We start from the raw sequence: 72,089 nt of genomic DNA on the forward strand, positions 1-72,089 counted from the left end.
TTTCCATGTCTTATGCCAGTTCTTTTGAAAACGCCTGTACGATATACGTTTCTGTTCACCCCACAATGGCCATTAGTTAAAAAGAAAGGGGGAATTGTTGGTATGCATGAGACCCCTTCTGTTTCATTTGGTTTAAATCCCCCCTGCTTAACACTATTCTATTTATATAACTGCTGTTAACAAGCACCTCCCTCCAGGGCATTGGTTCAATCCCCACTGTTTCATGATATGTTTTTGCTCCACCCCCCCTCCTTGTCACACCCTGATCCCCTCTTTGTCACACTCTGATTTTCACCAGTCACTTTTCTCTCCACCCTCTCTACGTCGTCACATCTTGTTTCCACCCTACTTGGGAAGTATATTTAAAGACAGCATTGTGAGTTTTAGAGTACTGTACTGTACTTTGAGTTTAACTTAGCTCGTCTTAGATTGTGCTGCGTCCTGCATGAATAAAGAGATACTGCCTACAGCTCAACTATGAGTCCCTGGTCGTCTGTTACCTGCCTGTGAAGCCAGCCCGGCGAAAACAACCTAACCCGTCGAAAACAACAACAGATGAAAACCCATAAAATTAGTAGCAGAACCCATAAAATTCTCCACACAAACACTACAGGCCAGAAGAGAATGGCAAGATATCTATCGAGTACTCAATGAGAAAGGCTTTCAACCAAGATTGTCATTCAGACTGCATGGAGGCATAAAAACCTTCTCAGATAAGCAACAGTTGAAAGAATCAACTATCACCAAGCCTGCCCTGAAAGAAGTTCTGAAAGGTCTCCTATAAATAGTCAAACAGTCAGACCACCATAAATATGCGATAGATCAGAATACTCTAAAACTCTACAAGAATGGCATTAAAATATCTTCAATCTTTGATATCAATAAGTGTCAATGGCCTGAATTCACCTATTATAAGACACAGAGTAGGAAGATGGATCAGAAAACACAACCCAACAATATGCTGTCTATAGGAAACCCACCTAACTCAACAAGACAAATGCAGACTCAAAGTGAAAGGATGGAAAGCTATCATACAAGCCAATGGCTCACAAAAGAGGGCAGGAACAGCTATTCTCATATCTGACACAATAGACTTTGAAATCAATAAAATTAAAAAAGATGGGGATGGACACTACTTAGTGCTCAGTGGATCAGTCAATCAAGAGGACTTAGGAATTATTAACATCTATGCACCCAATGAGAAGCCATCTAAATACATCAAACATCTACTGAAAGAGCTACAGCAATATATTAACAGCAACACAGTCATAGTAGGGGAATTCAACACTCCACTCTCTCAACTTGACAGATCATCCAGGCAGGAAATCAATAAAGACACGAGGGAGATAAATGAGAATATAGATAAATTAGAACTAGGACATTTTCAGAGTCATTCATCCCAAGAAACTGAAATACACATTTTACTGAAGTCCACATGGGTCATTCTCAAGAATAGACCATATGTTAGGCCACAAAGACAGCATCAGCCAATTCAAGAGCATTGAAATCATCCCAAGCAACTTCTCAGACCACAGTGGAATTAAACTAACACTTAACAATCAACAAAAGATTAGAAATGGTCCCAAAATGTGGAAGCTCAACAGTACACTACTTAACAACTACTGGGTCAAAGAGGAAATAAAGGAAGAAATCAAAATGTTTTGAGAATTCAATGAAAATGAAGTCACAAGCTATCAAAATATTTGGGACAGAGCTAAGGCAGTACTGAGAGGGAAGTTCATAGCCATACAAGCACACATTAGGAAACAAGAAAAAGCACAAATAAATAGCCTGATTGCACATCTTAAAGACCTAGGAGAAGAATAACAAAGGAACCCTAAAGCAACCAGAAGGACAGAAATCACTAAAGTTAGGGCAGAAATAAATAACTTTGAAAATAATAAAACCATACAAGAAATGAATGAAAGTAAATATTTCTTTGAAAGAATGAACAAAATCGACAAACCTTTAGCCAGACGCACAAAAAAAGGGGCGAGGGAGAAGACTCAAATAAATCAGATACTAAATGAAAGAGGAGGAATCACAACAGACACTGCAGAAATTCAACATATCATGTGAGGCTTCTATGAACAACTATATGCCACCAAGCTAGAGAACCTGGAAGAAATGGACGATTTCCTAGATACCTACGAACTTCCAAAATTAAGTAAAGAGGAAGGAGATAATATGAACAGGCCCATCACAGTTAATGAAATCGAAACAGTTATCAAAACCCTTCCCAAAAATAAAAGTCCTGGACTAGATGGTTTTATAAATGAATTCTACAAAATCTTCAAAAAAGAATACCTCTACTTTTAAAAGTCTTCCAGAAGATTGAAGACACTGGAATACTCCCTGCCAGCTTCTATGAAGCCAGCATCACTTTGATACCAAAAGCAGACAGGGACACAACCAAAAAAGAAAACTACAGACCAATATCTCTTTTACATAGATACTAAAATATTGAACAAAATCCTAGCCAACTGGATACAGCAGTATATAAAAAGACTGTTCATCATGACCAAGTGGGGTTTACCCCAGGCAATGCAAGGTTGGTTTAATATACATAAATCAATCAGCATGATCCACCATATCAATAAAATCAAAACCAAAAACCACATGGCCATACTAATAGATGCAGATAAAGCCTTTGACAAAATACAACAACCCTGTATGATCAAAACACTACAAAAAATGGAAATAGATGGAAAATTCCTCAAGATAGTGGAGTCTATATAAAGCAAACCTACAGCCAACATCATATTCAATGGTACCCTCAGATCAGGTACTAGACAGGGATGCCCACTATCACCATTACTATTCAGCATAGTGTTGGAAGGTCTTGCCATAGCAATCAGGCAGGAGCAAGGAATTAAAGGGACACAGATTGGAAGAAAAGTCAAACTCTCTCTATTTGCAGATGACATGATAGTATACATAGAAAACCTAAGGAATTCAGCAAGAAGCTTTTGGAAATCATCAGGTAATACAATGAGGTGTCAGGCTACAAAATTAACATTCAAAAGTCAGTGGCATTCCTCTATGCAAACACTAAGTTAGAAGAAGTTGAAGTCCAGAAATCAATTCCTTTTACTATGGCAACAAAAACAATAAAATATCTAGGAATAAACCTGACCAAAGAAGTGAAAGACTTTATACTGAAAATTATGAGTCACTACTCAAGGAAATTGAAAAAGACACAAAGAAGTGGAAAGATATTCCATGTTCATGGGTTGGAATAATTAACATCATCAAAATGAATATACTACCCAGAGCCATATACAAATTTAATGCTATCCCCATCAAGATCCCAACCACATTTTTTTAGGAGAATAGAACAAATGCTACAAATGTTTATCTGGAACCAGAAAAGACCTATAATTGTCAAAACAATCTTGAGAAGAAAGAACAGAACTGGAGGCATCACATTCCCAGATCTCAAATTGTATTATAGGGCCATTGTCATCAAAACCGCTTGGTACTGGAACATGAATAGACATACTGACCAGTGGAATAGAATTGAGAGCCCAGAAGTAATTCCCCATACTTATGGACATCTAATCTTTGACAAAGGTGGCCAGACTATTAAATGGGGAAAGCAGAGTCTCTTCAACAAATGGTGTTGGAAAAAATGGGTTGAAACATGCAGAAGAATGAAACTGAACCACTGCATTTCACCAAATACAAAAATAAATTCGGATCAAGGACTTGGATGTTAGACCAGAAATTATCAGATACTTAAAGGAGAATATTGGCAGAACTCTTTTCTGCATCAATTTTAAAGGCATCTTCAATGAAACAAATCCAATTACAAAGAAGACTAAGGCAAGCATAAACCTATGGGATTATATCAAATTAAAAAGCTTCTGCACAAAAGTTGAAAAACAAGATCAGAAGAGAAAACACAAGTAGAACCTGAACTGGAATTGGCATATTGCACCAAAGTAAAAGACTCTGGGGTTGGGGGTGAGGGTGGGAGAATACAGGTCCAAGAAGGATGACAGAGGAATTAATGTGGGTTGTATTGTTATATGGAAAACTGAGAAATGTTATGCATGTACAAACTATTGTATTTACTGTTGAATGTAAAACATTAATTCCCCAATAAGTAAATTTAAAAAAAAAAAAAGAAAGAAAGAAAAGAAAAGAAACAAAGTGGTTAATGAACAGGCACCAAAAAGTAGGATTAGAGCAAATGAAATTAGGGATTAGATTAGGGTAAATTAGGATAGAAGAAAGCTAGGAAGTTCGTTTTTGGCAAGACAATAATGACTCTAAGGAAAAGATGTGATGTGTCAATTCTCTAAAATAAATCATGACATACAAAAAACATAGCACAACTAGTTGTGTAATTTAACCATCACTTATATGTACACAAATATGTACTCATTTTTCTAATTCCTCCTAGATTTATTTTTCTGTCTACTAACTGGGAGGCTACGAACAAACAGTGTGATAACTGCTTTATACACATGCCTTCATAGAATCCTTAGAGTCTGTTTACATAACCATTAAAGATATCTACACACCGCCCATAAGTAAAAGTTTTTTAAAAGCAGAATATTTGTGTAATATCAACATCTGCCCCCCCTCCAATAGTTTCTTATTAGAGAAACTAGTGACTTTGCAATGGGGAGATATATGATCTCAATACTTTATGGGTATTAACTTATATTTAGTAAATAATGTTGTACAATTGTTTATTTCTTTATCTTGTCATTTGTTCTATGGTGCATACAATTTTATGTAACTTTTTTTTTACCCCTGGGTTATCATTGGGGCTTGGTGCTGGCACTACAAATCCACTGCTCCTGGTAGCCTTTTTTCTTTTTCCATTTTATTGGGTAGGACAGAGAGAAATTCAGAGAGATGGGGAAGATAAGAGGGAGAGAAAAGATAGACACCTGCAGACCTGCTTCACCACTTGTGAAGTGTCTCCTCTGCAGGTGGGTAGTCGAGGGCTCAAACCTGGATCCTTGTGCAGGTCTCTGCACTTAATACTATGTGCACTTAACATGGTGTGCCACCGCCAGGCCCCAAAATTTTATACAAATCTTATTGGACATTATCGTACAATGCTACAGAATTTCAGGAGTAATTTCAGAAGGTTACACCACTATATGCATATAAGACTTACCCTGCTCACTATCTTGAAAATAAAAACAACAAAATGATAAAAGAAAAAAACTATAAGCATAGAAGGTAAGAATTCATCTCCCTGTATTTGGTCAAACATAGCTATGTCAATAATGCCCTGGCACACACACACACACACACACACACACACACACACACACACACACACACACACCTACCATAGGATACAACACATTCAAAAAGACTACATTTTTTAAATTTATTTATTGGGAAATTAATGTTTTACATTCAACAGTAAATACAATAGTTTGTACATGCATAACATTCCCCAGTTTCCCATATAACAGTACAACCCCCACTAGGTCCTCTGTCATCCTTCTTAGACCTGTATTCTCCCCACCCACCCACCCCAGAGTCTTTTACTTCGGTGAGATACACCAATTCCATTTCAGGTTCTACTTGTGTTTTCTTTTCTGATCTTGTTTTTCAACTTCGGCCTGAGAGTGAGATCATCCCATATTCATCCTTCTGTTTCTGACTTATTTCACTCAACATGAATTTTTCAAGGTCCATCCAAGATCGGCTGAAAACAGTAAAGTCACCATTTTTTACAGCTGAATAGTATTCCATTGTGTATCTAGACCACAACTTGCTCAGCCACTCATCTGTTGTTGGACATCTGGGTTGCTTCCAGGTTTTGGCTATTACAAATTGTGCTGCTAAGGACATATGTGTACACAGATCTTTTTGGATGGATGTGTTGGGTTCCTTAGGATATATCCCCAGGAGAGGAATTACAGGATCATAGGGTAGGTCCATTTTTAGACTTCTGAGAGTTCTCCAGACTGTTCTCCACAAAGGCTGGACAAATTTACATTCCCACCAGCAGTGTAGGAGGGTTCCTTTGACCCACACCGTCTCCAGCATTTGCTGCTGTTAGCTTTTCTGATGTATGACTTTCTCACAGGAGTGAAGTGGTATCTCATTGTTGTCTTTATTTGCATTTCTCTGACAATCAAAGACTTGGAGCATTTTTTCATGTGACTCTTGGCCTTTTGGATCTCTTCTATGGTGAATATTCTGTCCATGTCCTCCCCCCATTTTTGGATGGGGTTATTTGTTGTCTTGTTGTTGAGTTTGGCAAGCTCTTTATATATGTTGGTCTGATGTATGGCATGTAAAGATCTTCTCCCATTCTGTGAGGGGTCTCTTGGTTTGGGTAGTGGTTTCTTTTGCTGTGAAGAAGCTTTTTAATTTGATGTAGTCCCATAGGTTTATACGTGCCTTAGTCTTCTTTGTAACTGGATTCATTTCATTGAAGATGCCTTTAAAATTTATGCGGTAAAGAGTTCTGCCAATATTTTTCCTCTAAGTATTTGATAGTTTCTGGTCTAACATCCAAGTCCTTGATCCACTTGGAATTTACTTTTGTATTTGGTGATATACAGTGATTCAGTTTCATGCTTCTGCATGTTTCAACCCATTTTTTCCAACACCATTTGTTGAAGAGACTCTGCTTTCCCCATTTAATAGTCTGGGCCCCTTTGTCAAAGATTAGATGTCCATAGGTGTGGGGGGTTTGATAACTCTTGTTCCTAGATATTCTAGTCTGTCCAAGTGACTAGAAAAATTCTCAGTATGTAAGTATTCTGCATAAAAGACTCTCATGAGACATTTAAGGCAGTTAAGGTCTTTTTCCTGTTCATCTCTGCACTGCATTTCACACAGTACCAGAAAGGTAGACTAGATGATATATAGAGATTAGGTAGGTAGATAGATAGATGTCCTTTATATATATGCGCTGAATGAGCACACTACAAATGAAAACATGCTCATTTCAATGATTCCACAAAGTATTGTTGCCTGCCAATAACAAGTGTGATTCATAGGTACTTGGGAATTTGCATCAGGGGCTGAGCAGTAGCGCAACAGGTTAAGCGCACGTAGCTCAAAGTGCCAGGACCAGCATTAGGATCCTGGTTCCAGCCCACAGCTTCCCACCTGCAGAGGGTCGCTTCGCAAGCAGTGAAGCAGGTCTGCAGGTGTCTATCTTTCTCTCCTCCTCTCTGTCTTCCCCTCCTCTCTCGATCTCTCTCTATCTTACCCAACAACAACAACAACTATGACAACAGATAACAATAACAACTACAACAAAATGCAACAACAAGGGCAACAAAATGGGAAAAAAAGGCCTCCAGGAGCTGTGGATTCATAGGGTAGGCACTGAGTCCCAGTGATAAGTTTGGAAGAAAAAAAAAAAAAAAAAAGAATTTGTACCAGTGAATTTTCTCCACCCAGTTTGTAGGGAATAAAATGCTAGTATGTTTTCCTTGTCTCCCTGCATATGTTGGTAGTAAAATATTCACGACTTAGAGAATTATTCAGTGTGTTTTCAACAGCAGCTTTTGAAAGCCACTTTTTCCATTAAAACTGTCAGTTTGGTAATACAGCCATGATTTCAAAGTAAAGGAGTATTATGGCGCAAATCAAAGATAGATTACATATTTTATGTTTACATATTCTAGGACCTTCACAGTGAAAAGAAGTTGGGTTTTTTGTATATATATTTTATGTAAGCCTCATCCATTTTGGAACTGGAATGCATCACCATCATTATGAACCAAATAAAACCAGTGTATAATATATGTGAGATTACTAGGCGTTATACCTATGTGATTCACGAGCAACTGTATGGAAAAAAAAGAGTGGCAGAGAGGCTGAAAAAAAAAAAGTTTCCTGTTACTTTAATTATGAGTTAATAAATCCCTTTAAGTCTTCTATCTTATATTCTGGGAAGATATGCAACTGCCATCAAAATGTCTACAAAACACTGCTGGTCAAATAACAACACTAACAAATTTATAGCCAAAGGATTTTAAAAGTGAGAGGAAATAATTCTGATGTTATTTTTATTAAAATATGTATTAATTTACTAGTATCTGACAACTAGTGGCAGTAGAAATCTGTTACTGGTTTTGTGGTACTAAGAAAATTTTCTTGGCAATAAGACAGCTACAACTTAATTATAACACAGGTTATAACACATACTTGGGCATGCTCAGTTTGAAAGGAAAGGATAAAACTGAAAAAAATAAATCTTTTAAAATAACAGTATATGTCTGTGGTCATGATTTCTTCAATAACATATGAAAATTACAAGACAATAGCTTGTTTAAATATGGTTAGATAATATAACTCAGAGATTGTCATCTTTAGAGATATTTTAGCAAATGAACTCTATATAAAATAAACTAATATTGGAAGTGTCCCACAGTCTGAAATCCAAATGTGACTAAAATTATTTTATTTAAGGGTCTCTTCTTATCACAAGGACTCTAACAGGGACAAAATGAACTAAGGATAAATAGAATTAAATTAGTAGCATTATGATTAATATTCTGGGATCTTTTTAAATTAATTAATTGATTAATTAATTAATTTAAAAAGGGAGACATTCACAAAATGGTAGGATAGGAGATGTACAACTCCACACAATTCCCACCACCAGATCTCTATATCCCATCCCCTCCCGATAGCTTTCCCATTCTTTATTCCTCTGGGAGTATGGACCCAAGGTCATTGTGGGTTGCAGAAGACGGAAGATGGAAAGTCTGGCTTCTGTAATTGCTTCCCCACAGAACATGGGTATTGACTGGTCAATCCATACTCCCAGTCTGCAAACTTTTATTAGCTAGTAGACTATAGTACTAATAGTAGTTATGGTGTCATTAGTTTTGATATTTTAAAATCTGCTGGGAAAAAATAATATATCTTCAACATGAAAACCCTTTATGTGCCACCACTGAGGACATGAATCTGTGATAAAGACTATTCCAAGAATCTAGTAATCTTTGTGTTTCATTGACCTGGAAAAGAATATAGAACCTTAAAAGTTTTCATATAGTTGCCAACAGGTTTTGTTTATAACCATGGATGGCTCTAGACATTTATAAATCTGAGTCAGACCTCTCTAGAGCCCTACCTCACTAGGGAAAGACAGAAACAGACTGGATGCATAGATTGACCTGTCAATGCCCATGTCCAGTGGAAAAGCAATTACAGAAGCCAGACCTCCCACGATCTACGCCCCATAAAGATCTTCGGTCCATACTCCCAGAAGGATAAAGAATAGGAAATCTTCCAATGGAGGGGATGGGATATGGAACTCTGGCGGTGAGAATTGTATGGAATTATACCCCTCTTATCTCACAATCTTGTCATCATTAAATTATTATTAAATCACTAATAAATAAAAAAGAAGAAATCTACGTTGGCACTAAAACATCAGAAAAGAAACAAAAAATGGAAGCAAAACATAAGCAATTTAGAATTTTAAGAAATTTCATTTACATAAAATACAGTTCTTCTTCTTCTAGCGTTTGCCCTTCTTCCGTAGCCAGTCAACAGCGTCAGGTTGAGCCTGATGTAAAGTTTTGAGACCTCCTTTGAATCTGGAGAGGTGGCAGTCGTTGACGATGTGGGTCATAGTCTGTCTGTAGCCGCAGGGACAGTTAGGGTCATCTCTGGCTCCCCAGCAGTGGAACATAGCGGCGCACCAACCATGGCCTGTTCGATAGCGATTGAGGAGGGCCCAATCATAACGTGCTAGGTCAAAGCCGGGTTGACGCTTGCAGGGGTCTGTGATGAGGTGTTTGTTCTTTACCTCAGCTGACTGCCAACTCTGTTTCCAAGAGTCTGGAATAAAATACAGTGAAAGACTACAAAAGTAAAGAGCATATATGAAGAACAAGACTAATTCTGTGTAGCCCCATATAAAGAAGAACATGATGTCTACATTATTATTCTGTTTTTAAAGTATTTATATTCCAGGAAGTTCCTTCCAGAATTGCCAGTGAAGTTTATCTTCGTGTCACCTTAACCATAAAGGAAGAAAAATATTACTTTTCTACAACCACAAGTGTAATTCATGATAATCATCAAAACTGCAGTAGGTTTTACTTCAACAAAATTCAGATCTTTAACAGGGTCACCAAATAATTAAATGGTAAGTGTCAGGATATCAAACCAGAGAAAGTATTTAAAAATGTTTAAGTCATCAAAATGTAGCATGTTGTCTTCATAGCAATGAGTCTATCTCTTAATGACTGAGGCTCAGACAACCATCACTAAAGCGTTCACAAGACAGCCTAAATCTCATACTGCTGCAGGTGGAAGAAATAGAAGGCACCAGTGGGATAGAAAGACAACTGATGAAAACTCCCACCAGTTCTGCCCACACAGTCGGGCTGACCCATGTTTTCAATAGCCCTGAACTGTTCTTTGCCACTGATTGACAGGACACTAGGTATAGGTTTATTCCAAAAGCTTACAACCACCCAAATGTATAACATGCCATATAAAATAAACTACATTATGTAATTCTCCAATATCAAAGTAGCCTTTCTGGAAGAGAACAGATCTATTTTCTGCCTTCTGGGTAAACAGAGTACAGTCAAAGCTCTGTGCTGCACTGACCTATTAGAGCTATCCCAGTTGGCTGGCAGCACAAGTTTAACAAACACAGTGTTCCTTTCTCCTTCCTTCTTATTCAGAGCAGAGGAAAGATGAATTGTTAGCTTTAACTTTGAGCTTCCTGGCATTGGTCCATTTGTATCACCATCCTGGCATTATTTAAACACAGTGTGCTTCATATTTATGAGCTTACAAAATTTCTGGTCTCCTGCTTCTGCCATTCTTAAGAACCATCAAGGGAAAAGGGTGTGACCATAAAAGCTAGTGTGTAACAAACCTCATTCAAATGCAGGCAGTGTATTGGGAATCTTAATTCTATTAGAGCATGGACAATGAATGTATTTGTGTTAGTTACTTTCCCACTTTGAGGTTAAACAAACCAGTGAATGGAACTCCGGGTGGCAACAGAATGAGATACTGCATTGGATGACGTGGGCAGACAAATGTCAGGGAGCATTTTATAAAACAACAAGTCTCTTTCCTGCCTTCCCATGACTTTTCAGCAATTTGGATTCTGTAAATGGAACTGAATAGCTCCAGCCTTCCAATATCTTCATTCAGCAGTTCGGTTCCGAGGGTCACGTGATGCATTTATCTCTATGGCTGCTTCTAAGAAAACGTACCCCATTCAAAAAGGGTCTGAATCAACTATAGTAAATGTGTTGTCTCCTCTTAAATTGATATCCTTTCCTGAATAAAGTTCTAATTTACAATAATTGCCAGACTGAATAACTTGTTCCAAACCTCCTACTAATGCCACCACAAGACTTTTTTCCCACCAATGTGATTAGCTGAATACAGTTGTGTTTAAAACACATCACAGAGACACACACACGCACACGCACACAGGCACGCGTCCACACCTTTGACAATGCCGTAGGCTCTGGTACAGGTTCTTTCTCACACAGTGCCCATCTGTCTTAAATAAATGTGCCTACTCGGAGGAGAGAAGGAGTTCCACACACTGCTTTTACCACCTGCCCAAAGGTTTCCCTTCACGCATGGTTTCTTAATATAAATGAGGTCTATCATGATTTAAAAAAAAAATCATGTTTATTTATTTTATTTGGTAGGACATAGAGAAATTGAGAGAGAAAGGGGAAACAGAGGAAGGGAGATGGAGAGACACCTATAACACACTGCTTCAGCATTTGTGAAACTTCTAACCCCACCACCACCCCAACCCCTGCAGGTAAAGACTGGGGATTTGAACCCAGGTCCTTATGCCTTGTAAAACGTACACTCAACCAGAGGCATTACTGTTTGACCCCCCAGTCTAACATTTTTAAGTAAAATGGGACACAGGAATTCAATTTGCTCATTTATGTGATGATTAAATTCTTTTAGATAGAGAATCTGGTATAAGATATAGGCAGTAGGCATTAGGTTGGCATCCCCTTACAACTCTTTGTCACTAGAATTTCTATATTAACTATTATATAGCAAGTATGCAACAAACACCTAGAATTAAACCCTTCAAAACTAGATGCATACTGATTGATCCCACTGGATACAGACAAGAACACTAAGAATAAAATGCTTAAATATGAGTGATATAGTGAAGAGAGAGTTCGGTTGGCCTTGAGAGTGTTTTCCAGACCTGTCATGGAAAGATTAGAAACTATATGCATGGTGGCCCAGGAGATGGCACAATGGATAAATCGTTTGACTCTCAAGCATGAGGTCCCAAGTTTAATCCCCGGCAGCACATGTACCAGAGTGGTGCTTGTTTCTTTGTCTCCTCTCATCTTTCTCGTTAATAAAATTATTAGAAAAAGAAAGAGGAGGAGGAGGAGAAGGAACTATACCCATGTTCAAGAAATGTACTGTAAACCATTATTTCTCAAATAAAAGTATTTAATGTTTTTTTTGCCTCCAGGGTTATTGTGGGGGCTCGGTGCCTGCACCACGAATCCACTGCTCCAGGAGACCATTTTTTCCCCTTTTGTTGCCCTTGTTTTTTATCACTGTTGTGGTTATTATTATTGTTGTTGCTGCTGCTGTCGTTGGATATGGCAGAGAGAAATCGAGAGAGGAGGGGAGACAGATTCTACTGAAGGTGGGGAGCCTGGAGCTCCAATCAGGATCCTTACTCCGGTCCTTGCACTTTGCGCCATGTGCATTTAACCTGCTGTGCTACCAACCAACTTCTGTATTTAAATATTTTAAGATTATTTAAAAAAGAATCTTGTTGTGTCAGGATTTTTACGGGTCCTCATTTCTTATATATATTTATACAGTAATTTACACCTGCTTCAGGAAATCTCCCCTGTATAGGAGTGCTCATTCTGGTCTTAAATTCTCATCAAATGAGATGATAATGATAATAATCCTCTACTGGTTTAAATTTAAAACAAAATTTGTCATGAGTTATTTGAAAACTCATAGTCTTCAATAAATATGATATTCCTTATAGCAAAAAAAAATAGTTATTGGAGTTATTTTCTAGGGATTTAGGCATTATCAGGGTTCAAGTCAAATGTTTATCCATCAAGTTTGTTTGTCATTTTGTGATATCTTGAAGACATAGCGAAAACACCCATTGATTTTTATCTACAAAGAGTGTCACAGGAATCCTGCCACTTATCTGTATCAATAAAGAATTAGAAAAAAAAATTAGAAAAGGGTGTCTTTTCCTCAAAGGGCCTAAGAAAAAGTAATATAAATCTAAGACAAGGAAACTAGCCAAAGATATGAAAACACCTCTCAAAAAAAAAAAAAAAAAAGATTCAAACTCTTTTTACTAAACTTTGGGATTTTCAGAAATTTCCTTTTTTCCATTTTAGGAATCATGGCCAAAGAATGTTCACAGTCAAATCAGTAAAGTAAAAGAAGGAAAATGATGAGCTGTCAGTTTGTCCTTGTGAAGGGAGATTTGGACTCAAGAATGACAAGGAGGGCCTGGGCAGTGGTGCACGTGGCTGAGTGTGCATCTTATGATGTGCAAGAACCAGGTTCAAGCCCCCAGTCCCCACCTACAGGAGGAAAGCTTCACAAGTGGTGAATCTATGTTGCGGGTCTCTCTTTCTCTCTCTTTTTCTCTCTCTCCTTTCCTCTTTACTTTCTCCTTCCCTCTCCATTTTTTTTAGTCTTTCTTCATTCATATTAAATAAATTAATTTTTAAAAAATGAACAAGGTGGCCCTGGAGAATTAGGTTGATTTACTTAAACTTTCTTTTTCAGTCTAGTCACTATATAGTAAATAATAAAACTCTCTCAGGATAGAAAATAAAATAACCTAAGTTGATAAAATCTTTTTGTGATGGGAGTCGGGCGGTAGCAGAGCGGATTAAGCACACTTGGCACAAAGCGCAAAGAATGGTATAAGGAACCTGATTCATGCCCACCGCTCCCCTCCTGCGGGGGAGTCGCTTCACAGGTGGTGAAGCAGGTCTACAGGTGTCTGTCTTTCTCTCCTCCTCTCTGTCTTCCCCTCCTCTCTCCATTTCTCTCAGTCCTATCCAACAACAATAACATCAATAATAACAACAATAATAACTATAACAATAAAACAAGGGCAACAAAGGGGAATAAATAAATATAAAAAAAGGAAAAAAATTGTGACTAATAGAGATCAGATTTTTTTTTAAAGCTAGTGAATAAGAACAAGGACTGTATGATCCTTACAACACACCTTGTTTATCCATCCATTCAATTTATACAGGAAACTACATCACATGTCGGTGTTGATAAGCCCTTTCTCCCACGATTGGAATATTAAAATATTCTACTCCTCTGGTTTCTGGTCTTGACCAGTGACTCTAGACCTTAAACTTTCCTTGAAATACAAACAAATGTAAATCCATATTTGCAGAATGGTGGAAATTATAGAACCAATTCGAAGCCTTTTTTAAAAAGAAAGATTTAAACTGAAGGGCTTCATCTCCCTCATTTAAATGTCACAAAAACTTTATTTTCCTACACATCTTCTGCTTCCAGTCCCCAAAAGTGATATTCTTCCAGTCAAAAATACAGAGTGTTCAGCTTTTGTCTAGTTCCAATTTAGTATTGGTTTTGCCACTAATTATTTAGAATCACTATTACAATGCTCTTGTTTCGGTGAGGAAAAATCAGAAACGAATACTTTCTCAGTATAATATATAGTTGTTGTAGTTAGACAAATAAATTTAAATGTTAATGTTCCTGGGGCTTAGGGGAGTATTATACTTCTATTTTCATCATATATAACAGTAAACATGTGTATTTGAAGACTTAATTTTTCATTGTAATAGGAGTCATATATGAAAACATCTTACAGAAAAAAAAGAACATGAAGAGCGACTGTGGCAGGTTTTTTTTTTCTTTTTTTTTTTTTTTGACCATCAACCAACAAAGGAAGGCCTGTACTCATCAGAATGAGAAAGTATTTCAGCCTCAGTTCCTATTTAGCCCTTGACCTCAAAAATGACTGACAAATGGAATGGTGGTTTGGGAATTCAAGCAGACACCTGTCCACTGAGGAATGGACTATAGCCAACAGCTCATTACACAGAAAAGTACTAAACAGTCATTGTAGAATAGCGACTTTTCATCACCTGGGTCAGATACAAACCAATAACCTAGAGGTGAAAGGCTGTCCATCAAATTCCAGTTCCCACTTCCCAGGTCCATTCAGTTCCATCTATTCAATTTTAAGCACTCTCTTCTATAGGTTTGTGCAAAAGAGGCCATGTGATTCAATAGAGTTCAGACTGTTATTATTTATGGGATGAAGTGAAAGGATTATAGATTCGATCACAATTAAGTTCTTTCCTAATGAATCTGCAGGCTTTAAATAATCTTCTCAAAGTGCACATCACTTTTCTTTTCTCCTCAGACTCTCTTGAGAAAAGGCACACTGGGTGATTTCAATGGTAGATACTCTCAGCTCTGAAGTGGATTTGACATGTAGAGAAGGCAGTTAAGCCCAAGACTGTGAAGTCCATACTAGTTGCAGTGTTCCTGATGTGTGAGCACGTATTCATAAATTAACAGCCCAAGTATTTAATTTTCGCACAAGTACTTATGTGTTTACTAAAGATTAGCATTTTAATTAGCCTATATTTTTCTCTCAGACAATTGGCCTGAATAGTATTTGTGGATACCTGACTAAAGATGCAAAGTAAAAAATAAGGGGGGTGGGGGAGGGAGTTGAGAGTAGAGAGTTTTATTCAAAAATCCTAATTAGCTAATTATCCCTTTCACATGAAAGCAAATAATGTATAGTATAAGTTAGATAACCACTGAGATTTTATATGGTTGGTTTGCTAGGAGGTTTTGCTTTATTTTTTAGTTATTTGTAGTGATTTTTTTCTTTCTTAGTTATGATTCTGTATAGAAAGTTTAGTGAAAGTCTTTTCTCTCAGAGTTTTCTGTTGTGTGTTTGGATGATGTTTGGACAATTAAGCATTTTCCCCCCCGTCATTTAAGTTCTTATAGCATAACATTGTGAAGGGACTTTAATTTAGCTAATTTCTGAAAGACATCAAAAGAAATGACTGAGATACTTCAATTCTATTTCAAGGCTTTCTGTTGCAGTTGGGTGAAATCTTTATTGTGAGAATTTCTTTTATTGGAACACCTGGAAGATATATAAAAGTTACTACAAAAACATGACATAAGTTATCCCCGAAAAAAGAAACAGAGGCGCTTCACCAGGAAATGACCACACAGATTGTCATGGCGCAGAATTCAGTCAGTCAGGATTCTTCCCAAGTTTCTTTCATAGATCTAAAGGCAGCAAGTCAGAGACTGCATATAATTCCTAGGGGCTCTCAGCAAATCAAATCAACATCTAACTTCACTTCCTCTCTGGTTACCAGGTCATTAAAATGAAAAGCTTCTTCAAATACTTCAACTTTCTGCTTCTTTCTTCTGTTCCCTACTTGATTTTTTTTTTTTTCATTGTGTGCAGTATGTCCTGCATTAGTTGGATCAGGAATATAGTTCAGTCTGTTAGAGGACCAACTTGCATGCCAAAGGCCCCAAATACTGAAAATCCAATCCCCAACACCACTTTGTCAAAGCTGAGTGGTTCTCTGATCCTCTCTGTCTCATTCTCTCTCAAAGTAAAGGTAATAAATACACTTTTAAAAACATATCGTCTTGTCCTACTATTACTCCCCTGTGAAACAAAATATGAGGCTTATAGTTCTTTTATAAATTTTATTGCTAGTTTCCTAAAATAGCATGCTGTGCAATGTGAGAATTAATTTATCTTGACAAATTATTTTCAGATGTCCTATAATATTTATTTTGACAACCAGTGCTAAATGGGGAAATTTTGAGATTTTGAAAGAAGTATCTCTATGTTTTTAAAAGTAAAGTACAGAAAGTCAGGCAGTAGCACAGCAGGTTAAGCACAGGAGGCACAAAGTGTAAGGACTGGAGTAAGGATTCTGGTTCGAGCCCCCAGCTCCCCACCTGCAGGGGAGTCGCTTCACAAGTAGTGAAGCAGGTCTGCAGGTGTCTATCTTTCTCTTCCCTTCTCTGACTTCCCCTCCTCTCTCCATTTCTCTCTATCCTATTCAACAACAACATCAATAAAAACAAGAACAACAACAAAAAGGCAACAAAAGGGAAAATAAATTAAAAAAAAAAGTAAAGTGCATGCTCTTCATTATATATATTTTTTCTATGTATGGGCTGATTTGAAGGGGGGAAAAAGATGATTTTTTAAATTAGCACCACAGAGATGAGGGTTGAATCAGTTCATGGTATAAACATCATGAAAACTGTTTCTGAAATGTGTAATAGAATGCGGTCATCGGCATGGGCATAGAATGTCTAGCTGTTAGATACATATACATTATAGCACGTAGAATGACCTTTGACAGACATTAAATGTCTCTCTGAAGAGAAGACACAGAGATAAAAGTCATCCAACTTTTCACAAAAACCAAAATAAATAAAATGACAAGTAGTTAGGACATTGTTATTAGCACAGAGCCTCCAAATGAGAAGTCTTTCAATATTAGTAAAGATTCAGTATTAAATGTTGGGGCCAAGTGGTGACGCACTTGGTAGAGGGTACATGTTACAGTGTACAAAACCCCAGGACCACATCTATTGGCCCCCTTCCTTCTTGATTTCTCTCTGTCTCTACCCAATAAATAAATAAGATTGTTTAAGTCTTAAATGTCTGAGGAAATTTTAAACACATTATAAAGCTTTTATCTACTAGCAATCTTGGAGGTGGCCTAGGGAATAAAGTTTTGGACTTTCAAGTTTGAGGTCTCCTGTTTGATCCCCAGTAGTTCAGAGATCTCTAATTAATAATAATAATTAGGGCCAGGTGGTGGTGCCTTCTGGTAATAGGACACATATTACAGTGCGTAAGGACCCACGTTCAAGCCCATGGACCCCACCTGCAGGGGCAAAGCTTGACAAGTGGTGAAGCAGGGCTGCAGGTGTCTTGCTCTATCTCTTTCCCTGTCTATCTCCCCTTTCCCCTATATTTTTCTCTGTCTCTATACAATAATAAATAAAAATTAAAAATTGTATTGATTTTAATAAGTCAATGTGTTGACTTCAATTTTCTTTTTTTTCCTTTCTTCCTTTCTTTCTTCCTTCCTTTCTTTTTTCTTTTTTTTTTTTTTTTTTTTTTTTGTACCAGAGCATGGCTCAGCTTTGGCTAATGGTGGTGCTGGGGTGGTGAATCTGGGACTTTTGAGCCTCAGGCCTGAGAGTCTCTTTGCATAACCATACACTATCTCCCCCCCATGCCTGACTTCAATCTCATTTATATAGTTCCTACTAAAATGGACTTCATGTGGCTTTTCCTTTTAAAATTGATTACACTAGTGCAATCATCACTTTATTAGTGAGAGTCATCACAATAAATATTAAGAATTAGAGAGTACGACTCTTTTTGGCAATTAATACTACTTATTTACTTTAACAAGAAGTTATGTAACTATTACTTACAACTTATTTTATTTTACTTAGTATTATCTTTTCAGACTTTCAAAATCCTGTCCACTGAAGTACTTTCTGTTATCAATATCCCTGAATCCAATATTCATTCTAATTTCTAATTATAATTGGCTAAGAAAAAGATAACCCTGACTATTGCACAAGGTGATGAGACAGGCCTCTTATATTCCTTATATAAAATATAGTGCAATTTTTTTTTTCAGATCTGTGTCTGCATCTCAAATTTGTCTTTGTCTGCTCTCTTGTTCTTGGCTACATCACTGATTCCAGGCGTTGAATAAATAGACTCTAAATTTAAAATAAAAGATGTTATTCTGTTCAAATCTCTGAGTCTGTAGGAAAAAAAAAGAAGTAGGACAGTTGCATCAAACGTACTATATTTCGATCACTTGATCTGGTCATTTTTTTAATTTCTATCTGGCCAACCAGCCCATGATTTTTTTTCTTTTATACCAGATTTATAAATTATTATGTGTCAGCAGTGTTCTGTCTTAGTATTCACAAATTTTTCCAGATCTGACAAAAGTTGATTCTGGCGGCAGTCACTTTCAAGATGTTGAGGAAGATGTTGGCTTAGGTTAAGAAAATAGAAAAGACGCCACCAAAGACAAAGTAGTGAGTGTGCAGTCAGTCTGCAGCTGCATTTAGCATTAGAATAGTCACGACTATATAGCTTAAACATTTTGAAGCATCACTGCAAATGAACATCAAAATCTGAAGGACTAAAACTATCACCAATCAACCCTTTTTTCTTGGACTTTATGTGATCTGTAAAGTAAAACATAAATCATTATTTTTCTAAGCACAAATCATTCCTTACATAAGATGGCCAAGAGTAATTCATAAGGCTTTATACAATGAGTTGCTTATTCAGTAAATAAAGAAATCTTCCAAATTTACATAAGAAACAAAATGAATAAATGTTTGGTAATCCAAAAGTAGCTGAGTGCTATACATAATACCACTTTGTGGTCAGACTAATGATTTGTTCTGACTCAGTTTCTTCATCATCTGTAGTGTTGGGACTACTTGGAAGAGACAATGCTGGTATTGTATATTTTGCATGACTGGCTTGGGGAAGTTAATTACTGATCTGAACAATGTAAATTTATCATGTCAAATGAGATAATATATGCAAAGGGCTTTTTGAAACCTTGTTAGCATTGTACTAGTGATTATAATCAGTATAAAAGACATTATCTATAAAATATAGTTTGGCACAGACAGATGCCAGATGTAAATACTTCACTGTTCCACATCATTTTAATTGTATATGCTATCAAAGTTATTTTTCACAAAATAAACCCCAAGAATTGTACGGTGGATATTTGACATGAATTTCAGTAGTATTAGCAGTAGTACTGTGGTGGCAACATGACGGTGGAAAAGAACTAATTCTGGTGGTGGAGTGTTTTGCCTACGCCTAACCTGGAGAGATGAGAAATGGTATCCTTGTGTCAACAACCAAACGGCTATAAAGTAAACCATTAGCCCCCAGTAAAATATAGATCTATTGCCCTCAACATAGCTAAGCATACCTCCAGAACTTTCATAAAGCTTCAAAACTGGATTCAATAGAGGGGCTAAGCACATACAGTAGAGCACACATATTACTATGTTCAAGGGCCAGGATTCAAGCCCCCATCCCTACCTGTGTGTATGTGGGGGGTGGGGTGAGCTTCATGAGCTTGGAGGCAGTGCCGGCAGTTGCCTCTTTCTCTTCCTTTATATCCCCGTTCCCACTCAGTTTATCTCTGTCCTATCAAGTGAAAGAAAGAAGAAAAGAAAGTAAAGAACAAAAGAAAGGGAGAGAGAAAGAGGGGAAAAGGAAGGAAGGGAGGGAGGGAGGGAGGAAGGAAGGAAGGAAGGAAGGAAGGAAGGAAGGAAGGAAGGAAGGAAGGAAGGAAAGAAGGAAGGAAGGAAGGAAGGAAAGGAAGGAAAGAAAGAAGGAAGGAAAGAAGGAAGAAAAAGAATGGGGAGTCGCAGTGATAGCGCAGTGGGTTAAGCGCAGGTGGTGCGAAGCGCAAGGACGGACCTAAATACCGGTTCGAGCTCCGGCTCCCCACCTGCAGGAGAGTGGCTTCACAGGCGGTGAAGCAGGTCTGCAGGTGTCTTTCTCTCCCCCCCTCTCTGTCTTCCATCTGTCTCTCTCCATTTATCTCTGTCCTATCCAACAACGACATCAATAACAACAACAATAATAACTACAACATGGGTAACAAATGGGAATAAATAAATATTTTTTAAAATCTTAAAAAATAAAAATAAATTAAAAACTGTGAAGTGATTTCCTCTACCTTATCTTGGATGGAAGTTGACATTATGTTAAGTGAAAAAGAAAAAGTCAAAACAAATACAAATAATTTCATATAAATAGAAATTAAGAAACAGAGGAAAAACACAAAGTCAAGTCTGGACTAGGGGTGATGTATTGTGTCAAAGCAAAGGACTGGGCAGGGGGAGGGGAAGAGGGAAGGGACGGAGAGAACCTTGGGGGCCTGATGAGTGGCTGTGTAAAAGGACAGAAGCCAGGTGTTGGCATAATTGTTAAGTGTACATTATAGTGTGCGAGGACCGGTGTTCAAGCCTCTGGTCCTCACCTGCAAAGGGAGAGCTTCGCGAGTTAAGTAGAGATGCAAGTGTCTCTCGATCTTACCCTCCCCTCTCAATTTCTCTCTGTCTTTATCCAATAATAACTAAAATTTAAAAAATTAAAAATAAAACAATATGAAAGAACCTGAATGGTGGGTGCGTGTACTCTGCAAGTAACTCTTATTGAGAGATGAGAAGCTGTACCCATGTCTCAACAACTACACTGTAAAACTCACACCTCTCAATAAAAATGAAAAAAAAAAAAAAGGAGTCTGGAGGTAGCACAACGGGTTAAGTGCACATGGCGCAAAGCACAAGGACAGACCTAAGGATCCCTGTTCGAGCCCCCCAGCTCCCCACCTGCAGGGGAGTCACTTCACAGGCGGTGAAGCAGGTCTGCAGGTGTCTACCTTTCTCTTCTCTCTGTCTTCCCCTCCTCTCTCCATTTCTCTCTGTCTTATCCAACAACGATGACATCAATAACAACAACAAAAACTACAACAACAATTAAAAAAAAAAGGGCAACAAAAGGGAAAATAAAATTTAAAAAAAAAGATGTTTAAAATATTTTTCTTTTTAAAAGAAGCCCTACATTCTGACAAACAATGATTACTCCCATGATAGGCGGAGTGGACTGAAAGAGAATCCTTGGGGCTATAAAGAGCAAGATTTCAAGGGAGACTTTCTAGACAAGGAATACAGAAATCAGAGTCAAATAACAAGAAACAAAACTCCTGTGCACTAGATTACTCACAAACAGAACTCGAGGAACATTTAAGTTTATAATAAATAATAAATCAGTTGAAATATTTAGAATGGAGTTACATAAGGAATTGAGTTTCAGAAAAACACAAAGTGTTAGAACCTCCTATTTCTTTTTTATACATTTATAATTTTTATACTCTAACTTAATTTTTCTCATTTTTATTGAGAGGGTTAATGCTTTACAGTGCAATTACTGATATATGAGTACAATTCATGACACACCAGGAAACCACAATTCTCTTCCTCCGTTCCCTCCCCTTCTTTCGCCCAAGTCCTTTGCTTTGATGCAATACAAGCTGCCCAGTTCACGGTTCATATCATGTTCTCCCTCCCTGTGCCTATTTATCAAGCCCTGCTTATAAGTGAGATCATTTGGCATTTCTCTTTCTCTTTTTGGCTTATCTCACTCAACATGATGTCCTCTAGTTTCCTCCAAGATGACTCAAAGGTGATGACCTCATCATTTTTAAGAGCTGAACATATTACACTGTATATAAAAACCACAGGGGTGTTTTTGTGGGTTTTTTTTTTTTTTTTTTTGTTACACACCTGTCATTAGGCATCTGGTCTGCTTGCAGGTTTTGGCTCTCACAAGAAGGTGCTTCTGGGAGTCTTTTGGTGTTGTACCCAGTTAAGCACACATATTATACTATGTACAAGGACCCAGGTTAGGGCTCTGTCTCCCCACCTGCAGGGCGGGGGATGTTTCACACGTGGTGAAGCAGGTCTGCAGGTGTCTGTCTGTCTATCTGTCTATCTCCCTTTCTGTCTCCCTCTTCTCCTCAATTTTTCTCTGTCCTATCTAATAAAAATAATAGAGAAAAAAAACGGGAAAAAATGGCCTCCAGGAGCAGTGGATTCATGCCAGCACTGAGCCCCAGCAATAATAAAAAAATAAAAACAAATTTTGAAAAAGTGTGTTGCCATGAACATAGATATACATAGATCTCTTCTGATAGGTGCTTTTGTTCCATTTGGGTAAATCTCCAGGAGAAACATTGCTGGGTCGTAGAGTAGATCCATTTCAAGTGTTCTGAGCAATCTCCAGACTGTTCTCCACAAAGGCTGGACCAATGTGTACTCCCACCAGCGATGCAGAAGTGTCCTCTTTCCCCCACATCCTCTCCAACATTGTTACCGTTCTTTCTACCGTACGATATTCTCACAGGTATAAAGTACTATTTCATTGCTGTCTTTACCTGTATTTCTCTGATGATCAGTGACTTTGAGTTCTTTTTTTGTTAGCCCTCTGGGTCTCTTTTTCTGAGAAGTTTCTGTTCATATCCTTGGCCGACTTTCTAGTAGGACTGTTTGTTTTTATTGTTGTTGTTTTGGGTTTGGGATTATTGCTTTTCTTTAGTGTTGACTTTACTGAGCTCTTTATGCATTTTGGTTATTAGTCCTTTATCTGATGAATACTGTATAAAGAGCCTCTAGCACTTAGGGTGTCTTTCTGATAGGGTGGAGGTATCCTTGGCTGTACAGAATTTTTTTAGTTTGACAAAGTCCCATTGATTTGTTTTTGTTTCTTTGTTGTTGGGTCTGAGTTTTTGAAGACCTTTTTAAAGCATAGATCAAGAAGCATTCTGCCAATGTTTTTCTCTCTGTATTTGATAGTTTCTGGTCTATGTCTATGTCTTTGATCCTCTTGGAGTTAGTTTTGTGCATGGTGATATGTGGTGGTTTGATTTCATTTGTTTGTATGTTTCATTCCAATTTTCCGAACACCACTTGTTGAAGAGACTCTCTTTCCTCCATTTAATGATTTTATCCCACCTGTCAAAAATTAATTGTCCACTCAAGAGCCCCACCCCACTAGGGAATGATAGAAACAGGTTGGGGTTATAGATCAACTTGCCAACATCCATGTCCAGTGGAGAAGAAATTACAGAAACCAGACCTCCCACCTTCTGCACCCCATAAAGAATTTTGGTTCATACTCCCAAAAAGATAAAGAGTAAGGAAGTTTCCAATGGAGGGGATGGGACACGGAACTCTGGTGGTGGGAATTGTATGGAATTATACCCATAATCTTACATTATCTTACAATCTGTTCATCATTATTAAATCACTAATAAAATTTTTAAAAATTAGTTGCCCAAAGATGTGGGGGCCTACTTTGGACTTTCAATTCTAATCCATTGGTATATTTTGGTTCCGGTACAAGGCAGTTTTGATTACTGTAGATTTGTATTATAGTTTAAGATAAGAAAATGTGATGCCTCCAGTCTTGTTCCTTTTTATCAAGAATGCTTTGGCAATCCTAGGGGATTTTTGGTTCCAGATAAATTTTTGTAACTTCTGTTCTATTCCTTTAAAGAAATTTGGTGGGGGAAAAAAAAAAAGAAATTTGGTGGTACCTTGATGGTAATGGCATTAAATATGTATATGACTCTGAGAATGATAATCATTTTGAATTAATTCTTGCTATCCAAGAGCATGAGGTATCTTTCCATTTCTTTGTGTCTTTTTATATTTCACTGAAGAGTGACAGAGTCTTTGCTATACAAGTACTTCACTTTCTTTGTTAACTTTATTCTTGTCTTTTGTTAATTTTTCTGCTATAGTAAATGAGGACTGATTTCTTGATATCTTCTTCTTCTAGCTTGGTGTTTTCATAAAAGAATGCTACTGATTTTTTTAAGTGTATATTAACACCATTCCCACTATTCTACCAAAGGTCTGTGTCCCTCACCATCCCCCACCCCCAGTAAAGCTGAACAGTGAAGATACTGACTTCTGTATGTTGAATTTTGTAGCCTGTCACTTTACTATATTGATCAATAATTACCAGAAGCTTTCTACTGGATTCTTTGGAATTTTCTATATATACAATCATATCATCTACAAATAGTGACAGCTTAACTTCTTCCTTTCCAATCTGAATCCCTTTGATTCTTTTCTTTTGCCTGATTACTATGAGAGGACTTCCAATACAATATTGAATAATAATGGTGACAGTAGGCAGTCTTGCCTTGTACCTGACCAGAGAAGGAAAGCTTTCAGCTTCTCACTGTTGAGTATGATGTTGGTTGTAGGTTTGCTGTATTTAGACTCTACTAGGATGAGAAATTTCCCATTTATCCACACTCTTTTTAGAGTCTTAATCATGAAAGGGTATTGAATCTTGTCGAAGGCTTTCTATGTGTCAATTGAGATAACCATGTGAGAACCCCCTATTTCAAATCTGTGTTTTTCAAAACATTGACATTTTATTAAAGTGCTAATAGTTATTTAGTAAAGAAAAAATTAAATATTCTACAGGCAAAAGTATTTGGGAAAGGGGGTAGGATGGTAGCATAGCTGGTTAAGCACACATGGCACTAAAAGCAAGGAATGGCATAAGGATCCCGGTTTGAGTCACCAGCTCCCCACCAAAGGGGAGTCGCTTCACAAACGGTGAAGCAGGTCTGCAGGTGTCTATCTTTCTCTCCTCCTCTCTGTCTTCCCCTTCCTTCTCCATTTCTCTCTGTGCTATCCAACAACAATAACAATAATAATAATAACCACAACAACAATAAAACAACAAGGGCAACAAAAGGGAAAAAATTAGCCTCCAGGAGCAGTGGATTTGTGGTGCAGGCACCAAGCCCCAGCAATAACCCTGGAGGCAAAAAAAAAAAAGTGTTTGGGAAATACTAGTTTATTTTGACAAGGCAAATTATAGGGATCACTAGATTATGAGAGGCTTTAAACAGTTCTACAAGAAATAATCTTGCTAGACCTTCTATAAAACAGATTTTTCAAACTTTTTTCATGAGAGAAAACCTTTTTCCCAGAGCACCTATTGTCTAGAGGGATCCAATTTAGAAAAAAAAAAGATAATAACTACATACTGTTTTCATCATCGACAATATTTTGTAAACTATCGTCTTTATTAGAGTATAAAATTTCAAAAGAAGTATATGCCAACAATAAGAAATATCTCTGAAACTACAGCTACTAAAAATTCTGTCTAACTCCCTTCAACCTTCTGCATCCCACAATGATTTTGAGTCCATACTCCCAGAGGGTTAAAGAATAGGAAAGCTATCAGGGGAGGGGTTGGTATACGGAGGTCTGATGGTGGGAATTGTGCAAAGCTGTACCCCTCTTATCCTATGGTTTTGTCAATGTTTCCTTTTTATAAATAAAAAATTTTTTTAAATTCTGTCCAACTTAGTGACGATTGTCTTGTGTATATATAAAAGAAAGGCTAACTGTGGTTTCCCCTATACAAAGCACATGATATGATTCAGCATTAACAAAAGGGATATGTTAGTACATATCCCAAACTCCATTTCAATTCCAGTATGAAGATTAGAGAGTCATATTCTCCTGTGTGCCTGAGTCCTGGACAGCCTCAAGCAAGGCATGAATGGTTGACTGTCTTCAAGAAACTCAAAGGCTAACTTGGATAGTCCTTGAATACTATGGCATCAGAATCGTCCCACATTATTGCTTTAGTGAGAGAAACTACATTTTCCTTCACAATAGTCAATTTCATAAAGGAAAATGTTGTGGTAAGTTCCAGTTGGAACTTTTAATTCTAATTATCCTTTCAATTAGTAAACTCTTTGGTGGATGGAAATGATTAATAAAGATCTTCCAAATTGATTGCCTATTCCTATATAATTGCTGTGTTCCAAATTTCAACCCACAGTTGGCTGCTAATTTTACTCATGTAGAAAAACTTTTAATTTTTAACTGTGGGCCAAACTTCTGAACATTTTTAGTTCCACTTCAGTTTTGGAAAAACTATATTTATTCCATGACAGTGTATTAAAGTATGTTACATAATCTATTCCTAAATCATGTTATAAATTGAACATCTAATCATGATTGCACACAAAAAAAATCAGGAACATGTCTTCAGATGATAGGAAAACTTAAAACAACCCTCTAAGTATACGTTATTCACCATCCAAAAGACAGCATTTAGTTTTTAAGAGAACATCACTCTGGTTTTTAAGAGATGACATTAAAAGAAGAAAAAAAAAATTCTGGGGCCGGGTGGTGAAGCACCTGGTAAAGTGCATATATTACAGTGCACAAGTACCCAAGTTCAAACCCCTTGTCCCCACCTGGAGGGAAAAAGCTTCACTAGTGGTGAAGCATGGGGGGAAAAAAAATAAGAAGTTTATAGGAATCTCAAGAGCTGAGAACATGCAGAGACTTCAGAAAACCAAGACAAAAATCTAAAGCAGCAAAGCGTCTAAGTTATCAGAAAAAGTTGATGACAAGAATTGTTTTCGTTATCCCAACTGATCAACAGTCCACATGTTTAAAATCATGTTTAGGCAAATTGAAGTAACAGGTTCTTGAGTATTTATAGATTATGAATCTCAAAGTTGAAAAAGTTTTGGTTGGTGCTTTGTTGTGCTATAAAAGGGCATTGCTAAGAAAACAAAAAAAGAATAAAAAAAAAAAAAAAAAGGGCATTGCTGTCATTGGCACTACTATGAAAAGGCAAGGCAGCTAGTGCCCTATGGCCACTGTCCTGTGAGTTCCACACATGGGAGGAGAAATAAAATGTTGATTCTAGCCCATAAATCCAAAGTGGTTTTTCAAGGTTTGAAAATCTTCCTCTTGTTCAATTACAGTTCCACCCTTCTTTGGCACTGGGAAGAGCAGTGACTACAATCAGGGGAAGATAGAAATGGATGGGCTGAAAGACCATGTTTCTTCAGCCTCTGACATTCAGAGTTGGTGGGAAGAGCCGGGGTTTATTATAAGTTTGTTAGCTCTAATGTGGGGCTTAACAAAATGCATGTTTATTAGGTGAATAAAAACCTCAAGGGAAAATAGTCAGAAGAAAAATACTAGCTAGACATGAGACATGTGGCGGAAGCCAAGAATCCTTAAATTTAGTGCACTAGCATTGTGCTACAGCAAGTGCAGGTCCCGAGGGTCTGGGGAGATCAAACAACCAGGCAAAGGACAAGCAGGAAAAAAGAGCAACATCTACCAATCATTTAAGTAACCTCCCATACCCACAATTCCTTTTGAGTTTGTGTATGCTCTTAACATTTAAGTGACATCAGCAGTTTGCTAATTATGTTCATGTCCCATAATTCCCTTTGCTCACCATAAATAAAAATAGTGTTCACAACACAAATTCTTTTTTTTTCAAATTTTCTTTTTTTTATTTCTTTATTGGGGAATTAATGTTTTACATTCAACAGTAAATACAATAGTTTGTACATGCATAACATTCCCCAGTTTCCCATATAACAATACAACCCCCACTAGGTCCTCTGTCATCCTTCTTGGACCTGTATTCTCCCAACCCAACCACCCCCATCCCAGAGTCTTTTACTTTGGTGAGATACGCCAATTCCATTTCAGGTTCTACTTGTGTTATTTTTTTCTTATCTTGTTTTTCAACTTCGTCCTGAGAGTGAGATCATCCCATATTCATCTTTCTGTTTCTGACTTATTTCACTTAACATGAATTTATATACACCACAACTTGCTCAGCCACTCATCTGTTGTTAGACACCTGGATTGCTTCCAGGTTTTGGCTATTCCAAATTGTGCTGCTAAGAACATATGTGTACACAGATCTTTTTGGATGGATGTGTTGGGTTCCTTAGGATATATCCCCAGGAGAGGAATTGCAGGGTCATAGGGTAGGTCCATTTCTAGCTTTCTGAGAGTTCTCCAGACTTTTTCTCCACAGAGGTTGGACCAATTTACATTCCCACCAGCAGTGCAGGAGGGTTCCTTTGACCCCACACCCTCTCCAGCATTTGCTGCGGTTACCTTTTCTGATGTATGGCTTTCTCACAGGAGTGAAGTGGTATCTCACTGTTGTCTTTATTTGCATTTCTCTGACAATCAGAGACTTGGAGCATTTTTTCATGTATTTCTCAGCCTTTTGGATCTCTTCTGTGGTTAATATTCTGTCCATGTCCTCCCCCCATTTTTGGATGGGGTTATTTGTTGTCTTGTTGTTGAGTTTGGCAAGCTCTTTATATATGTTGGTTATTAAACTCTGGTCTGATGTATGGCATGTAAAGATCTTCTCCCATTCTGTGAGAGGTCTCTTGGTTTGGGTAGTGGTTTCTTTTGCTGTGAAGAAGCTTTTTAATTTGATGTAGTCCCATAGGTTTATACTTGCCTTAGTCTCCTTTGTAATTGGATTCGTTTCATTGAAAATGTCTTTAAAATTTATGTGGAAAAGAGTTCTACCACTATTTTCCTCTAAGTATCTGATAGTTTGTGGTCTAACATCCAAGTCCTTGATCCACTTGCAATTTACTTTTGTATTTGGTGAAATACAGTGGTTCAGTTTCATTCTTCTGCATGTTTCAACCCATTGTTTCCAACACCATTTGTTGAAGAGACTCTGCTTTCCCCATTTAATAGTCTGGGCCCCTTTGTCAAAGATTAGATGTCCATAGGTGTGGGGGCTCAAATTTTCTTTTGTATTATCTGTATTTATTTGCTGGATAGAGACAGTCAGAAATCAAGAGGGAAGGTAATAGAGAGGGGGTAATAGAGAGGGAGAGAGACAGTGAGACACCTGCAGCACTGCTTCACCACTTGCAAAGCTTTCCCCCTGCAGGCAGGAACCAGAGGCTTGAACCTGGGTCATTGAGCACTATAACGTGTGCGCTCAACCAGATGTGCCACCATCCAGCCCCCTCCAACACAAATTCTTATTCCTTTAGTAATGCCAAACTTCCCTACAATTTCTGATTTTTCCCGCATAACTCCTGGCTACCAAAGTGTATTTGTTAAAAGGATTTTATCTGACTGGATACATTGACTTACCAAGAATATTTGAATTTCGGCACAAAACTATGCCTAACGCTAATGGAATGGATTTATAATAGGTAGAGTAACAGATACAAGCAGCACAGGTATTTTACAAGGGACTCTTCAGCACTGGTTAAAACCTACCATTCATCTTCAGCTAAGTAAAGTATAACATAGACTAACTTTAGGGATATGTCTTTATGAACACTAAAGGTTACTTGGAAATGGGTATTGAAACATTCAATTAAGCTTGCAAAGTACAAGCTACAGGAAAACTCTAGGTCTGAGCTCTCAATGTATTTTCCACTACAACTTCAATATTGTAATCAGGAAATTACATAACTGTGCTTCTTATTTAAAAAGTCTAAATGTTCCCACCAAATCCACAAGATTAAGTGGGGGCTGTTTCAAATGAAGAATTCTGAGAGGAAGTAAATCACAGTTAAAAAAAAAAAAAAAAAGAACCAATAGGTGTTTTCCTAGAACTATTGTAGCACACACTAGACATTGAGATATGTTTAATGAATTCAATAATGAGTGAGAGGGTGAGTGACTGAATAAAGCAACTTACAACTAGAGACGGATAGGTCTCTACCAAGATTGCCATGTGAGGTTCTCTTTCAACAACACAATACTCAATAGCAAGCCCTGAAAAGTAGTTGCATTATAGAGAGGACAGTACTATTAAAGCAAAACAAAAGAAAAATCTGCAATCGATAAAATTATTTGTTTAAATAAGAAGATGAACAGGAATTATTTTGAAAAAAAGAAAAGGCAGAGAGACTTTGGAATATAGAAGTGGATACATTTATGAAACTGAAAATCAGTCACATTTAAAATTAGAAGTATGAATAAAAATAATAAATGCCTTTAAAGTGATGTAAGAATACAAAAAAACAGATTGAGAAGAGATCAAGGAGTCTTTGTTTCTTAAAACAATACTAGTAACTATATAATGAATGGTTCTACCAAAAATAATTGAATGAAACCATCTGACATAGTTACAAATAACAAGATTTCAAAAAAAGGAAGATGAGCACCCACACTGAAGGGTAGAAATATACAAAGCTATACAGCACAAGGAGAAAGAGAGATAGCTTCAAAATATATGTGGGTTGATAAAGGAATGCAGAATCAGCAAAGAAAATGTGACTTGAAGTAACAGACAAGCAACACAGTCTATCGAAGAGAAAATCCAAGTGTGACATTTTAAAATTAAGCATAATTACATGGAAGAAAAGCAAACACCAGAAATAATAAAGGCAAATACACAAGACCATGCACAAAATATAATGGCAATAAAAGAACAAAGGGCAGAAAAGAGAGAAAAACATAAAGAAAAAAAAGAAATGCAAAGAAAACAAAGTGAATGTTCTTCTTTAGAAAATTCTACCCTAAAACTTTAAATTTCCATACACACACTCTTATAAAGAACCAGACACACAACTCTTTTCCCAGACAGTGAGAATGTCTTTGCCCCCAGACGTCACCCCTAAGCCCCCCTTACAAAAATTCTCCTGGGAAAAGCAATTGTTCAGGCAGCAGTGCCTGGGTTGGTCCTTCATTAGAATAGTTCCCACAGGCATGTGTCTTCACTAGTAATGCACAGGAATCCCATATGGCACAATCTGGATCTCACAGAGATGGAATCTGGACGAAGCCAGGGTCTGCACAAAAGCAGAGACACGTATGTAGCGACATTGGCTCCATGCCCTCTGACCCAGCTCTGTGCTTGTTCCCACACTTTTGCAGACCCGAGCGAGTGTGTCTGAGGGCCTGGATGAAGCAGCAGTCTGTTACAGACTGAGGATGGTGCTGAAAGGAGACCCAGAATTAGTCCCTAAACAGTGTGAGGATCAATTTTAAGACAGTGTCCTGTCATCTAAAAAGAAAGCGTACGTGTGACTGCAATTAACCCTGTTAGTGTATGTCTAACATTGTCCTATGGCCAAGTCAATGACCCTGTAGGAAGATGACCAGAGCAGAGTAGTTCTCAGATAGGTAGCTCAGTTGTCAGCAATTTGTGGCAAGAACTAAGTGATTTAACTAGTATAGATTTCAGTTGTTTGTATGTAGTAGCATGATACAGGGGGAGGGGAGTTAGCCTTTTTGTTCCCATTATTTTAATAAAACTCTGCTTTGAAATAATGCTATAGTTATTATACTTACAACTCCTGAGAAATCAAACAGATGAGGTGATTATACATAGTGGGATTGCAAAGTCATTAGAAACACATGTGTAAACTTAAACATAGACTCAGTATTTCTTACTTGGGACTGAAGAAATACACATACACACCTCTTCCCAGTCCTTCATAGAAGAGATTGAAGTCAGAGTTATTCTCCCAACTTAGAAGACAGACCTCTAGCTTTTTTTGATATTTTTTGTTTCAATACAAATTAATCAACTCTTAGCACTAGTAATTTACTACATAGATGGACCTGTGCTAAGAAATGTAACTCAGAGACAGATAAAATTATGACAAATTAATGTTTAAATTCAGGGACAAGCTTTTTATTTTTGAAAACAAAAAATGCTTCTTGCATTGTTCTTTCTGCTCTAAATATATTTTAAACATTTTAATAAAAGATTTAGGGAAGTCTTCAGAAACACAATTTTACATATCCTTGTTCAACTATTTTCTCGGTTTTGGAAACTATTTTGATGTGAAAAAAATTTTTAACTTTGCCTTCAAGGTTTTTGAGATCTGCTAGATTCTTGAAAAGAAGCAAATACTTCATGGAAGCTATTGAATTATTTAGGAATAAGAGGGAACAGCTGGATTTCCTAAGCATCTAAGAAATAGCACAACAGGCCCTCCCCACTCTCTGGCCTTCTTCAGTTGCTCCTGGAGGCCATCTTTTTTCCATTGTTGTAATTATTCTTGTTAGACAGGACAACGAGAAAAGATCGACACCTGCAGACCTACTTTGCCACTTGTGAAGCAACCTACCTGAGGAGCCGGGGGCTAGAATTGGGATCATTACTCTGGTCCTTGTGCTTTGCACTACATGTGCTTAACCCTGTGTGCCACCCATTGGCCCATATTATGATAGAGTTGTTATTTTTTAATTATCTTTATTTATTTACTACTCAGAGACAGCCAGAAATTGAGAGGCAAAGGGATGACAGAGGAGAGAGACAGAGAGACACCTGCAACACTGCTTCACCACTCACAAAGCTTTCCCCCTGAAGGTGGGGCCCAGGGGCTTGAACCCAGGTCCTTGTGCATTGTAACATGTGCGCTCAGCCAAGTGCACCATCACCTGGCCCCATGATAGAGTTTTAACATCCTTTTTATCTTTACACATGACACAAAATCTATCCTAACCATCCACTTGAACTCTAAGATACACCACCCACCAAGCATAGAAGGCTGATGGATGGTGGCATTAATAGACAACAGACTTTGTTCTTTATCATCAATGCCTAGTATGTACTCCACAAGTTCAGGGACAGTTGCTACGGCCTCTAATTACAATGTCCTGGAGTCTCTCTGCCTGAAACCAGAAGGTGCTTCTACGGTAGCCAGAAGATTATGATTGTGTTCTTGCTTAAGCAGAATATATCTGACTGGTCCCAATATAGAATGGATAATAAAAGAAGAGAAAGGAAACAGGAAATGAGATAAATGGGGTTGGGGTTGGGGGATTTGGAACTATTTTAACGTAATAACAATATCCCATTTGAAACACAGAAGGGACTTGCTTTGGGGTTTTGGTTGTTTGCAGGCTGTTCCTCTGTAGAATCATTCATAATGATAAGCAAAAGTATTACTAAACTATACTATTCTTACCAGTTTTCAGCATATCCTATTACCCTCTAATGTCTTAAGCAGACTGCATTGATTTCTAATCAGAGTTAAATCATATGATCTATATATTGCCTATAATTATCAAGATTGCCACGAGTTGCTTACTAAAAATGGTTTCTAGTCCAACATCTTTTTTGTTTACCAAACTACTTAAATATAAGATATGCCAAGGCAATGTCTGTAAATACATAAATTTCTATGTCTAAAACAATAGACTTTTACCAAATTGAAAGCTCTGATACAAAAGTTTAGAAGCATTGAATGTACTATAAAGCCTTAGGCCCTCTGTTGAAAGATGGATAGTGATTATACTTCTGGGCAGCTTGCTAGCATGGAATAATTTGAGGTCCACTGGCTTGTCCCCCATCAGAATAAATCTCTTTGACTGATAGGCCATCATTAATGTTGCATTTCTTTGGATTAAATGATAGCCACTCTAAGGCTCTGCTTTTAAGACAATTATCCAACTGAGAAGGCTCATGTCTGTGAGTCAACAACACTGCCAATGTTAAAGAGAGATGCTACTGTCTTGAAATGGGTGGGGTCTTTGGGGAAAGGAGGCAAGAACAGAAAATGAACAGCATTAAGATTCACTGACAAGTTATACCCACCTCTCAGTCATACATTGGAGAAGTATTGTCAAGTTCTCGGCAGAAAACCACAGTAGGAGCAGGAACATTCTCACCCTGAGTTGACGGCAGGAACACTCAGTTGAGGGCAAGAGGTCAGGTTCACACAAGTACAGTATCCTGCAGTGAGTATACAAGGGACATTTCTCCTGTCTGTCTGGATATGACTTAGAAGAATTGCTTTAGCATTTGCTATCTTTCAAAATAGTGACATTTAGCAATATAAAAACCAAAATTTAAATTTGACTTTACAGGTACTCTTATTGGGTTGTTTTGTTTTGTTTTGTTTTGTTTTGTTTTGTTTTGTTTTGTTTGTTTTTACACCCATGTCCATCTTTTCACAGCTGTTTTCAGATAAAAACTAGGACAAGTTCTTGCTGACAGGGATTTTCCCAGTCCTGGATTCTCACTACAATACAATAAACTGAAACTACGAACATTTCACTCAGTTGCATTCCATAATCTGCTCTACAATCTCTCGGTTTGGTATGTTTCTTTTGTATCAGTCAAAATCTTGACAGGATGCATTTAGAGCAGGGAAAAGAAAAGTTAACTTCTTTTGTAGTAACCCTTAAAAGTTGTACCAGCCTAAGATCCCATACCTGAAACAATTAAACAAATTAATTCGAACTCACTGAAGGACACATCCCTTCTGTGCCACTGCTCTGAAAGGCTATTTCAAATTCAGAAGGCAGACATCTCGCCAAGCCTCCCACCCCATCACCTCAGCAACAGAAACCCTCGGATGCACAGGTCACTCCGTTGCGGCTTTGACAAGAACAAATTCCCCGTGGGTGGTCTAGCTTTTACAAGTATTTGTGGCACAAATATATTAATGTCCTCCCCCTTTTTTTTTAAGTAGATGGTTCTTCTTTCATGGAAAAAAAATCACACCAGTTCTCTATTTTCTAAAACAGTTTCTCTAAAATTGAATAAATACAAATGCACAATTTCAGATTGCTGTTGACTCCTGGATTCTCATTGCCTTTCTGCTGTCCAGTCAAAAGCTTATGCATTGTATTCATGTTTTCAGCTTTGCTGTCCTCTGAGCATCTCCATGCTTTGCTGCACTGGAATGATATTTAGTGTCCTGTCAGTTCCCTGGTGGCACAGAGTGCAACCAAATGGTTTGCTACTTAATCGGCACAAACTGTGAACACTTAGAAATCAGACACAGGAAAGGCTGCTCCTGACTACAATATCAAAACACTTTCTAAGTGGATAAAATTGCATTGGCCTGTTGACAAGCAAAGTGAACTCTCACGTTGGTGTTCTAATTAAGAAAAAAAAAAAGACAACAGTTCTTTAAAAATCAACTTAATATTGATATTTGCATGTGAAGTTACTTCACTTAGATAAGACACTGGGCATTTTTTTTTTCACATAACAGGTTGTTGGAAGTCTCAGAAAGTACTACAATATTTTCTTCATGACTGGATGAAAATGTTATTTGCAACTGCTGTAACCTGAAGGCGAAAATGCCTAATTCACTGCTAGATTATTAAAAAGCAGCAGGACGTACTCAAAAATGAAAGGCCTTTAGTTCTTCAGATTGAGGTGACTAGTTAAGGAGAGAAACAGCAGGACTTTTTCAAGGGTTCTTTTTGAGGTCTGAGTTCTAAGAAAGTTGCAAAAGCTTCTTAAAGTTCCAGTGGCTCAGGAAAGAAGCTACCAAATTAAACTGATTGCTTTTAAAGGGAAGGAGAGGGGAGTGAACAGTGAATTATTCACAAGGCCCCATTAATGAAAGTGTGTGTGTGTGTGTGTGTGTGTGTGTGTGTGTGTGTGTGTGTGTGTGTGTATTTAACTAAGTAGCTGATGGCCACAAAATAATAATAATAATAATAAGTGGGTCAACTTGAAAGGAAATCTAAAATGAAGAACAAGTGAATCCTAAAAGCCTATTTTAGGTGCCTATGCACTAACTCTTCTACTTCTGGTCTGTTATCAAAAAGGAAATAAGTAAAAGCCCACCCACTTGCTGCATCATGACACTGTGTGTGTGTTTCACTCTATCTCCGTGTTCCTGGAAACATCCTTTTCTCCTCCTTTGTTCTATTCAACTTTGATGTCACTCTCTTCCTTGTCCCTGTAACTTCTGTCATCCTACAACAGACTCTTGCTCTGTGTCATGACCTCAGTGTTTTTTTCAGGTCAGAGATCCTTGAACTTCTCCCTGACCCTGACTCTTGTTCTGACTTCATTCTTGTTCCTCGAAATGCTTTCCAGAGGGCTCCCTGGCAGCCTTTTGAGAGGATAGCGGCAGTGTCAGCAAGGCTAAATAGCCTGATCAGTGCACCTAAGCCCCTTATTGACACTACCTTCCCAGAGGTGGAAAGCATGAGTCAATTTTGAACCTGAAAATTCCTCATGGTTTCCAAATGTCCTGAATGTATTCTCCTGTTTCATTTGATTATCACTTTGCAGCATGCTGCTGGCTACCTAAATCCCATGCAAATCGTTTGGAAGATGTAGGCTCTGTGGAAAACTCTCTCCCATATGTACAATTAGAGCCAAGTAGGATTCCCTACAAATCTAGTTCTAAGAAATGAAAAAAAAAGGGGGGAGGTTGTTATTATTTTTAATATTAATAGCAACTATTAAATGTTCATTTAGCCTAAATCATCTGCAAGGGAAATCTGGGCCTCTTGCTTGTTAGTTGAGTGGAATGCATGATAATATTCCGTTGTGTGCTGCGTGGCATACTCAGTTGCTAGGTTACCCAGAGCATCAGGAATTCAGGGAACAATGTACTTATATCTTTTTCAATTTTGAAAAATAAAATAGGTATTGACATAAAATACAGTGTGGCACTGAAGTAATTTTGTAGTGGAGAGATCAGAGGAAGGGAGCCTTTCATCTCCGTGACAGCAGTTTACTTGGCGTTGTGACTTACTGAGGGCAGTGGCAGGACAGCACAACAGGATGTCAGTCTCTGGAAGAATGCTTGTGGCTGCTGGCCCCCAGCAACTGCCTCTTGAGTCAGGCACCCCAAAGCCATCCAACAGCTGCTGTTCTGAGCTCTGTCAACTAGTCCCACAGAAACCCATGACAGGCCCAATGATGTATGGACCTGCAACGGAACAGCCAAGCCTTTCATGTTCAGAACAAATATGACAGATCTGGTGAAGGTCCTCAGCCAGCTGGGGCCATGCCAAGAGCTTTTTACAAAAAAAAAAAAAAAAAAAAAATTATTATTATTATCACCTTCCTATGCAGAGATAATGTCATAATTTACAGTCAGGCATTGTGTGACCCAAATGATTGATGCCATTTGGACATGAATTGGTGGGGTTAATAATGGTCTTTCAGTAGGGCCCAGCATGGAGGACGTGCTCTCAGAAGGCTGCTTTGGCTTTGATATTCTGCTCAAGACAACAAGGTGAACTTCTAGGAGACAGCATCCCATTAGGCTCTATATTTGAAAGCATTCCCTGGACCTTGGTGGAAAATGGTTGAGGAAATCTTCAAAACTCTTCTATTCTTTCTAGTAGCATTTTGGCTTTTTTTTTTTTTTTGCCTGTATTAGTGGACATTTCATAGAATATGTTCAATCGTAATTCATATGCCTTTGGAAGGTACATTCTAAATCACAGACAAGGAATCTGCCCCACTCCCAATAGCATGGTCCATTGACAACTCAAACTACAGTGAATTCCTACATACTTATGAACCTGTTCATTGTGGCATTAGGTCAGTACCTACAATCAGACACTAGGCTAGATTCTAAGAGGGAATCAAAGCAACTAAGATTCGTTTGTTTGAAGAATGACTCATGAAAGATAATATTCTACTACAACAATAAAACAAGGGCTGTGGTCTGGGAGGTGACACAATGGATAAGACATTGGACTCTCAAGCATGAGGTCCTAAATTCAATCCCCGGCAGCACGTACCAAAGTGATGTCTGGTTCTTTCTCTCTCTCTCTCTCTCTCTCTCCTATCATTTCTAATGAATCAATAAATAAAATCTTTTTTTAAAAAAAAAGGCAACAAAAGGGAAAATTAAAAAAAGATGATTGAAAGATACTATTCTTTTCTTTAAAATGATTAAACCCAGTGGGTGGATATTATAACTTTATAAAAAGGAAAAGTAAAATTAGACAGGTTAGCATTATTTTCATATCTATACAGTAGGGGCTTCAATATAATTTTCCAAAGCTTAAGAAAATTGTGATAAAATCTAGTAGATGTTAAATACCTTACCCAAGATCACATAATGAGTGAAGAAGTGGATTTTAACCAAGACCTCTCTGATTCACCATTCTATATCTCAGAGGAAGGGTAGTAGTAGGTGATGAGAATGATCTTTCAGTGTTGAGGCAGGGGAACTAGCTGTACGTGTTAGAGCACAGAGTTAGTATGCATGAGACTCAGAGGTTCCAGGTTTAATCCCTGACACCACCATTAGCCAGAGCTGATTAGTGCTATCTCTATCCAATCAATCAATCTATCTATCTATCTATCTACCTATCTATCTACCTACCTATCTGTCTATCTCTTGCTAAAATAAACAAATAAATCTTAAAAGAAGAACAATCTTTCAAACTCGAATACAAAGTACCAAAAAGATTAAATAAAAAACTATACCTTCTGAGTGAAGCCATCAGAGAAGTCTTTAAAAAGTACATGGTAGGGAGTCGGGCGGTAGCAAAAAGGGTTAAGTGCAGGTAGTGCAAATCACAAGGACCCTCAGAGTAAGGATCCTGATTCGAGCCCCCCCGCTGCCCACCTGCAGGGGAGTCGCTTCACAGGCAGTGAAGCAGGTCTGCAGGTGTCTATCTTTCTCTCCCCCTCTCTGTCTTCCTCTCCTCTCTCCATTTCTCTCTGACCTATCTAACAAGGACATAAATAACAACAACAATAATAACTATAACAACAATACAAACAAGGGCAACGAAAGAGAATATAAAAAAAATTTAAGTGGTAAAAATGAGGAACTGGAAAAATGACAGAATTTCAGTACATGGAGAAGAGCTTATATAGTGCATAAAAGTCATACTGTAAGCAACTTTTTTGTTTGGAGTGATTATGCCTTTGTTTCTAGCACTGCCAAAAAAAAAAAAAAAAAAAAGGAACATGACTCTTTACAATGATTAAACTTAGAAAGATTGTACCATTAGGTAGCAACATTCATTTTTCTCAAACACTGCAGTTCACCTGTCCCTCTGAAACATATTATTAAGACATCACTATATAAGCATCATTCATCTTGAATTTTTTTTTAACTTTATACCTACAACCAGTAATACCTTCCCTCCTAAGGCCCTAAAGCACTTTATGAAAAGATGATATTATTACTATTTTACTGACAATGACACTGAATTGTATCCACTGTCTAACACTTTATTTCCCTGGAATTATCAACTATAGTGGTGATAAAGATGATTCTTTATGAGCAGAAAAGACACAAGGGCAGTGAGCCTTCCTAAGCAAGGCAGAATTGATTTACAAATACTCAGTAGGTATGCTGTAAATAGTAAAATAAACTAGAACAACACACATAGCAGCATTCTCAAAAGCAATGTAGCTGACAGTCCTACAGCTCTCAATGCTGAATTTATTAATTTTGTCAGCTTTCAATAGTCCTCCATAACCAACACAAGAAATTCAAGATTCATCAGCTCACATTCAAGGTACCTCTGCCATTTGATCTCACTCTGGACTAAAATGTCCCAGAGTGATTCTGGGTTAGTTAACACAAGACACAGTTTCACAAGACTAAGAAACCAAAGGCAAAGCAGATATCATTATGTTCTGACACAGACAACGCAAGTATAAGAATTCATCGCCATCTACCCACAATGATGAAGACTACTGGTTCATCTTCCTGGTCTTCTGTGAGGTATTCATGCAAGCCAAAGCTGGAGATGATGCTAACATCAGATTCATTTTTTTACTATTTTTATTTACAATTTAATAAATCACTTTGCAAATGGAGAAACAAGACTGCAGGTGTTTCTCTTTTTTTTTTTAATTTTTATTACCTTTATTTATTGGATAGAAACAGGCAGAAATCCAGAGGGAAAGAGGTGATAGAGAAGTAGAGAGACAGAGAGATACCTGAACACTGCTTCACCACTTGCAAAGTTTTCCCCCTACAGGTGGGGACCAGGGGCTCGGACCCAGGTCCTTGAACACTGTAACATGTGCGCTCAGCCAGGTGCACGACCAGCCGGCCCCTCTCTTCCTCCATTCCCCCCTTCGCTCTCTATTTCTAGTTGTCTCTATCCAATAAATAAACAAGATAATAAAAAAAAGTTTAGAAAAGGGAGTATCTGCACCTAAACTTTTGTAGGAAATATATATATATATATACATATATATATATATATACCCATTTTTTCAATTGTCCTGCCCTTTACTAATATATATATATATTCCCATTTAAAATCCCTTCATCATCAAAACACTACAAAAATGGGAATAGACAAAAAAACTTCTTAACCTCACAAAGTCCATATACAGTCAACCTACAGCCAACATCATACTCAATGGTGAGAAACTGAAAGCATTCCCACTCAGAAAAAAAAAATGATAAAAAAGAGAGAGAGATAAAGAATAGGGAGGCTTCTAACGGAGAGAATGGGATGTAGAACTCTAGTGGTAGGAATTGTGTCAAACCGCAACCCTTTATCCCGCAATCTTGTGGATCATTATTAAAGCACTAATAAATTTTCTTTGTTGTCCCCATGTGTTTACGGCCATCCTGTAAACCATTATTTACTCCATAAGTTTTTAAATTTTTTAAATCTCTACCAAAGATGCCAAAACAGATTCTACTTTCTGTCTCCCATGGGAGTCGTGCAGACCAATTCTATAAATGTCTATCTTACTGGAGAAGTGGAAGACAACCTGAAATACTACTCAAAACTCACAAAATCTACAGTTCTTCCAAGTTTTTAAATAAAATTGATTTAATATAAAATATTTAGATAAAATATATCTGGCATTAGTCCCCAGAGCTGTACAGACCAGTTCTCATAATCTGCAACTCACTTCTTAGATTTTTAAATTGTTTCAATTATCTTTATTTATTTATTGAATAGAGACAGCCAGAAGTCTAGAGGGAAGGGAGAGGAAGAGAGGGAGAGAGATAAGGGGACACCTGCAGCACAGCTTCACCACTCACAAAACTCTCTCCCTGCAGGTGGGGACCAGGGCTTCGAACTTGGGTCCATACTTACATATTGTAGCATGTGCACTTAACCAGGTATTCCACCACTCAGCCCCTAGATTTTTTATTCATTGAAGAATAGATAGATGTTTTCTATTCAATACCTAGTTTTTAAACAAAATTCAGGAACAACATACATAGAGCTAAAAGATAAAATAATGCCTGACTATCTCAAAAGACTAAAGACAAACCCAGTCAGACTTTCAGTGTAAATACAATTCTTGGTTGACAGGGAAGTGTAATTCTCTTCATAAGTGATTTTGTCCTCAAATCTTAAGTTTCTATTGGCACCCTCCTGTTGTAATTGGAATATTCCTGCCATCAAAATACTCAGAAATATTCAATTGCTCTGTGATTTTTTTTTAAACAACAGTATGAATATTGACTTTTTTCACAGTCTGGAATTAGATGGTGCACACAAACTAGGAAATGATGATTTAAAATAATCAAGTATAAATCCACATATACTATTTATGACACAATAAAATATTGTTTTAAAATTTCAACAGGTCAATAGGGCACCAAAGTAAAAATCCTGTGGTGAGGGGGAGGGTGGACATTCGGTTTCCCAAGGTGGCGGGGGGTGGGGGGGAAAAGGGGGTGGTGGTTGGGATGGGACACAGTCTTTTTGAGGTGGGAATGGTGTTTATGTACACTCCTATTAAGTTGTAGTCATATAAATCACTATTTAATTAATATTAGAGGGGAAAATTTGACTGTATGTCTCAAACTTTTTAAAGCACAGCCTGAGTCTTTTTAATACATAGGCTGAGTCTTTGATATGTTGACTCTCTCAAAAGCCTAGACCAGGGAGAACAGAAGCAACCGGTGGCACAGCTATATACAAGATGTTGGGAATTGTACAGCAAATCCTAACAAAGGGACTTTTCAAAGTTAACCCAATTACCAAATAATGTGATAATAACAATATCTATTGTCTTCTTGAACCCTAAGAGAGTAGGAACCTCACATTTCCACTATAGAGCCTATATTTCCCCCAGTCCTGGAACCTTAGGGTGGGGCGTACTTTCCTGCATGCTTCTCTCAATTCATACCAAACAATATTGCATCCACCGATCACAACCTAATCAACACAACAAGTGCCACCTCAGCATGCTTCACTTCAGACTGTGTCCAGAGACTTCAAGTGTGGAATGACAACCCTTCAGCTTCATTACTCAGGTGAGACCTTTCCTTTCATAGTATTCTCTAATTCCATTCCAGGTGGTTCACTTCCTAACAAAGTCCCAAAACCTTGGTATAGACCAGGTCCCCTGAGATAGAGCATATGTTCACATGTATCCATAAACTAGGGCAAAATATACACCTGAAAGCAAAAGTACACAATAGTCTGCCGTGAGTACCCCCCAACACTTCATCTGCACTATGCCAGCCTATAGGTCCATAATTGTTCAACAATTTGTTTGGCTTTGCATGTTAACTCTCTCTTCAACTACCAGGTTCCAGATGCCAGCATGATGCTGACCAGACTTCTTTGGACAGACGATCCCACCAATGTGTTCTGGAGTTCCACTTCCCCAGAGACCCACCCTAGTAAGGAAAGAGAGAGGCAGACTGGGAGTATGGATGACCAGTTAACGCCCATGTTCAGTGGGGAAGGAATTACAGAAGCCATTCCACCTTCTGCAACCCACAATGACCCTGGGTCCATACTCCCAGAGGGATAAAGAATGGGAAAGCTATCAGGGGAGGGGATGGGATATAAGATCTGGTGGTGGGAATTATGTGGAGTTGAACCCTTCCTATCCTGCGGTTTTGTTAATGTCTCCTTTTTTAAATAAATAAATAAATAAATATTTTAAAAAATTCAACAGGTCCTGGAACATAATGGCAGAGGAGGACCTAGTGGGAGTTGTATTGTTATATGGAAATGTTATCCATGTACAAACTATTGTATTTTACTGTTGACTATAAACCATTAACCCCCCAATAAAGAAATTTTAAAAATCATCAACATTTTCTTCTTCATAGCTTATTGTGTGTGTGTGTGTGTGTGTGAGAGAGAGAGAGAGAGAGAGAGAGAGAGACGGAGAGAGATTTTAATTGTTCTTCCTATTGGGGAATTATTTTAAGTCAAGAATGTTCAAGTATGTTATTTTAACTGCTGCAATTTTGTGTTATGTATTTTAATTGAAGTTTTAAATTTTGCTCTTACAAAATTTAAATTACCCCATGGAGTAATATCCACAAAGGGGACAATTTTATTAATTGGAAAAATAAATTTGAATGCAATGCCCTAAATAAATTAGACAACTAAGTTATAGATGAACTTCCAAAAGACACTTGGCTATGAATGCATTAGTGCCAGTGTACATCTTAAAAATGCATGTGAATCTTTTTTACATAATAGTGACAGAGTGGTAAAATTAAAAATCTAATCTAATTTTTCTATAAAGCATTATATTCTCTAAATAGTTATGTTCTACGGTGCTAATAAAGGGACATTTTCACAAATATTATAATGTCATTGTTCACAAACAGTGAGTAAACACAAGTCAATGCTAATGGTATAGGCTCAAAAAAAATTACTTTCAAGAAGTCTGAAATCAAAACAAGACATAAAAACAATTGCAAAACAGTGTGAAAACTACTTGAGCATGACCAGATAGGAAATTCTCCAGAAAACAGCAAAGAGGGAACTCTTGAGTTGAGACTTGCAAAGTAGTTAGGTATTAACCAGGTAGATAAAAATCTGTACTTTATATTTCAGAGGGGGACCACAAGCATGCAGAGCACAGAACGAGGAGTCATTCAGTCTAACTGAAGAGTCAGAGGAATAATAAACTGGAGGGAGAAGTAGCAGTCAAATTGTAGAAGGCCCTCTATGTGCCATGCTAAGGAGGCTTAGTAGGAGGTGGTAGGAAATACTTAGACAAGGCTATGTCATGAAGGAACAAAATCAAATCTACATTTTTTAAACTTTTTTTCTTTATTGGGGGATTCATGTTTTATACTCGACAGTAAATACAATCATTTGTACATGCAGAACATTTCCCAGTTTTCCACATAACAACACAACCCCCACTAGGTCCTCTGTCATCCTTTTCCAGGACCTGAACCCTCCCCAACCCCCACCCAGCCAGCCACCCAGACCCCAGAGTCTTTTATTTTGATGCAATACACCAGATCCACGTGTATTGCAGAAGCAACTGCAGAAGCCAGACTTTCCACCTTCTGCAACCCGTGAAGAATTTTGGTCCAGGGGGCCTAGCTGTAGCACACCTAGTTAAGCACACATAGTACTAAGCACAAGGACCTGTGCAAGGATCCTGGTTCAAGCCTCAGGCTCCCCACCTGCAAGGGCTGGCTTCACAAGCAGTGAAACAGGTCTGAGGTGTCTCTCTTTCACTCCCTCTCTCTATCTTCCCCTCTTCTCTGTCTTACTCAATAAAATAGAAAAAGGGGCCTCCAGGAACAGTGGATTTGTGGTACAGTCACTAAGACCCAGAAATAACCCAGAAGGCAAAGAGAGAGAAAGAGAGAGAGAGAGGGAATTGTGGTCCATACCACTTCTTTTTTTTAAATTTCTTTATTGGGGGATTAATGTTTTACATTCAACACTAAATACAATAGTTTGTACATGCATAACATTTCTCAGTTTTCTCAGACATAACAATACAACCCCCACTAGGTCCTCTTGTTGTCCTTGTTGTTTTTTATTGTTGTAGTTATTACTGTTGTATTGATTTTGTTGGCATTATTCCATCAAGTTCCATGTACGATAAGGCAAAGAATATGATTTCACCATTTTAATAGCAGAATATTATCCTATTATTTATATACCAAGACTTTCCTAGCCATTCATCTGTCATTGGGCATCTGCATTGCTGCCATGTTTGGGATATTACAAATAATTCTTCTGTGAACATTGGTGTACATAGATCTGTTTAAATAAGTGTTTATGTTTTCTTTAGGTAGATCCAGGAGAGGGATTGCTGGGTTGTAGAGTAGATATAGTTCTAATGTCAGGAGACATCTCCAAATTACCTTCCATAGGGATTGGGTCAATTTACATTCCCACCAGCAGTAAAGAAATTTTCCTTTTTTTCCCCCCCACATCCCTGCAAGTACTTCCTGTTGTATGACATTCTCACAGGTGTGAAGTAGCGTCTCATCATTGTCTTCATTGCCTTTTCTGATGCTCACTGACTTTGAGTATTTCTTCACATATCTGCTTGTCATCTGGATACCCTTTCTGATGAAGATTCTGTCCTTGTCCTCTCTCCATTTTATAATGGAGTTAATTGTTGTTGTTGTTTATGCTGAGTTTTTTTAGCTCTTTATATATTTCAGTTATTTGCCCTTTATCTCTTTCTCCACCTTTCTTTCTCCCTGGGCAGAAAACCATGTCTGTTTTCAAGTGTAAAGAGACAAGCTTTCTACTCTGTCTGTTACTCTAGATTCTTTAACCCTCTGGGAGTATGGACCCAAGATCATTGTGGGATTCAGAAGGTGGAAGGTCTGGCTTCTGTAATTGCTTCCCCACTGAACAGGGGTGTTGGCAGATTGATCCATAGTCCCAGTCTGCCTTTCTCTTTTCCTAGTGGGGTGGGGTACTGGGGAATCGGAGCTCCAGGACATATTGGTGGGGTTGTCTGTCCAGAGAAATCTGGTTGACATCTGGGACCTGGTGGCTGAAAAGAGAGTTAAAATATAAAGCCAAATAAATTGATGACTAATCATGAATGTAAAGACTGGAATAGTGCAGATGAAGAGTTGGGGGATCTCCGTTTTTTATATAGCTAGTATGCCTAGTATTCCAGTTCTATCCATCTTGTAGAAAAAAACAAGACTTCAGCATCATAAATTCTCAAATTAGCTTATCAATATAACAGAAAGGCCCAAAGATGACAGATGCCAAAAAAACTAATTCTGACTGGGTTCAACAAATGGAACTCAATGCTTAAACAACTGGGAGACAGTCAAAGGGCATCAGATAAAGAGAGGGCTACAAAAGTTGGAAAAAGGCAAGTGACTGGCTCAATATTGGTCCTTTTGGTCAATAACACACCAGCTCATCATCTGTGACCCTAGTTAGGGAATCTTTGGATTCCCACACAAATATAATGGTCCTAGACCTCTAATGGACCCTTCTCTTTACCACCACTGATCACTTCTTTCTTTTTTAATTGATTTAATAATTATTTACAAGATTGCAGGATAAGAAGGGTACAGTTCCATATAATTCCCACCACCAGAGTTCCATATCCCATCCCCTCCACTGGAAGCTTTCCTATTCTTTATTCCTCTGGGAGTAAGGACCCAGGATCATGATAGGGTGCAAAAAGTGGGAGGTCTGGCTTCTGCAATTGCTTCTCCACTGGACATGGACGTTGGCAAGTTTATCCACACTCCCAGCCTGTCTCTATCTTTCCTTAGTGGGGTAGGGCTCTGGAAAGGTAGGTCACTTCTATCAGGAACATCATCACAAGTCTTCTTGTGGGCCTTCCCAGGACCTTGCCCTCATCATAAAGCAGCTATGGTAGGGACTGCCCCAATCTCTAAAGGGATACTGGGGTTTCCTGCCCTGCCACATGAGGAAAACTGGTCCTGAAATGAGTGCAGCCTACAGTGTTCCCAGCTGTGACCATGAGCTGTGACCCAGACCAATAGGGACACAAAGGCTACACAGGCTCCATGTTAAATATAAATATATGGGCCTTAGGTTAGGTGGATGGAAGTAAATAGTTAATTCTATCCACAGAATATTTTCAAGAATTGGATCTACTCTCTGCCCTAATCCAACTTTCTAGTCCTTTTCTCTACTCTGACACCATTTTCTCAGACAATGTTTTTATCCAACTCCATCCTAGTTATCAAACTCAAGCAAAAGCTACCATAGTTGTGGGCCCCTAGAAACATGCCTAAAGTGGACTTCCAGCCTAAAGTGGGCTTTCTAGTCCACATAGAAAGTACAGAAAATATGGCTTTTTAACATTATTTTCACTACTCTCTAATCATATTTGATCAGTAAAAATACTAGCTTCCAAAATTTCATTTGCTATATAAGGAATTCAACATTAAAAAATGATAAAAAAAAAAAAATTCTTACCCTTAAAAATATTTTTAGTCCTTCCTGGAAAAAAAAGTTTTTCTCCAGCCAGTTGACTAGCTAACATTTATTTCTTCAGTACATTTTCCAAACATCAGCTAAGGATCTACTAAGGATGAGATACCATAAATACGATATATACATACCATTATGGTTTTTACTTTCACATAATATACAATAAAACCAGATAGGAGATACATACAAGTGCCTGGTGTGAGACAGTATTTGCTAAATCCTATAGAGGAGGTGATAAAAATCACATGGATGTCTGTAAAAATTAGCTGGCGTTTTCACGGGGGTAATAAAGAGACATGTGTATGGATGAACAAATGAGCAGAGTTTAGAACCCACAAGACAGAGTTTTGGGAGTAGGAATATGAGACAACACTGGAAAGGTAATTTGGGGTCATATCTGGAGCAGGACTTGAATCTTAAAGAGAGTTAAAAATGTTTGGGAAAACGGCTGTGTGGGATGAGCAATGAGTCAGCAAGAGAAGAATAAAAGAAGCGCTGAACAGAAGTGAAGCTTCGGTTAAAGTGAACGAGCATGAATTTGTAGCAGGCTCAATCAGTATAGCTTCCCAGAGCAGCTCTCTGCAGCTTAGCAAGGAAGTAATGGGAAGTTCAAGGTCAATGGAGAATTTCAAAGAATAAGCAAAGACACTGCTGAGTTGGCTGGCCACTGAAAGCAAAAGAGACAACAAAGAAATAAAGACGGAAAAGTAACTAACAGACAAGTAAAAAATAGCAATTAGGATTGTGATAAAACTGAAGATCAGAGTCTGGATGGGTAACAAATCTAGAATGATTGCCATTAAGCAGATAGTAATAAAGGGAAAGATACTCAGAACTGAAGACGGTGGAGACAGAGGAGGAGATTTAAAGATAAAGTAAAGTTGGGGTCCCTTGGCATCCAGGAGATAAGGAACCAGAGTCACTGATATGATATTAAGTGATGGACAGGTGGAATTCACCAAGGAGGGGGAAAATACTAAAGGACTTAGTATAGCACAGCAGTTGGAATAGAAAGTAGGTGGCATCAGACACTCACTCGTACAGAGAATATTAGTACATTTCAGCAGACAGGATAATAATCTAGAACTGATAGTGAGGAATAGTGACTGTTGACTCTTTTTATTTTTAGTCCTCTTGGGGGCTAAAGAAGTGAAAAAGGGAAGGAAATACTGGAAGGGAGTTCCTCTATCCAAAATGTCTTTTTTTAATCAGCTCTGCTAGACCTACTACAATTTCTAAGCTCATGGATCCTGTCCAGTCTCCAGAGAGCAGATGTTTGGTGGGGTATCTATTCCCGCGTGCTGCAGGATGATTCCAGAAGAACATGAGACAGACTCCCAAGGTGATAGTCCTGCTCAGTTATCAGTTATGGCTTATCTTATATGGCATATTAATGCCTTTGTGACACCGTTATTCCTTTCCTCAGCTTCTCAAAGGACACCTGGCTCAACAGAAAAAGTAGCTTATTTTGTCACACTGTAGGTCATCCCGACCCTTAGAAACAGAATCGAAGAAAGGAGGGAGCACCATACAATTGTCACACCATTACTCCTAGCCCTGGAAATGCAATGATACAAAAGTTCAGAGATGCAAAAGAGACTGCTGGGAAGGTTAGCTGCTTTCTTCGCTCTGACAAGGATAATTCCAGAGGCTATGGCTTCTAGTAATAACATTTGAAATTGGCAGCATTTAGATCTGTGTGTGTTATTGACAGTTTTCTTTAGGTTACACTAAAGTCTCTCAGGAGTTAACTCTATAGGCCACAGTCCAGAAAATGAAATGAGACCCATTTATATATTTTAGTGAGATGTGCATCAATGAGAAGAGGTAGAGAAAAAGGTTGCATCTGAAGATTCTGAAAAGGCATCACATTTATCTTATTACTACCATTAGATTTTTTCCCCATTTATTTAGCATTTTCAAAGATAAATATTATGTCACAGTATTGCTTTTGTTATCTTTACATTATATATATTATATTATGTTATATATATATATGAATAGGGACCTGTCATCTTAATCATATAGAATAATATTTACCTTTCATTTTTCAGGAGATTCTGTTTAAGTCATGTTTAAAGGACTGCTTCCATTTAAACAAATTAGATTGATGGAATTTTCACTCAGTCAATTTTATTCAGAATAGGCCTAAGTCAAACATGTGTTATCAACTCTGAAAGGAGTTGTATTTGGAAATTATGGATGGATAGATAAGAAAAAAATTCAAACTCGTCATATGTAGTACTTTCTTTGTACAACTATCATTTGTTATTTGCATCCTTGTAATATAAAACCTGGCCTATATTTGACCTCACCAGTGTGTCCTGAAGTCCTACCTCTTCAGAACCCTACCCTACCAGGGAAAGATAGAAACAGGCTGGGGGTATGGATCAACCTGCTAACACCAAAGTCCACTGAAGAAGCAATTACAGAAGCCAGACCTCCCACTTTTTGCAACCCATAAAGAATTTTGGTCCATACTCCCAGAGGGATAAAGAATAGGGAAATTTCCAGTGGAGGGGATGGGACACGGAACTCTGGTGGCAAGAACTGTATGGAATTGTATCCCTGGTATCATACGATCTTGTTAAGCATTATTAAATCATTAATAATTTAAAAACTGGTCTATAGTTAAGTTTTGCTTAGACAAGAAATTACAATTTAAAAAAAGCTGTCAGAACCCTGCTCTTTGTATTTAATTTAAAAAAAAAAATGCAAGGTTTATGCCAGAAAGTGTCTGGACATGTAGTCTGAACAGTATTTTCAGAACTGCCATACAACAAGAATGGCTACCAGGAATTCTGAGACATAACTGTAGGGCAGTCCACATCTGACTTGTTTTCATGTGGCAATATAACTGCTTTATTTGCCTCTCCTGCTGTATTAGAAAGGTAAAATAAAAGCATTTCCATTCTTCTCCAGGGGGTATTTAAAAATTAAATCTTATATGTATTTGGAGAAAGGAGACAATGTCTACAGTTGGTTCTGGTTTTAAAATTTATAAAGTCCTGTATCCAATAGGAAAGAAAAAGAAAAAAATAACTATTTTAAAGAATGAGATAATAGGTACAAAGCAGGTGGCTCACAGCTGTGCCTTGTATTGTGAGGTCTTGGATTTCACCTCCAGTACCACATAAAAAAATTAAAAGTTGAATATCATAAATGACAGTGCAGCAGTGACCAATAACTTGACTATCCATCTCTTTCTTTCTCTATATGTATCTCTAGCTCTACCTATTTAGCTATTTCCATCTCTCTTCCTTTCTCATAAATAATGATGGATATCCCTGATCCAACTTTCTAGTCCTATCTCCAAGGCTAACACCATCTCCCCAGACAATACCTTTAGCCCATCTGTAAGTTAACCGTGGAGTTCAGACAAAAATTATTTAAGTCGGGAGTTGGGTGGTAGCGCAGTGGGTTAAGTGCACAGTGGCGCAAAGCACAAGGACCAGTGTAAGGATCCCAGTTCGAGCCCCAGGCCCCCCACCTGCAGGGGAGTCACTTCACAAACGGTGAAGCAGGTCTGCAGGTATCTGTCTTTCTCTCTCCCTCTCTGTCTTCCCCTCTTCTCTCCATTTCTCTCTGTCCTATCCAACAATGACGACATCATTTACAACAGCAATCAAACAGCAAGGCCAACAAAAGGGAAATAAATAAATTTTTAAAAAATTAGTAAAGTCATGGGCCCCTTTGGAATTTACTTAAAATAAGTTTCCTAGATCATTCCAACATGAAGACCCCAAATCTCATCTGCTATATTCTTACCTTTAAGTTCCTGATTATTAAATTTGTTCTGCTTTGTATCTTTTTTTAAAAAATTCTTTTTCTTTATTGGGGGATTAGTAGTTTACAGTCAGCAGTAAAATACAATAGTTTGTACATGTGTAGCATAGCTTTTCAGTCACCAAGTGGCAGATGCTACCATGACACCAACATGAACTCCCTTACCAATGTGTCCTGGAACCCTACTTCCCCAGAGCCCTACCTGACTAGGGAAAGACAGAAACAGGCTGGGAGTATGGCTCGACCTGCCAATGCCCACGTCCAGCTGAGAATCAATACAGAAGCCAGACCTTCCACCTTCTGCACCCCATCATGATCCTGGCTCCATACTCCCAGAGGGATAAAGAATAGGAAAGCTTTCAGTGGAGGGGATATGATGCAGAACTCTGGTGGTGGGAATTGTGTGGAATTGTACCTCTCTTATCCTATAGTCTTGTTGATCATTATTAAATCAATTTAAAAAAAAGTGGATAGACTGAATAATGGGTCTCACCAGGTATATTACAGTCACTTAGGGCTCCATCTTAGAAAGTCAGCCTCCAGAGAGAGGGCCTTGTATCCAGTAAGAGCCCATGAAAGGTATAAGTTTGGGAGTTGGGCGGTAGCGCAGAGGGTTTAGGGCAGCGGGTTAAGCGCATGTGGCGCAAGGACCGGTATAAGGATCCTAGTTCAAGCCACCGGCACCTCTCCTGCAGAGGAGGAGCCACTTTACAGGTGGTGAAGCAGGTCTGCAGGTGTCTGTCTTTCTCTCCCCCTCTCTGTCTTCCCCTCCTCTCTCCATTTCTCTCTGTCCTACCCAACAACGATGACATCAATAATAACTACAATAATAAAACAGCAAGGACAACAAAAGGGAATAAATAAATAAATATAAAAAAATTTTTAAAAAGAAAGCCATAAGCTTTGCCCACAGATTTATTGGAATTCCTTGGATTGTAAAGACTACAAAACTTTCACTGTCACAGCCACCCAGATTTATTGGAATTCCTTGGATTGTAAAGACTACAAAACTTTCACTGTCACAGCCACCCAGACTAAAGCCACTCAAATCAAACTATACTGACTTTTTTTTTACTGCTGATCTAGCAAATTATAATAAAGCAAGAAACTCAAAAGACCATAAATAGGTTATCTTATGGCTCTAAGAGTCCCAAGTAAGTCTCATAAGCTAAAATCAGATGTGACTGGGGCATTCAGGGTGATATGACCATCAACAATCACAGGATAAAATTAAGATGTTAGCAAGGCTAGTTCATTCTGGGTATCCTAGGAAGATTTTATTTCTTGCCTTTTTTTTTTTTCTAAAAGCTGATATACTTTTATCATGGCCTACATTCTATCACCTTTTCTTGTTGTTTATGTCATAATATTACCCTACAAATTTGACCTCTATCCTCCCAGTTATAAGAAACCTTATTAGAGGCCAGGAATACAGCACAGTAGCTATACAAAAAACACCTTCACTCCAGAGGCTCAGAAGTCCCAGGCTCAATCCCTAGAAATATCCTAAGCCTAAAGTGAGAAATGCTGTAGGGAAAGAAAGAAAGAAAGAAAGAAAGAAAGAAAGAAAGAAAGAGAATGAGAGAGAGATAAGGATAGAAGGAAAGAAAGAGAAAGAGAAAAAGAACAGAGAGAAAAAGAAAGAAAGAAAGAAAGAAAGAAAGAAAGAAAGAAAGAAAGAAAGAAAGGAAGAAAGAGAAAGAAGGAAAGAATGAATGAATTAGGGAAAGGGAAAAAAGGAGGGTGAGGATACTGGAGTAGACAGAAGAATAGGGGAAAATAGGAGAGGATGGGAGAAGATGGAGGAGAGGGGAGGAGAGGGGAGGAGAAGGTAGGGGAAGGGAGAACAAGAAATGGTACGACGGGACGGGACCGTGTGGTGGCACACCTGGTTGAGAGCATATGTTACAATGCGCTATGAACCAGGTTCAAGGCCCCAGTCCCCACCTGCAGGGGGAAAGCTTCACAAGTGGTGAAGCAGTGTTGCAGGTGTCTCTCTATCTCTCTCCCTATCACTCCTTTCCCCCTCAATTTCTGGCTGTCTCTATCCAGTAGATAAAGATAATTAAAAAAAAAATTTTTTTTTTAAGAAGTGGTATGACTAGAGTTCACTTGCATAATTCAGGATAATCACATCAGGAGTTTTTTAACCCAATCACATCTACAAAACCTCATTTACTGCATAAAGTAATATTTACTGACTCCAGGTATTAGAATGTCTGCTGCTGTGGAAGGTCATAGTGTAACCTACCACATCACCTCCATGGTTGCTTCAGCCTCTCAGGCCTGGGAATGCTACACTCTCACACACACTAACTTCCCTAGTGATAACCCAGCTGAAGTGACTCCTGCTTGTGTTGAAATAAGGGTTGGTGCCTTAACTACACTCCTTTAAGGGCAAAGTGGCAAAGTGCAGGACTATCGGGTTTGAGGCCCCAAGTTTGATCCTTGGCATCAAATATGACATAGCTAACTGGCACTATGGTACATCTTTTTTTCTTATTCCTCTCTCTCTCTCTCTCTCTCTCTCTCTCTCTCACACACACACACACACACACACACACACACACACGTAAATAAGTAAATCTTTTTTTAAAAATACTGATATCCCCCCCCTTGGATACCTCTCAAACACAGATGTTGTTCTACAGCATAGATGAGCTCAAAATGCAGGAAACTAAAACACATAACAAAGTGGGGAGGAAAAACTTCACCATTGTATTTGGGAACAAAAAAACATGGGATACAGAAAACACATGAGAATAAACTTAAAATACCGTAACAGGGTTAACACAGTAGGGAATACAAGGTACTAGGTGCCTTCCCTCCTTGGAATTTTCTTCCTTATCACTCGCTAAGAATCATAGAAACAGTCTGTAAGTGGTCTTGTAGCTGCTACACCAAGAAAAAGTCTACTTGTACATCTGTTGCTGAGAACACAGTGTGTTCTGTGTAGTGCATAAAACTCTTCTGTTTGTTATATTCCCCCAACTTGTGCTATGGGTTTGAAAAGGGCCCCTCCACAAATGTTTGTTCATCTATTATTTTGTCATCACTGCTACCTCACCAATAGGGATGAATTTCTCTTTGTCTCTTCATTAAGAGACAAAGGCAGAGAGAGAGAGAGATACCACAGTATTAAAGTTTCCTCCAATGTGGTAGGGACCATACTCAAAGCAGAGTACTACCCAAGAATTATTTTGCCATCCCACAAGTACTTTTTCAAATTTTTTATAATTTTTACTAGTAAGTAAATAATAATTGACGAGATTGTGGTATAAAGGTAGTACAATTCCATTTAGTTTCCACCACCAGAGTTCCATATCCCCTTCCCTCCACTGAAAGTTTCCCTATTCTTTATTCCCTCATTGGTGATGTCATCAGGGAAGTCAGGTTGGTGTCATGGTAGCATCTGCAACTTGGTGGTTGAAAAGCATTAAGATATAAAGCAGTACCTTTAATGTGACCATGAGAAACCAGAGATGATGATGCTTTGTAGTGCTTCCAGATCTGTCTCCTGAGGATTTGGAGAGAAGAGTGTTTCTCCTTTAAACATAGCAGAAAAGATCATCGAATGTGACTGCTCTGATCTGCCTTTTGTGAACTTGGCAAGGATAAGGTTATAGCCTACTGCTCCTTTCTCAAACCAATCCTTAGTGGCTCAGGTGCAGTCATTCAGCCCTGAATGCCTTTGCCTTGTTGTTTTTAATCACCATGACCCTTGAGAAGAAGCCAAATGCTGGAAAGTGCCTTTCTTTGCCATAAAGTGGTGGAAGGAGAGGATTCTCTCAACGCAAAAAGTCCTGAAGGAATCACATAATGGCTAAATTGCCACCACGGCCCTGATGAACTCAGCTGTTGTTTATAACTATCTTTCTTCTTTTGTACTGATGCTCATTCTGTTCCCTATGTTGGATATTACTATGTGAATAAAACAAGGATCAATACCTCTTGTGAAAAAAAATTCCCTAAACAGGTACAATAATTAATGATCCTATCCATTGGAAATGTTATCATAAGTCCTTTTGTGGGCTTCCTCAGGACCATACACTCACTATGAAGCAGCAATGGTAGGGATTGCCCTACTCTCTGAAGGGAGGCTGGGTCAGCCTACTGTTCCACTCAAGGAAGACTGGTTTCGACATGAATGCAGAATAGAATGTTCGCAGCAGCGACTGTGGACTGTGAGTTTAGTCTGACAGGGACTCAGGTTGTACAGGCTCCAGTGATAAAAAGATATACGAATAGATATGGGTCCCAGGTTAGATCATTGTGGTAAACAGTTAATCGTATTTATACATTTTCTTCCAGTTTTTGTGACCTAATTATGCTCCCTAGTTCTATTCTCAATTCTGACACCATCTTCCTAAACAAAATTTCTAGTCCACCCCCATGTTAACTATCAAACACAAGCAAAGATTATTGGGTGGTGGTAGATAGCATAACGATTATGCAGAGACTCTCATGCCTGAGGCTATCAGGTCCAGTACCACCATAAACCAGAGATTTAAAAAAAAGATTACTGAGACATAGGCACCAGTAGTGTAGAAAGGTTCCTATACCCCCACAGTCTCTCTAACAGCTATTGTTAACGTTCTTTCTAATGTATAACATTCTCACAGAAGTCAAATGCCATATCATTGTTGTCTTCGTTTGCATTTTTCTTTCAGGAATCATTTCTACAGTTCTAATTTAATACCAGAGCACTTCTGGGGATTGAACCTGAGGCCTTTTGTCCTCCAGGTATGAAAGTCTTTATGCAGAATCATTTTGCTTTTTCTCCAGTCCCAAATATTTTTTTCTGAGAAAACTGCCATGACTTTGGTCTTAACTGTTCAGTAGTTCTAGTGACTACAGTTTAACAGTAGTAATGAATACAGAACAATCCATCTCCTTTTATTCTCATTCAACCTTTGTGACTATTTAGTGAATCTAGAACAGATTGGACTCATCCTTATGTCCTCACTTTGCCCATGACATTTCTTCTAGGAATCGCTTCTGGACAGTCTGCAGTGACCGCCGACGTAGATATCAGTGCTTAACTTCACAGCAGCCTCCTCCAGGAAGGTTTCCTTCTCAGTTTCTGTTAGCTGTGATTTCTCTTTTCTCTCAACTTCTTCAGCACATTCTGAAGACTGTAGAAAGCAGAGAAATGCATGGATTTAACATCTGAATTTTGATTACGCACGAAACGCTATGAAAATCCTACAAAGGGGAGCCGGGAGGTAGCGCAGTGGGTTAAGCGCAGGTGGTGCTAAGCGCAAGGACCGGCTGAGGATCCAGGTTTGAGCCTCTGGCTCCCCACCTGCAGGGGAGTCGCTTCACAGGCGGTGAAGCAGGTCTGCAGGTGTCTGTCTTTCTCTCCCCCTCTCTGTCTTCCCCTCCTCTCTCCATTTCTCTCTGTCCTATCCAACAACGACATCAACTACAACAACAATAACTACAACAACAACAACAAAAAAAAGACAACAAGGGCAACAAAAGGGAAGATAAATAAATAAAAATTACAAAAAATATTAAAGAAAATCCTACAAAGGCATTTTTAACATTGTCGTGGTGCAATTCAAATCTTGTTTCTTCAAAACCGGGTTTCTGGTAGTAAATTTTCTCACCGGGAAGTGAGTCATGTGTTGACTGCTATCCAAGCTTCATGAAGCTTTGCTGTTCTTTCTTTGTTGTAATATAGGCAGTCCGTTTTGTGAACTGATTAAAAACTGTGCTCCATTGTGGAAAATGGCTGTTAATCGAGAGATAAAACTTTAGATGAAAGCTGAAAAGGCAGTTAACTTTTGGTTAGAGAAAGGTACAGCACAGGAGTAATTCTCCAGAAAATGTGATTTATGAGATAACCAGAAACCCAAGGAGGGGAAAAAAAAACAAAACAAAAAAAAAACGGGCACATTCTGGAGATTGTGGTATTGATGACTTCTTAACTTATGTTGCAATTCTATTTATGCAAAAGCCTTTGAAAACAGAAAGCTTTCAGCAGATGGGGAGTACATAGGGTGATGTAATGGTGACTCTGTATATGGAAAAGTTGAGATTAGGCTCTGCCAGTTCTTCAAGGCTATTTGAGTTTTAGGAAGAGTCTTAATTATATCAGCCTTTTGTTTCCCAGTCTGTAAAGTGATGGCAAAAATACCTGCCTCACAGAGCATTTGCAGCTAGCTCTTAAATGGAATAATATCTGAAAAAGTGCTATGTAAGCTGTAAAAGTAGAGATGATTAAATAATTGCCATTACCTATATAATGATGCCATTTATCATGAAAGCAGACACTGAGAACAGATTGGCTTAATGAATGAATAAATTAATAAATAAATGGATGAGCAGATTTATTTGATGAAAGAATAAGTGAGTGAATGAAAAACAATCAATAGTAACCTAGTTATAAGAATAAACATACTTCTGTTTCCCCAGAATAGCGTCTCTGAACTTCTAAGGCATTTTATTTGCTCGCACTACTAACTAAAATATGAAAATCAATAAAAATCATTACCGAGAATTAAATCTCAGTAGCTTCTATCAGCTTGAGTATGAAGCTGAATTTCTTCTTTGAATACATTGGCTGTTCACAAACTGCTAGGCCTACACTTGTACTGTTTACAGCATTAGTGGAGCCTTTTCATGTACATCTCAGCTTTGTCGTTCCTTTGGGGCTACCCATTATACTGCTGATCCATTATCATCTATAATTCTCTTTAAAAACCTAATAAAATTTACTGTAAGATACTGGCACTGTGTATTGTCTTCAAACAGTCTTTTCTACATTTTTCTTGAGTGTTGATTTTTTTTTTTAAGGATCTGGTCTTTTTGGCATGGCAGTTCAGTTGTACTTCGAATTTACACCTCTCCAAGGCAAGGAACCAGGCGGTGCTATACTGTTTAGAAAGGAATTAGAAGCCAAAGGGATTGGTGAGTAGCTTTGTTCTGCTGCATGGACAATCAAACTTAATGCACAACGATGCCATAAACTGGTCTGGGTGGGTATTAAACGGTGTCGTTTTTCTATAAGCACCTATAGAAGAGGAATCATTTTCCACACTCTGAAGCACATGCATTATTCCAGTTAAATAATTTACAGGCATTTAAAGCAATCAGCCTAGTAGAGGAGGGAAATGCCTACCAGGATTGCTCTTTATAATGGCACTGCCACTCAGAGTGGACTTCATCCCTTGGCATTGATCCTGAGATTCAAGAAGCCTGAAGTGGATTTTCTTTTCCCCAACAACCATTCAATGGTATTATACCAGTGGGTCACTGACTAATTTCTAAATTTTATTTTTTAATAGAGATTTACTGTTAATTTACAAAATTTTAAGATAATAGGTGTCGGTCTAGCTTCAAGGGCGGGAGAGAGACGACCAGGGACTCATGGCTGAGCAGGATGCAGTTCAGTCTTTATTGATGAGGCATGCAATGCAAGCTACCTATCTCTAATCACAATCCTGTCCTATATATCTCCTGAGGCGGGAGTGTCAGGTCCAAAGAGGATGTACGTAGGATAGGGGGTGGGGAGAAGGAAAAAGCACGTGAACCAGTGGGGATTAAACGGTGGGAAACAGGAAGTGACTAGGAGAGCAGGCAGAGTGGAAAAAGAGCGTGAACCAATGGGGATTAAACCAAGCGGCAAAACAATGATTATGTAAATAGACCACAGCGTCAAGCAGTGCAACAGGAGGGGTCTTAGAAGCAGAATTTAGAAGCAGACCAACAAATAGGGATATAATTCCATCCAGTTCCCATCACTATTTCTGTTTCCATTGTAGGACAGGGGTCTGGAGAGGTGAGGTTTCAGGAAACATTGGTAATATCATCTGCCCAAGGAAGTCAGGATGGAATCACAGTAGCATGGAGCTTACTGGCTGAAAGACAGTAAGATGGAAAGCAGGCCAAAATATTTAATAACTAAGAACCATAAACTAGGAACAGAGCAGATTAAAATAGGGACCTTAGGGTGGAAGAAAGCTTGGAAGTCTATTTTAGGAATGTTCCTAGGAGCCTATATCATCACTAGGTCATTGATTCAACAAGGTAAGAGAGATGTGCCTGAAGCATGTTAGATACGGTGCTAGACCCTAGTGATAGGAAAATATTTCTCTTACTCCCGATGGATTCACAATGTCACAAACTAGTCACTGACCAAATTGCTCACTAGGAAACATACTTCACAGTTTACAGTAAAAGAGACACTTCTGTTAAACACATATCAACATACTCTTTAAATGACTTGTTTAAATCTAGGACATTTCAGACTTAGGAGTGGAATCAATATTAAGAAGATGCTAAATTGCCTGGGGAAATAGCTCAGCTGGTTGAACACTAGACGCTGATGCCTGAGGTTTTCTCTCTTCCATTCTCTCTCTCTCTTTCTCTCTCTCTCTCTCTCGCTGTCTCATGTGAGACTCATTTATATATGTAAGTGATAGGAAAAGTAAGCCAGAGGGCTTTGCACCCTCATTCCACAAGGACCTGAAGTGTTTGTCACTAGGAATCTTGTTTGTATCCCATCAATAAAAAAAAAAAGAAGAAGTGAATCTGAAAAATACCTGAAGAAGCCAGGCATGATTGAGCTTGTCTGAAAAAGAAAAGGAAAAAAAAAAAAAACACCTGGAAGTAGTAATAGGTGTAGAGGTGAACTAGAAAGGTAGTAGAGGTAGGACTATAGAAAAAAATGGGGGGACTTGGGCAGTAGCACAGTGGGTTAAGCCACATGGCGCGAAGGACAAGGACCAGCTTAAGGATCCCTGTTCAAGCCCCCGGTTCCCCACCTGCAGGGTAGTTGCTTCACGGGCAGTGAAGCAGGTCTGCAGGTGTCTGTCTTTCTCTCCCCCTCTCTGTCTTCCTCTCCTCTCTCCATTTCTCTCTGTCTTATCCAACAATGACAACATCAGTAACAACAATTATAAAACAAGTGCAACAAAAGCGAATAAATATTTTTTAAGAACTTTTTAAAAATTACTTATAAAAAAAGAAAAGAAAAAATGGGAGGATATGCATACATACATAGACATAGATAGTTATAGAGTCAGCCCATATTAGTATCCTTGGGAGAACTACTGCAGTTTCCAATGGAGGGGATGAGATACGGAATTCTGCCAGTAGGAACTGCATGGAATTAGACCCCTGTTATCTTACAATTGTGTAAATAAATATTAAATCACCAATAAAAAATTGTGAGGTGCACTGGTTGAGCGCATATGTTACAGTGCACAAGGATCTGGGTTCCAGCTGCTGGTCCCCACCTGCAAGGGGAAAGCTTTGCCAGTAATGAAGCAGGGCTGCAGGTGTCTCTCTGTCTTGTTCCCTCTCTATATCCCCTTCCCTCTTGACTTCTGGCTGTCTCTATCAAATGAATAAAGAGAATTTAAAAGAAAAAAAAAAAACTTGTGCAACCAGAATATATTCAACAGAAGACTGTAATATTTGGAGTTGTTAATGACCCAATAGAAAGAATTCATCATAAGGGTGGTGGGTAGATAGCATAATGGTTATGGAAAGAGACTCTTATGCCTGAGGCTCCAAAGTCCCAGGCTCAATTCTCCACACTACCATCAGCCAGAGCTGAGCAGTGCTCTAGTAAGTAATAATGATAAATAAGTAAATAAAACAAGAAAGAATAAATCATATAACTCAAGTATTTGAGGAAATTTAAGCAAGATTTTTGTACCTGAAAAAAAGGATAAAGAGAAAAATCAAGAAACTAAAGGGGAAAATTTTCCAAAAGAAAAAATAGCCAACCTTCTAGTAAAAAAAGTGTACTGAAGCTAGTTCAAAGAGCAGAAATGGGGCAGTCAGGCGGTAGCACAGCGGGTTACTCCCAGGTGGCAGCAAAGTGCAAGGCGGGCCTTAAGGATCTGAGTTCCAGCCCCCAGCTACCCCACCTGTCGCAGAGTCCTTTCACAAGTGAAACAGGTCTGCTCTCTCCCCCTCTCTCTGTCTTCCCCTCCTCTCTCCATTTCTCTATGTTCTATCCAACGACGACTACAATAATAACTACAACAATAAAAAAAAGGGCAACAAAAAAGAATAAATAAATATTTAAAAAGAGATGAAATGGTAGGAATCAGTGTACTATTAAGAAGGAGAGAGGTAAGCTTCAGGTGCAAAGAAGACACAGACTTCTCCTTTCCCTTCTATCACTCACCTACTTGCCGACCTTTTGCTGAATGTTCAACGTTATTTCAAGTTGTATTTTTCATCTCTTCTTCATTTCACTTTTGTAGGTGGAGGTTGGAAGAATGGGATGGGGAGAGCATATTAAAAAAAAAAAAATGAAATGCCATTATGTAGCCATCAAGCTTTATCTGTGTAGTGCCAAATTCAGATAAAGAGCCTAAGTTTATGCTTAAGGGAGGGGGAGGGGAGGGGTTAAGCGCACATGGTGCTTTGCGCAAGGACCTACATAACCTATGTAAAGATCCCGGTTCCAGCCAGCTCCCCACCTCCAAGGGGGAAGCTTCACAAGCGGTGAAGCAGGTCTGCAGATGTCTATCTTTCTCTTCCCCTCCTCTCTCGATTTCTCTCTGTCCTATCCAGCAATAACAACAATAATAGCAACAACAGTGATAAGGGCAACAAAAGGGAAAAAGAAATTTTAAAAAAGGAGATAGGTTTGATCTACATAACTTTACCCATACCCATTGAAGCTGAGAAAAATTCAAACTCTGTCTTGTTTTGGAATCCTCCTTATACTCATATAAAAGACTAAAAAAAAAAAAACCAGGAACCTGGAGAGATTTATGACTACCTATATCTATTGCATGGCTATTGGTAATAGTTGGCTATTACATTTGAAAACAGCCCACTTCTTCAACAATAGGTGAGTGACTCAGCAAGTTGTAGCATATATACACAATGGAATAATACTCACCTGATAAGAAATAATGAAATTTTGGTTTTTGCTGCAACTTGAAGAAATCAAGTTAAGAGAAATAAGCCCAAAGTAGAAGAATGAATGCTGAATGATCTCACTCATAAGTGTGAGATCATAATAATGTAGGGAAAATGCAGGGTGACATTTCAATGAACTATAACTTATTGTAGCAGATCCAAGGACTCCGAAGCAAGGAGATGGAAGTGTCGAGAAGGGAACAGAGCATTCAGTATCCTACGGTGGTGAAAGATGACAAGTTGGTAGTGGGTATGGTATGTTGACACCTGTCATGGTGAAGGACATGAAAGTGTTTAATTCTGGCAACAATCCTGCAAATAAACATTTAATTGAATAAAATGATCAAAAGAGAGTGAACATAGTCAAGAAAGTCTGAAGAAGAACCACCATTCTTAATGTTATGCTCACCAGACCCATGTTTCCCACTTAAAGGTGTCGTATGCTTTACAATGGCTTGTTCTAGCCCTCCCCCTCCAAGAGAATTGGATGAGTCCTGTTAATTTCGCGGGCCTGCTTGGCTTCATCAAGAAGACTGTTTTCCATGACCACCAAGAATGTACCATCTAATACCCACTAACTGCTGACAAAGAGGGCCTTCCCTTCATAAGACTCTTCATGGCAGGGTCATCAAAGTCACCTCTCTTTCCTGTTAATACTACCATGACTTTTCTCTCTGAGGAAGATTCTTCTAGCAACAAGAAAATCTATTGTTTCCCTTTTAAATTCAAGTGATTTTTTAATTCAAATATCAGCTTCTTCCCCTCCCTCCACTAAGTCGTCAGTATATTAAAAATAAGAAAACTAAGAAAGTTATTCTAAACTTCAAAGTTTAGGGGAAAAAGTTTATCTTTTTCTTTGGGGGAAATTCTAACAGAATAAATGAAAGCAAGTCAATAGTTCATTTATTTAACAGTTGGAACTGTATGAAATTATCATTTCCTGAGTTCAAATTATCTAAATTTCACCAATTTGATGTGACTCTGTCTAATATTGTCTTCTAAGTAACATCCTATTACACTTTATTAATTTTTACTAAACAAGTTTGTACGGATCAGTCATTTTATTCTCATCTAAATATAAAACATTTAAATAATTTATCAACCTTGCCCCAGAAACCGTTATCATCTGAGACAGTTCTTACAGACATTTCAATATAATGCTACCTCGTGTGTAGATCCTGCCAATATGAGGTAAGGTAGGGGCCTATACATTAGGCAGTCACACTGTCCACTGTCATATTTACATTAGTCCAGAAAGTATGAGTTTAAAAAAAAAGGAACATGGGGACCTTAATAAGCTACAGTTTTATCTCACCAATGTGAACCCCACCTCCCCAGATCCCTACCCCCACTAAGGAAAAGCAGAGGCAGGCTGGGGTATAGATTGAACTGCCAGCACCCATGTTCAGCAGAGAAGCAATTACAGAAGCCAGACCTCCCGCCTTCTGCACCCCTTAGGTCTTTGGTCCATACTCCCAGAGGGATAAAGAATAGGAAAGCTTCTAATGGATGGGGATGGGGTATGGTGCCCTAGTGGTGGGAATTGTATGTATTGTATTCCTCTTATCTTACAATCTTGTCTATCATTATTAAATCACCAATAATAAATTTTAAAAAGAAGTTAAAAAACGGGCGGAGGGTAGATAGCATAATGGTCATGCAAACAGACTCTCATGCCTGAGGCTCCAAAGTCCCAGGTTCAATCCCCTGCACCACCATAAGCCAGAGCTAAATGGTGCTATGGTTAAAAAAAAAAAAAAAAAAAAAATTATTGTGGTCCAGGAGGTGGCGCAATGGATAAAACACTGGATTCTCAAGCATGAGGTCCTGAGTTCAATCCCTGGCAGCACATGTACCAGAGTGATGTCTGGTTCTTTCTCTCTCTCCTCTCGTCATAAATAAATAAAATCTTAAAAAAAAAATAAGAAGTTAAAAAACAAGAAAACACAAAGCAGAACTTGGACTGGGTTTGGTGTATTGCACCAAAGTAAAAGACTCTGGGGGTGGGGGGAGGGTTCAGGTCCTGGATCATGATGGCAGAGGACCTAGAGGGGGTTGAATTGTTATGTGGAAAACTGAGAAATGTTACACATGTACAATCTACTGCATTTTGGTTTTTGTTACTGTATTTTATTATTGTCTATAAACCATTAATCCCTCTAATAAAAAATAATTGTAAAATAAATAAAATTAACTACAGTTTTAATCTCACCTTCAAAGCATCTGAGTTGCAGGAAGTAATTTTTAAAATATTTTCTAAATGAAAAGAGTTCGGTATATTTCTATTCTCCTCAACAGCATCAGCATAATTAATGCCATGACAACAAGAAAAAGACTGCAAGGAAAAAGTTAAAAAGAGAGAGATTTAGAGAGAGAGAGAGAGAGAAGTTAATTCTTCCTATCATTGCTGACACAAGATGCTTTGGTTTCTCTTTGAAAATTAAATTATTTTCAATAAGCTTAAAAAAAAACTCAATTCCATTCCAGTCATCACAAATGCCTGCTAATTCCCTAACAAGTTAATCATGGTAAGATTCTCTAGAACAGAAAGCAGGACTCTCCCTTCTATACAGCAAAGAATGTATCTAACTTCCACCCACTAGAAAAAACTGGAAGCACTACAGGATTTCCAAGTTGTATAGCCCTTTGCTAGTTAGGATGGCCATTTCTCATCATAACTCTGATGCCATCCTCATTCATATTTACTCTAAGAACACGACAAAAACTTCTTCATGAATCCAGAAAGTTATTAATCAAGAGTGTCAACAAAAAAAAATGTCTGTAGCATTCAGTTTAGATTATAAAGTTTCTGTCAGCTACTCAACTCTACCACTGTAGCCTAAAAGAAATTATAGATTATAGCATAAGTATGTTCTAATAAAACTTTATTTACAAAAATGGGCATTAGGGGCCCATAGGGAACGCCTTCAATAGAGTCAATGCTTTTCCATGTGTGAGACCCTGTATTTGAGCCCTGGGAGGACATGGAGCCATCTTGGGCAGTACCAAGAAACCATCACATAATGTGCCTTACCTTCACCTTTCTCTCTCTCCCTCTCTCTGTCTCTACTTTTTCCCCATTTTCCTTTCACCCTTTCACTCTTTTTTTATTTTTCATTTCTTTCATTTTCATATTTTTCACTGGGGGATTGATGTTTACATTTGACAGTGAATACAATAGTTTGTACATACATAACATGTCTCAGTTTTCCATATAACAATACAACCCCCACTAGGTCCTCTGTCATCCTTTTTGGACCTGTATTCTCCCACCCCCCAACCCACCCATCCCAGAGTCTTTTACTGTGGTGCAATCCACCCTCTCACTCTTAAATAAAGAAGAAAATAGGAGGGGCTGCTGCAGGCAGTGGTGCAGCTTGTTAACCACACATAGTCCTAGGAAAAGGACCCTCGCAAAGAGCCAGATTACACTCCCGCTCCCCACCTGCAGCGGGGATGCTTCACAAGCAGTGAAGTAGTTCACAGATGTCTCTTTTTCTCTCCCTATCTCCCCTATACTTTTCAGTTTCACTTTGTCCTATTGAATAAAATAAGAAAGAAAAAAAAGTGGCTATCGACCAGACTTCCCTAGACAGACAACCCCACCAATGTGTCCTGGAGCTCGGCTTCCCCAGAGCCCTTCCCCACTAGGGAAAGAAAGAGACAGGCTGGGAGTATGGATCACCTGTCAACGTCCATGTTCATCGGGGAAGCCAGCTATAGACCAATTTCTCTCCTCTCCGTGTGTTACAAACTCCTTGAGAGGCTGCTTCTGTCATGTATTTCTCCTCTTACAGAGAAATTCCTATCACCTGCCCAAGCTGGTTTCCGCTCAGGAAGATCTACCTGTGAACAAGCCCTGGCCCTCTCAACTTACATTGAAAATGGATTCCAGAAGAATTTAAAGACAGGTGCTGTCTTTGTTGATCTCACAGCAGCCTATGACACGGTCTGGCACCGTGGTCTCCTAGTCAAGATCTCAAGATGCCTGCCTCTATGGGTGGCCAACACTATATCGTTTCTTCTCCAAAACAGAAGACTCCGGGTGCATCTGGGTGACAAGTCTAGCAGATGGAGACTTGTCTCAAGTGGCCTCCCCCAGGGCTCTGTTCTGGCTCCTACGCTATTTAATATTTACATCAATGACCTCCCAGAAACTTCTTCAAGGAAGTTCATCTACGCCGATGACATCTGCTGTGCAACTCAGGCATCCAAGTTCGACATCCTCGAGGAAACACTCACGAAAGACATGTCTCTGATATCTGATTACTGTAAAAAAAAAAATGGCGACTAATCCCTAGCACTGCAAAAACGGTATCATCTGTTTTCCATCTACACCATGCCTCGGCCTCGCGTGAGCTTAATGTGCAGCTTGGCGATAAGAGAATCCGGCATGAAGCCCAGCCAGTCTATCTTGGCGTTACTCTCGATCGCACCCTGTCATTTCACGAACATCTCATAAAAACTGCAGCAAAGGTGGGCGCGAGGAATCACATCATTGCAAGACTGGCCAGCTCCTCATGGGGCGCGAGCGCTGCCACACTGCGATCATCATCTCTGGCATTCTGCTATTCCACTGCAGAATACTGTGCCCCAGTATGGTTCCGTAGCCCCCATGTCCACTTGGTCGATTCCAAATTATATTCCTCCATGAGGATAATTTCTGGCACCATCCGTTCCACCCCGGTTCCATGGCTGCCAGTTCTTAGCAACATCGCCCCGCCAGATATTCGTCAGGATGCGGCATCATCTAAGTTCATTTCCCACATCTACGCTCGACCGGACCTGCCAATCTATCTTCGCCCACCCTGTCCAACACTTGACGTCTCGTCACCCAATCTGGTCCCCTACGCCTACACTGAACTTCTCTGTCCCAGACTCTTGGAAACAGAGTTGGCAGGCAGTCAGCTGAGGTAAAGAACAAACACCTCATCACAGACTCCTGCAAGCGTCAACCCGGCTTTGACCTGGCACGTTATGATTGGGCCCTCCTCAATCGCTATCGAACAGGCCATGGCCGGTGCGCCGCTATGTTCCATCGCTGGGGAGCCAGAGATGACCCGAACTGCCCCTGTGGCTACAGACAGACTATGACCCACATAGTCAATGACTGCCACCTCTCCAGATCCAAAGGAGGTCTCGAAACTTTACGTCAGGCTCAACCTGACGCTGTTGACTGGCTACGGAAGAAGGGCAAACACTAGAAGAAGATCGGGGAAGCAATTACAGAAGCCAGACCTTCCACCTTCTGCAACCCACAATGACCCTGGGTCCATACTTCCAGAGGGTTATAGAGTAGGAAAGCTATTGGGAGGGGTTGGGATATGGAGCTCTGGTGGTGGGAATTGTGTGGAGTAGTACCCCTCTTATCCTATGGTTTAGTCAATGTTTCCTTCTTATAAATAAAAAAAAAAATTTTTTAAAAGACTCTCTTCTATGGCCATAATGACTAACCAATATCTGTCCCAAAAAAAAAAAAATATATATATATATATATATATATATCTGTCCCATTTGCTATCTTGCTGTACCTAAATAATACTGTTCTAGGATGAATATGGGATGATCTCACTCTCAGGCAGAAGTTGAAAAACAAGATCAGAAGTGGAAACACAAGTAGAACCTGAAATGGAATTGGCATATCACATCAAAGTAAAAGACACTGGAGTGGGTGGGTGGGGAGAATATAGGTCCATGAAGGATGATAGAGGACCTAGTGGGGGTTGTATTGTTATACGGGAAAATGGGGAATGTTATGCATGTACAAACTATTGTATTTACTGTTGAATGTAAAACATTAATTCCCCAATAAAGAAATAAAAATAAATAAATAAATAATACCATTCTGCTGTACTATGCCATGACATAATAAATTTCTTGATTATTTAAGCCCAAAACCCACAAAAAAAAGGTTATCAGGAGAGGTGGATTCGCAGTGCCAATACTGAGTCCCAGGCATAACCCTAAAGGCTAATAATAATAATAAATTTTAACATTGTTACATCACTTGACAGTGCTACCATGGATACTTTGGGTTCATTTTCTAGTCACTGCAAAAATATATATATATATATATATATATATATATATATATATATATATTAGTGGGCCAAGTTTATCTTGTGTGTCATAGTTTGGCAAACTCCATTTGCAATGATTACTTTATATTGTATTTTTCTAGTGTACCACCAGGGAATGAACACAGGTCATTACATATGTGCAGTACCACTGATAACTTCCCAGGCCCAATTTTCCCATTTTTTTAAAATTATTTAATAATGATCAACAAGACCATAGGATAAGAGGGATACAATTCCACACAATTCCCACCAACAGCATTCTGTATTCCTCCATTAGAAGCTTTCCTAGTCTTTATCCCTCTGAGAGCATGGACCCAGGATCATTATGGGGTACAGAAGGTGGAAGGTCTGGCTTCTGTAATTGCTTCTCTGCTGAACGTGGGTGTTGGCAAGTTGATCCACACTCCTAGATTTCCAACAGATCCCTTTCTCCACCATCACTGGTCATCTCATCAGGAACAACATAGTGAACCCTCTTGTGGGCCTCTACAGGACCTTGCTCTCAGTGTAGATCAACAATGGTAAGGATGGACCCATTCTTTGAAGGGAGGCTGGGTCAACATACTCTGCCACAGGAAGATGGGTCCTGAAATGAGAGCCGCCTAGAATGTTCCTAGCTATGACCATGAAGTGTAAGCTCAGACCTGCAACCATGCAGAAGTTGCTAAGGCTCTTGTGCTGAATATGGGCCCCAGATCAAATCGATGGAGTTTACAATTGACAATATTTATATACTTTTCCCATATCTAGGAGCTACTCTCTTCCCTGATCCAGCTTTCTAGTCCTATTTCCTACTCTGACACCATCTCCCAAACAATACTATTAGCCCACCTGCATGTAAGCTGTCAGGCTCAGGCAAAAATTGGTAAAGTCATGGACTCCTTGGAATATACCTAAAATAGACTTCCTAGCCTTTTCCAAAATGGAGACCCCCGAGTCTCATCTGCTATATTCTTGCCTTTAGGTTTCTAATTATTAAACAATTATTTCTGCTTTTGTACCTTAATGATTTTTCAGCCACCAAATTGCAGATGCTACCATGACGCCAACCTGACTTCCCTGGCAGATGACCTCACCGATATGTCCTGCAACCCCACCTCTCCAGAGCCCTGCCCACTAGGGAAAGAGAGAAACAGGCTGGGGATTTTTCCATTCTTTGTCTAAAAAGAGAGAGGAGAAATATCACAGCACCACATCACTGTCCATGGGCCTCCTCACTGCTGTCTATAGCATCCCAGGGTTCAAATCTAGCACTTCATACACAACAAGGCTTGTACTTTGGATAAGTGAGCTATTTCTGGGATTCTGAAGATTATAGATTTGTAAAGAGTCTTTGTTTACATTGAGTGAAAAGTTATTGAGCGGGGGTTCAGGTCCTGGAACATAATGGCAGGGGACCTAGCTGAATATTTATGTGGAAAACTGGGAAATATTATACATGTACAAACTATCGTATTTTACTATCAACTATAAACCATTAATTCCCCAATAAAGAAATTTAAAGAAACAGTTATTGTCAAAGATATATAAAGGTTCCTACTGGGGGTGGGGTGGTAGCGCAGCTGGTTAAGCGCACATGGTGCCAAGTGCTAAGACCAGCGCAAGAATCCTTGTTCCATCCCCAGCTCCCCACCTGCAGGAGAATAACACAAGTGGTAAAGCAGGTCTGCAGGTGTCTATCTCTCTCTCCCCTTCTGTCTTTCCGTCCTCTCTCGATTTTTGTTCTATCCAACAACAACAGCAACAGTAACAGCAACAATAGCAACAACAACAAAACGGAAAAAATAGCCACCAGGAGCAGTGGATTTGTAGTGCAGACACTGAGACCCAGCGATAACCCTGGAGGTAAATTTTTTTTAAAATGTACTTATATGAATAAAGAAAAGAGATCTTTCTCTACCTAATAAATATTTTTAAATACGTATTTATTTATTCCCTTTTGTTGCCCTTGTTGTTTTTATTGTTGTTGTAGTTATTGTTGTCGTTGTTGTTGGATAGGACAGAGAGAAATGGAGAGAGGAGGGGAAGACAGAGAGGGGGAGAAAAAGACAGACATCTGTAGACCTGCTTCACCACTTGTAAAGTGACGCCCCTGCAGGTGGGGAGCCTGGGGCTGGAACCCGGATCCTTACGCAGGCCCTTGCTCTTTGCGTCACCACATGCGCTTAACCCGCTGCGCTACCGCCCAGCTCCTTTTTTTTTTTTTTTTTTTTTTTTTTTTTGCCAGAGCACTGCTCAGCTCTGGCTTATGGTGGTACGGGGGATTGAACCTGGAACTTTGGAGCCTCAGGCACGAGAATCTCTTTGCATATCCATTATTCTATCTACCCCCACCCTAATATTTTTAAGAATAAATCTTAAGAAAAAAATTTTTTAATGATTACAGGGCTAATCACCACCTAGATGACACTGGATATATTATGCAATAAAAAAGTAATTCTTAAGGGGCCAGGCAGTGGCGCACCTGATTGAGCGCACACATTCCAGTGTGCAAAGATCTAGGTTCAAGCCCCTGTCCTCACCTTCAAGGGGAAAACCTTCACAAGTTGTGGAGCAGATCTGAAAGTGTCTCTGTCTCTCCCCATCTTTATCTCCCCCTCCTCTCTCAATTTCTGGCTTTATCCGATAATAAATAAATAAATGTAATTCTTAAAGGGTCAAAATATCACTCCTTGAAGAAATAACTGAAGGAATATCTGTCTATCATATTCTCTATGTATTCAATTCCTAGCAAAACATACATAGTAGGCATTCAATAGGTACATATGTAGTAGGGAAATTGAGAATGTTCAGTTAGACAGGTAGCATCAGTTAAGGTATTCAAGCACTAAAATATTCTAACAAAGTTACTCTCAGCTTTATTTCTGTCATTTCCATTATTAGCATGCAAAGCTATGTGGCTTTATTACACTCTCAAGTTACGTTTCACAGCTGTGTTTTTGTATCTGTGAAATTTAGTCCTCCGACTGCGTCTTAGCTGTTTACATTTTAGCTGTGAAATAAGATTTTGTTTTTAGCTAGCTAGCACAAAAACTTTGTTACATAAGTTTTAAAAAAAAGTCAAATCAGAATTAACAGCTTTAAATAGATAAAAGTTTTTTTTTTCTCATGTGAGAATATCTGCCATCTAATAGTGAGGTTTAACATTTAAAGTCATCAGTTTTTTTTCTTCTGCAGAAATATCTGCTATATTCAAAGGAGGAAGGAAGGAAGGCAGGCAACCATATTTAATGAACATTGTGTGAGGTCATCACTATTTCTTCATCGATTAAGCACCAAAATTTTTTTTCTCTATTTTGAGACAACAGTTATATGAACATAAGCAAATTTTTTTCTTGACAGTTGACCAGCCCATACTTGGTATCTGGATAGCTAAATAATAATCTTGGCTAGATCTAGGAATCAAGTGATATTAAACCAAAATGAGGAGGATAAATATCAGATGATCTCACTCAGGGGGAACTTAAGAAACAAAAAAAAGGAAACCACAAAGTGAAACTCGGGTGGGGGGTAGTGTATTGCTCGAAATCAAATGGCCCTGGAGGAGAGAGTTGGAGAGAGAGGACTTGTGGGGCTTTGGGTCCTGTAGCAGAAAAGGACCTAAGTTGAGTATGAGCTGTTTTGCAGACACCTATCACAGGGAAGTGAGAGATTGTACCCAAATATCAGCAACTGTACTGTAATCCATTACCCTTCAGTAAAAAAAAAAAAAAAAAGGAAAAGAAAAGAAATAAATAGTTATGTTCCTATATGTAAAGCAAGATCGAATTTGCTTAACCAAACTATAACATTAAGGCAGTGAGGAAGTCCCCTGGAGCATCTCTGGGAGTATTTTATTTTATTTTTGCCTCCAGGGTTATCACTGAGGCTTAGTGCCTGCACTACAAATCCACTGTTAGTGGAGGCCATTTTTTCCTCATTTTTCTTCCCCTTGTTGTTGTTATTATCGTTGTTGTTGTTGTTATTGCTGTTGTTGTTGTTGTTGGATAGGACAGACAGAAATTGAGAGAGGAGGGAAGACAGAGAGGGGGAGAGAAA

The sequence above is a fragment of the Erinaceus europaeus genome, chromosome 11 (assembly GCF_950295315.1).
Source record: "Erinaceus europaeus chromosome 11, mEriEur2.1, whole genome shotgun sequence".
In the NCBI taxonomy this organism is placed as follows: Eukaryota; Metazoa; Chordata; class Mammalia; order Eulipotyphla; family Erinaceidae; genus Erinaceus; species Erinaceus europaeus.